Here is a 72,089-nt window from a genome sequence, read left to right as displayed (position 1 = left end):
TATATATTTCTCGGAGGTAAAGGCCAACACGGAAGAACTGTGGCTGACCAAGTTCACAGATGACTGCAAACTGGGCACCATAATCGACTCTCCAACCGACCCAAGCATCCTCCAAAAGGGCCTCATAGAAACAGACAACTGGTGTCAGAGCCATGGCCTCAAGCTAAATGCCAAAAAGTGTATAGTCATCCCCTCTGGCAAAAACAAAGTGCCCACAAATTACAACATAGGTGGTAATCCATTAAGTACGGAAGAAGTAATTAGGGACCTGGGGACCCAAGTTGATAGCAATCTCTCAGTTGACAACCACGTGGCCAAAGTGGTTAGAAAAACATTTTATATAGCCCACCTAATCATGAAGGGATTCACATCTAGATCAGGGGAGGTCATCGTGCCTCTTTACTCATCCCTCATCAGGCCCATAATTGAGTACAATGCCCCTTTTGGGATGTACCTTACCAGACACCTGCAGCAACTGGAAAGACCCCAAAAGTACCTCACCAAGAGGATCAAAGGGCTCAAACAGATGCCATATGCTGCCCGGTTAAAGAAACTCTACTCAGTGGCATACTGTCTGCTTAGAGGCGATCTGTGCCTGACGTATAAAGCCATGTCCAACCCGGAGTTAAGGGACATGCTGCACCTCAGAAAATCCAAATCCCATCAAGCTACGTGCTCGAGAGACTTGAACCTCAGCACTGAAATAAATAGGACATGCTGGAGGGACAGATTCATAACCCAGAGGGTCCCTTCACTCTGAAATAAAATCCCAGTCCAGGTTAGGCAGAGTCCCTCTTTGACTCTCTTCAAGAGGAATCTTGATGAGTGGATGGGAGATCGTAGGTTTACCCCAGGTATCACTTCTGTGTCACTGTTAGACAGAGGCACAGTATACTAACCTCGAAAAAGGGCATAGCAAAATTAATTTAAAATGGGTGGCGAAAGCCAAACACACTCTGGCTAGGCTTATAAATGCCCTAGGGCAGATAGCCTAGTATGAACCTATGAACCTATGAACCTATTCATATGGCACACACTAGACATTATCACTCTGCCTTACTTTCTCCAGTTGCTGCTCGAACATCTGAGATTGCAAAGGTAGTAGTTACTCCTAGACCCTTCTCCACCTGGGGTAGGAGATCTTGTAAATATCTACATCTTCTTAACCGCCAGCTAACCCTTCTAATGAACTGGACTCATTCCAAAACCTAGATGGGTGATGACACAAGTAGACCACTTACTTCTCTGCCAATGTGTAGACGTTATTTTGCCTCCATTTCTGTGAGATGAAATGATGGCTGTCTTCCAAATGTCACTGGAACTATCATATTTGTCTTAAATTTTAAAGAGAACTGCCACAGCTAACACAATGTCCACAGACAGCCATTACAGAATTTTGGAGAAAAACATCTAGCCATAGTTATTACACAAAACTCATTACTGTACCATTTAGAATAAAATCTGACCAACCCTACTATCCAGTATACTTTTATATATACAAAGTTATTAATCATATGATATGAAAAGAGAAAAAGTGCCTGGAATACTACATGAAAAAAAATACACTTCCAGATCTGAAACTCAGGCCAAAACATCATGTAAAATATGTCATGATAAAATAATACATCTGCATTTATTAACAGAATAAAGTGTGTATACAGGTTCAAAGAAATGCAAATTATCTTGCTTTTGCTGTACGAATTTGTTGGTGACATGACTTTTGCTAACACATCTCTTTCTCTCTCTCTCTGTTTCATAGCAATTTACCTCAGAGTCCTCAGTCAGAATGATAGACTGTGAAATTGAAATGTAGTGTTTTAATGGCCACATCAACTACCTCCACCACACTTAATCTCTAGCAATTTCTAAGAAATGTAAATGACCCTAACTGTGTTCTCGTTCCAGTTCTACAGCATTCTTCTTTAAACCATAATAAAATGAATGACCTGAGACACAGTTTTACACATAATACAAATCATAGAATGCTGCTTTAGTATTTTGTCTTTCTTTCTCTCTTCTTACTTACAGTCAGCCTTCCGTAAGACTATAAATCTTATTTTTATAAAAAATATATTCTGGTGAGGTTTCAAGGAAACATATCTTTAAAATAAGAGAAACTGACAGCAATGTGACTGTATATAGATGTTGAAACTAGAATTTATTATGTAATGAGATGTTGGAGGGTTAGAACACTTATGGGGTTCTTTATTTTCTAAGTTCATTATCTTTGCTTATGAGGATGACTTTCTGATTGCGTTGTTTTCTAAGGGTCGGTGGTAACATTAGAATTTGCTAAGCCTATATGTCATTCTGTTTTACTGTATAAGCCAGTTATAATATCCTGCTGACAGAATGCACAGACATTTCATAATACAGAAATGAACATTTTTATATAGTATGTGTAGAAACTATGACATTATATGGTACTGTTTAGAAAATAAACACATACATTATGTCAGATGTAAGTGGAAAGAATGTAACTTTAGTCAGAGCATAAAAAGAACACACATTAAGAGATCTGCTGACTTTTGTGTCAAATTACATGGAGGGAAAAAATGTAATGAAAATTTATGTTATTTTGTAATATAGTTTACAGTATCTATACCACATGACAACACTCAATCAAATAAGCACACTTAAGAATGCAAAAAATAAAATAAAATAAGGAGTAGCCATGAAACATATCAAAGACAAACAGCCAGATTCAATGAAACCTACATGGTTACACTTTGTGCACGTCATGGTGATGCACCATTTTGGATTCAGCAAGTGGCTCTACACAGTGTGCAAAGCCACTCACCACTGTGCAAATAAGATAAACACAGTGGAATGCAAATTGCAGCATAAGCAGCTGAATTGTATGCTAATCAACAAGTCCAAGAAGGAGGAGCAATTCAACAAGCAATAAAGGAACCATGTAGACTCAGTGCTAGTTTTCCCTATGAATTCAAATATCTATTGGAATGCAGCCACGGAAAGGAGTCTACACAGAAACAATGTTAGGGGCTGCTGTTGCTTTAATTCATGTATATGTACAACAGACTGAGGTCTATGCTGCTGCTGCTGCTAATAGATCAAGGCCAAGAAAGAGAAGAGCCTTCCCTGTTCTCCAGGTCATGCCTTAATTTTCTACATGTGTGCAGTCTGTGGCACCCAGTACTTCAAGGTAGTATACTACAGGGTAGAACTCCTGCATATTTCTGCTCCTATCCTCAGGAATATGGAGCAAATATATGTGGTCAGACCTCAGACAACTTATTACAACCTACATGATTTAGAAATTGTAGAGAGCTATGGGGTGGACAGAGACACACTACAGGAATTCTGCAACCTCTATTGTCCTCAACTCAGAGCCAGGGCAAACCAAAGGGAACCCATCCCAGTGGAAACAAAGGTATATGTAGCACTTAGAATCTTAGCAACAGGTACCTTCCAGGGACCAGGATCCTCCATCAGTTCTTGAATGCTATGATCCAATAGCTCAGTGACCACATATATTTGCTCCATATTCCTGAGGATAGGACCAGAAATATGCAGGAGTTCTACCCTGTATTATACTACCTTGAAGTACTGGGTGCCACAGACTGCACACATGTAGAAAATTAAGGCATGACCTGGAGAACAGGGAAGGCTCTACATTAATAGAAAGGACATCCACTCTATTAACTGCCAGGTCATGTGTAATGCCAAGAGAATCATCTTGAATGTGTGTGCAGCAACCCTGTTAGTTACCACGACTCACATATCTGGCACACCTCCCAACTGTATCAGATGTCAGCTAGGGAGGGGATATCCCACAGGGGATGCAGGTTATGCACTGGAACCATGGCTGATGACACCCACCAGAAATGCATACACACCTGCTGAAGAACGCTATAATGAGGCACACACTCAAACCAGATTCATAAAGCATGTGATTGGGCTGCTGAAGTCATGGTTCTGCTGCCTAGATACATATGGCGGAGCCCTGGAGTGCAGTCCATGGACATCTACTGAAATATTCACAGTAGATGCTACATAACACCATCCTGAGAGAACAGCTTCAGCAGGATCAACAAGGGGGTGGAATACACATGGCACTACCAATCAGGATCAACAAGGGGGTGGAATACACATGGCACTACCAATCAGGATCAACAAGGGGGTGGAATACACATGGCACTACCAATCAGGATCAACAAGGGGGTGGAATACACATGGCACTACCAATGACAAGCTCACCACATTCACATGCAGAAGAAGATTCAGAGGAGGAATGAACAGCTGCTTTCATTGTACGCAGAAGTAGGCATGCTCACTATAACCTGGCATTGGCTAAAAGACACACTCACTCACCACCTAATGGCCTATAACCTTCCGCCTATGCATATACTGTACATATAGTAACATTAATGCCAGGCAACTCTCACAACCTTTACCTGTCCCTGTATTGGCTGTGTACTGCTTGCATCAGACAGAGTCAGCCCTGAACTAAAACTGTTGCAACTGCTGGATTTACAAGATAAGTGGTCAACCTGGAGTGTATTGTGTAATAATATGAATGACTGAAATATTCTCATTACTTTGTAGTGTAAGCAAGTAAAAGGTGCACACAAATGACCTTAACATGTGACAGCAGAGACTTACTTGATTATATGTGTCCATTATTAAGTAGTAGGCCTCAGGCATCAAAGATTCACACAGTCATATCTCTCAAAAGTAGTGATGGTCACTGCATGCCCTCAGTTTAGCACCATACATTTGTATTGGAAAACTCTTAAAGAGAGAATTTAGAAAGTAATGAAACATATTTCAGTTTCGGACTTCACAATCTTCACAAGATCATTCACAATAAAGTTGAAAAATGTGGATGCTATCAACTGTCTAACTTTCTAAAACCAATATAAGTCAAAGGTACAATTACCATTTCAACATCACAAATACAGAAATACAGATATACTAAGCACTAGATTAGACACAAGGCATGTGTATCCCTGAATCCAAAATACAGAAAACAGGGATATGGCACAGGTATCATTACTTACACAGGGTGTTATGAGTATGGGGGGGGCAGGAAGGCTAGGATGACACAAAAGATAACTGAGTATGCATGAATAAGAAAGAGAAGCAGGCAGGTATTTGGATAAAACAACAAATAACCAATGAAACAAAATGAGTTTTAAGCTGCACGGCTGAACCATGTAACTGTTGTGTGTGTCTCTAGGGTTCCTCCAGGTGAAAATGGTGTGTGAATGTCTGCATGAACACAGCCAGGCTCTGTGCTAACTCTATATCTTGGTATGTCACACAGATGTGAGCAATGCATGCTCTTGGTGGCAGTTCATTGTTGTCATCCCCAGCCATGAGAACTGGCTCTGCCAGGAGTTGCAATGGCACATCTATGCCCACAGTCAGATATACCGCTACTACTTGAATGTGACTGTTTATGTACTCCCATCATGAGGATGCCCAGGACCATGACCCGATGGCCTGCAATGTCTGGGTATGGACAGCTCACCCACTGATGGAGCAGTGGAAGAACTTCCATAATGTGAGCATGATTGGGCATGGCCATGTTAGCTAACAGCAGATGATGTGGTTGACCTACACCCAAGAGGGTGCTGTCACCCTCCCAGCATACGTTCCATCACAGACATTGTTTGTTCTGTCACAGACACCACTTGTTCCAATGTGTCATATATCCAATCCACAGAATAGGCAACACGGTGGAGGCAGTAACACGTCAGCCTGTGCCACATCTACAGCCCTAAGCATTTCTCTGGAGCACCTATGGGAACATGCCTGTGCCTCCATGATGGCCTTAAACATACATTGGTTTGCACAGAAAGAGATACCTGGATCAGGTGGACAGCAGGCCTCTTCTGGAGCACTCCTAACAATCCTCATATGTGGCACCTCACCCAAACTTTGGCTACAGATAGAGTCAAGCGGCACTGAAGCCACAGTAACCACACTTCCCTGATCAGTTGTCTTGCCCTTCAACTCTCCAATATCTGAGGACTCACTGGAATGGGTAAATGTAGGCATACTGGCTGTGTCCGATGGAATCACAGGAGATGGGTGTATGTTATCTTCAGTGTCAGATTCATCCTCTGCACCCCTAGATTGTACCTCTCTTTGGCCACCATCATCCTCAGAGTCTGTTGATAGTCTGATATCAGGTAGTGGAAGTCCCACACTTCCACTGTCAAGATCACCTGTGGGAATAAGCAACAACACAGAAAAAATGAATACCTAAACTACTATACTCCAATATATGTTAACAAAATAACAGTGCTGTCACTATTACACAATACAGCAATACACACAGTCGTCTTGACATCAAAATCACTCAATAAAATATTTCTTTGAATTGCTCATCAGTACTGACATAAAAATGTTTGTCTTACCATCTGCAGATGAGGGCATCCTTTGCATGCCAGATGGTCCTGGAAGAGGTTAAGCAAAGGGTAAGGACGACATCATCACAATTAACAGTAACACAGGGGGTAATACTTTTACCCCTTTATATGCCAATTAATCATACTTTCAATGAGAACTTGGATGACAACTCCAACCTAAGCTAATCAATCAGAATGTGTTAAGTGCTGCAATCGTCAATCCCCCCCCCAAAAAATGTTGAGAAACAGAAGTAGTTGGGAGGGTGGTCTAATGGTGAAGGGTTTTGCCTTACAAACACACTGTGCAAGGTTTGAGTTTCACAAGGGATAATTGGCTAGGCTTAAAATGGCTCACAAGGGCAGTTAGCTTAGTACGAACCTATGAACCTATGAACCTATAAAGTATTCATTTCAATCATTTTGCTATACAACAGTATTCAACAATTGAGATAGAAAAGCCTACCTGAAAGCTCTTCCTGGGACATGCTTGCTGTCCCTGAAACAGTAGCACCAATGTTGAGGACATGCTGTTCTGCACTTTCCTGGGAGCTGTCTGGATCCCTGACAGTGGACAAGAATTCTTCATTTGGTAGTGGTAACCCTATAGCAGGTCCCTCCAGTACCTTTCCAATCACAGCCCACTGAAGCTGCTCTCATCTGTGCAGATGAGATCATGTCAGTGGCCCTATGGTACACTTACTCATATGTCCTGTTGTGGCCACCCATGGCATTAACATCATTGACAATCTTCCACCAAATCTGCATTCTGCATGACATATCTCCCAATCCCTTTTCAAGCAAGAATGCACCATGTTGCCTAAATGTGTCAACAATAACCTGATTTGCAGCATCAGTGAATAGTGGTCTTTAAGAATTCAGATGCCTGCATAGCAAAGTCCTAGGTATCCTTAAGGAGAACATAAATGCACATAAGTATCACATAACTACAAAATAGCTGATCCCAGATAAAACAGAAAAGGTAGCATTTCAGTATTACTCACTGAAGAAACATAAAACAGTCTAGAGATTTGAAATACAAACAGCAGGCTGGATGCAGAAAAAGGAGAGGAACAATAGCAACGTATCCTTGTTTGTGCAATAACATAAATGCAGCTTTGCCCCGCCAGACAACAGGCAAATGACATATTTTGCTAACAAACCGTCTCTGAAATGCCTAAAGTGCTATCAAATGAACTGTCCCTAAAACACGTTTACAGATTTAACACCAAACATTCCATTTTAAGGCATTGCCAATCATGTATACCTGTGAAATGCCTTGAAAAAACATGCCCATTGTATCAGTACAGTTCTAACTAATGGATAAAGATACAAGTGTAAAAGCCTTTGCTACAGATTTTTCTTAATTACATTCCAGCATATGTAGTATGTTGCGGACAAAATGCAAGCACATATTCTCAAGTTTAGTAATCCTGTGTGCAGATATATCCCAAAGTAATAACCTCTTTTCTGTGTTCTCCACATAAGCAAGTCTCCTCATCTTCAGTTTTTCTAGCTACACAGTTGCCTTTTTATGGTGTAAATTCAGAGCTGTTAGCACAGTGAAGATGCAAATCAGGTGTGTGAACTCATTAGAATTGCTGAATCCCAAATTCTTAGATCCCTGCAGCAGATGTAAATAAACATAGTGCAGGTACTCCCTCAGTGTTTGTTTTTAATAGATTGCAACTGTGAATGATTACTGGTTGCAAGAAGGAAACACAATAGCACTGCAGGCTGCCTATATATAGTGGGTGTGTTGTTTTAGATCTACAAAGTGTTAGATGTAAGGTTGGAAATGTATGTAAGCAGCACACATTTCACTGGTTCTGTTCGTTAACATCCAACCTCCCCTTAACTGCATATGATAATATTGCCATTTAATATCCTTCCACATTTTAAGGCTAATGATGTAGAATGGCTTACAGACTGCATGTCTCAGAATACTGGTTAGATAAGTGAAGAATCACCAATAAATACAGAGAGGTAAGACAGATCTGTATATTTACAAGCAATAGTCATAACTGGTTGTGTGATCACTTAGTACACTACATCCAAAAATAATAAATGTAGAGATAACAGTTGTATGGCTTCATATTACTGTAGATGATGTTGCAGTTGGTTGTATGCAGAATGATTTCAGTTCCTTGTTGCAAAGCTGTTTGTGTGGCAAAAAGTGGGATACGGCACCCTTCCTGTGCTCTGAAGATTCATTGGAGTAAGACTTCAAATTCAGACCTGTGTAGAAATATTTCATGTGAGCCAACATTTTCTAGTGTGTATGTAATAGAGTACCTTTCCTCACTAAAACTACTTGTTCCTTTTTTCTTTTCTTACTTTTTTTTGGGGGGGCAGTGTTTGCACAGTGTGCCACTTAGTGTAATCACGGGAAATGAAGGAAAATGAATGTCAGGTTTGTCTGTGCTTATCTCATTTGCACAAAGCATAGAAAATGAGAAAACTGGATAACTGACCCATGCAGGAAGCAGACAGAATATCTGCAGATAAGAATCAGACAGCCAGTAATTGTAACCAGTTACAGTCAAGTGAGTCCGTTGGGCACCATGCAAACCCACTAAGTAGCATTGTGTGGTGGTTAACACAGAGACCTTAAGCATGATTAGTAAAGGAGGGAATGTCATGGAACTAGTCCTGTGGCAGCAGGTATAAGTGCAGGGCTGGAGTACAGTTGGTCCTGGGTTCTAGTACAGAGTATGCAACCTTTTTTGTTAATGTCATGACAGTGCAGTTTATAGCAATGAACTGAGAAATAGACAAGTGCTATTTCAACATTTTTGTGACAACAGGTGTAAGTGTAGGACTGCCACACACATGGTCCTGGGTTTTAATACAGGATATTCCCTACACTTTTACTGTTGTTCCACTTCCCATTATATTCACTCACACTTATAACACTTTAAATAGTGGAGCTAATATGAATTATATATATGAGGGATGAGACACCATTATTGTGTTTTCATATGTATGACTGAGGGCGTATTGTGCACTATAATTCTATAAGTATAATTCTGCTATCTGGACTTGCATGGCCTTCACAGTTACCTAAGACACATACACTCTATATCCAATAACCTTGTCAAGTCACACACATACATATGTAACAGCTCATACTGTCATCTGTATTTATGTGTGATTTCTGACTATATCTGAGCAGCACTTCTTCTGTGGCAAAGTTGAAAAATCAGTGCTATGGAAGAAAATGTTTTGTCCCTTATGCCTAAGTTTGAATCCCACTGTGTAAAAATCAATTTTCTCAATGTATAACAGTAAAACCAAATGTGTCAGGTCATTACATGTGTTCCCACAGTGCATTTCTACAATCTACTTCACCTAACAGTTACCTTCCTATTTCCAATATATATTTCCAGGCTACATCAGTAGACACCACTCAAACTAAGGCCAAGTGTCAAATTAACCTTCCAGTTGTAGTTATTTAATTCTTATAGGATCATAGGATCAGATGAAGTTAATAGGTGATTGGCCCTGAGACCCTTATAAGCCTAGTCAAGAGTTTAGCCCATGTTTAGACAAGTCAGCACCCAAAGCCCCGGTCCAGCTTTGACACAGGTGGAATCCCAGGGGTGTGTTTTCGCATCCAGTTATCCAGGTTGCTCTTAAAAGGGATAATGAGGTACTCTGCTTGATGTGGAGAAGGAGTCTATTCCACAGATGGGGGGAGTCTCTGGGAGACATATCTGTCCCAACAACAAGTCCTATTGATGTCACAGACCATGTTGAGGTCATGCGTGCGGGTTACTCAAGTGGAGCTTGACTTGCAGATATGCAGCAGTGCCATCAAGGCTGGGTCTGAGATTGCTTTGTATGTCAGACAGAGGTCATGCCTCTAGAGAACTCTGTATGAAACTGTGTAGAGATACAGGGCTTTTAACCTATCTGTGTAGGGTAGATGTTTGAGACCCTGGATTCGCCTGGTGAGGAACCTCTGTGTTTCTTCAGCTGCTGCATGTGCTTTGTGAGTCACATGCTGAAGGGGGTATTGTGCTCAATAATTGGCCTTATAAGGGAAGAATACAGGGATTTTAAGACCTCCTTGTCCTTGGATGAGATACCCTTACTTATGAGGTGGGTCATGTAGAAAGCTTTCCATACAATGGAAGCAATATGGTGGTCAAAAGTCAGGTTGCTATGAACCTGGGTGCCCAAATCACTCACGACTGATTGTGTGCTTAGGGCATTGTTATTAATGTGATAATATGTGGGGACATCACTCTCTCCAAAGGGAATAATGATCCCTTTTTTGCCATTCAGCTTGAGGCCATCTTTCTGGCAACAGTCATTTGTTTGTGTGAGACCCTCTTGGAGGATGTACACATCACTTGGGGAATTGATGACCATGCCCAGCTTGGAGTCATCTGCAAACATGGTCAGCCATATCCCACTGGTTTTGACCTGCACCTCAGAAAAGTATATTCCAAATAACAGATGCCCCACGATTGATCCCTGGGGTACATCGCTCATTCCGGGTCTACTGCTTGAGGTGGCTTCCCCTATTTTGATTAGGTGGGTTATATCAGTGAGCCAGTTTGCTGCCTATCTAGTAACATATAGATTGATGCCTAGTTGAAAGAGTTTACCTATTATGCCAAAATGGGGAATAGTGTTGATGGCTTTGGCTAAGTCAAGGTAGGTGGTGTGCACTGTCTTCCTCTCATCCATGGCTTTGGTGATTGTCTCAAAGAAGTCGACTAGATTTGACAGACCTGACCACCCCTTGACAAAGCCAAACTGTGTGGGGTCTTTCCTTCTTGGCACTGCTGCTCTCCTCTTAACATCACTCAAATGTGGTTGCCATCATTGCTCAGATTTGCCCACTACCATTAAATTTGATAACTAGAATTGGCAGGAAAGCATCAGTCTTCATTGCTTTAGTTCAGCTGCTTGACATGACTAGCATTAGAGGCGGAATGTGCCAGGTTTATCACACAGAGGTGGGGTGTCCAAGAGTCTAGGATATTTATTGGACTCCTGGTAAAGGACCACAGCCAAAGGCTACTGCAGGGGGACTATTCTGGCACCCAGTGCAATTGTGTGGTATGGAATAGTTTGACCCAAGCTATACCCAGTTCCACTGCTATCCCATACACTGAAGAACAATGTAGACATCATTTTAATGACCTACACAGAAGAAAAAGGAATACTTTCAACAGTTAATTGGAAGAATTTGAGTCTGCAGTCATCCCACAACTGTGTTAGTATTTAATTAAGAGAGTACTTCTAAGATTTAGAAAGCTAAATATAAGTAAGACTAGTATGTATAATGCTCTTCTGTTCTTTTCTGTTCTTTTTCCAGCTGCCACTGAGCATAAGTTCAATCGCAGGCTCATGCTGCTCTGTTGGAGGGACTGAGGGAAGCAAGTGATATGTATGCAGCAGAACAGAAGTGTTATTGTAGCATTAAAAGTTCAACTTAGCTTTGTTGATCTTTTATAAAGTTGTATCAAATTGAGCATGCATATCCCAACTGAAAAATTAAGTCTGCATGCATTAGTCTGTAGTACAAACCAATTATAAGTGTCAAATATTAGACTGTAATCAGAGGTTGTGAGTTCAAATGCTACATTTCATAACAATACAATACTGTTATTTCTTCAATAATATTTACATTAAATTAAAAACTCTATCCCAGTGGTACAAATACCCTGCTGTAAGCTGTAATCTGTGTAACTAGAACATGCATATGTGCAATATATGCACATTTCAAGGATTACTTCCAGCAATCTGTTGAATAGTGTGCAACTGTTAAGACATATACTTAAATGTAATACTTCAGATAAAAGAGTTGTATAATTGTATTAATGCATTGTATTTCCCAAATAATGATACTAATTTTATCTCTTTTTTCTCTCACACCCAACCCTTATCTCTCTTTTTTATTTTCTATTATGTGTCATCAAAATGTCTTCATGTCATCCATGTGTACCATATCACTAAATGCTGCACAACACAGTGAGGTAGGTCATCCCCAGTACATCACCTTGCCCCTGCTCCACCGGCTCCGGCACCAATGCCCAGCATGTCTGGGAGCCAATATGGCAGCATTACCTCTGCTGCCCCTGCACCACTTGTGCCCTCAGTTAGTACTACCCTGGAAACTGTTGCAATGGTACCCTCCAGGATCAGTGGTGGAGGTGGTGATTTCATCATCCATAGCAAGTTGCCAGGGATGGTGCATAGAGTCATGCATCACACAAGTAGTGCACACCTATGTTGGATGAAGAGGATGTTCTCCCTGATTGTCTGTAGGAGGAAGAGGACACATCAAGCACTCTAGCCACCAGCAGAGTAAGGGGATAGTGATGACAGTGCAGTCGGTGAGGACATGATTCTCACTGTCTCCAAACTTGATGTCCATGAGCCCACATTGTCTCCTTCCTCACCTCAATCATGGTGTCCCACAACCTTTCTGTGTCCATTACTGTCCCTGTCTCTTGTCTTGTCTTGTTTGTCTTGTATGTTGATGTTTGCTTCCTCACCTGCCCAACTTACTTGACCCAGACATACCTGTATCCCTTAACCAGCAGTTCTCTTTTACTGAATTAAAAAAAAATAAGCACCTGCCCTACAAAAAAAAAAATCATCCCATACATAGCTATCCATTTCGTACACATGTTTTCTTGACACATTTGATTCAGTTCAATCAGCTATAGAACATGATTGCATTGTTGTCACCCCTCTTTCTTGAAGTGACAGTTCAAATTCAGTTAATATTCTGAACATATTTTCAGTATACACTTTTATAAAATAGATAGCTATGGTTGTTTCCTACCTCCCTCCTGCACATTCCTATACTGCTTCCCCTTTGTTTTCCCACTACTTGCTCTCCATTTCACCACTTTCCTATCTAGCCCATTTTAACACCTTTAATCTGGTCAAAAAACAAAATCACACACAACACATAAATAGAAGAAAAAGTAATTGATCCCTTCATTTTTGGGCTCTATGTTTGTGTGGAGGTGTGCATTGCGCACCAATGAGCAGCAACGGTGAGAGACACTACAAAGCTGTGGTTACCTCTGTGCAATGCAGCATAATCCTGCTGTGCTATGCCAACACACAGTTGCTCATGTACTATAAAGAATTAAAGTCATTACATTATCAATTTTTATGTAAAATAAAATGAATAATTTCTTTTTGAGTCCACTTTCTATAGTTCATGCAAATTCTACACCAGGAACCTGGAAAATATATTTATTTTGTGGAATGAAGATGCTGACATCTTTGCCCAGTTACTGGAATTCATCAACAACACCACAAAATTATTCCAACTCACCCATCAAGTCCATGATACCCATATAGCATATCTAGATGTTTGGCTCAAAAAGGACAACAGTGGTCGTCAAAGGCCAATTCATCCATGCTACCCAAATGATCACAGATGAGGAAAGGTCTTGGGATGAATGCAACCTGTTAAGGGACATGTTTTCAAAACGTGGATATCCACTTACTTTTATTAATGAATTAATGATTAAAGTTGTGAATAAATATGAAAAGAAGCACTTTGTACCCATCCTTGGGGCAATAGTGAATGACCATTTTAGTCTACACAAACATTCACACCTATCACTAACAGGAATGAAAATTATAAGAATTCCTTCATTACAGTATTTCATCCAGACAGCTGCCATATTAGAAGCATACTTACTAAAAATTGGAATACTTTGACAAATGACAAACACATTAGAGAACATGTAGGTTTGGCTCCAAGCATTGTTTATAAGAAGGGACAAAACCTCAAAGCTTTATTTGAGAAGAAATCAATACAACAATCAAAGCAGTTTGGGATAGTGAAATGTGGCTGCTGCCCGTATTGCAAGTATATTTTAACTGGTAATTTGTATGTCATTAATGGTGTCTAGTTTAGACCCCAAAATTATTTTAATTGTAATTCTACTAAAGTCATTTATTATGCTTAATGCCAACACTGTGAAGGGTTTTATGTTGGTAAGACAGAGAGATGTCTACATGGCAAAATTTATGAGCACAGTTATGATATTAGAACTAAAAAGAATTCCAATGCTCTTTCCAAATATACCATGGAGTACCCTGACCACACTTTTAATTTTTTTGTTTTAGAACAATTTGCCCTGTTATATAACGGGAATCCATGGACCCTCAATCTGGAAAAATGTGAATTTTGCTGGCAATTGAAACTTAAAGCCATGAACTGGCTTGGTTTGAATGACCAAATATCCATCACCTGCATTTTAAAACTGAAATCTTTAGAAAGGTAATGGTTGCAATATGTTATCAGTACATTACTAGTATGTAAAAGCAGAAGCATGTGTATAAACTAACTTTAATTTTGTTGCAATTAATGTCAGTTTTCTTCTTGCATGTCCCTTTAAATCTTCTAAAATTCCTCTTTAAATCCTCCCAAAGGAAGCATGACATCACTGGGGGCTTAACACTCATCTGATCTAGATTGGTGTATATATGGACTCAATTTTTCAAATATGGTTTTATCTAAAGAAGTTTTTGTTAAGAAGATGAAAGCGCTTATCTTTTACTTGTTTTTATCAGCATTTCAATATTAAAGCAACCTTGTTATCATGAATTGTGGCTCCAGGAGTAATGTGTCCATACTTTTGAACTACCTTGGTTTGAAGTCTTTAAAAGTATTGGATACACCTGGATTCAAATCCAGTATTGTTTGGGCTAAAAAAGAAATGTGTCAGTGCATTTATACCTGCTGCCATTGGACGCAGTCATATAGAGCCGCCCAACAATGTTAGAATATTACATAAGGGGCTGACACTGTGAGACCTTTGAACACATGTTGACTGCAACCTACACTTCAAGGTGGCAATCCAACACAAACACAAGGTACAGGGTTTGAATCTCACAGAAAATAATTGGGGGCTTAAAATGGCTTGCAAAGGCAGTTAGCCTAGTACTAATCTATGAATCTATGAATCTATATGTCATAGTTATGAGACACACAGTCTACATTGCACACCTCATACATAAGGCCATCATATCCAAGACCAGGGAGGTCATAAATCGGCTGTACTCCACCTTTATCAGAACACTAATTGAGTAAAATGTTCCCTTCTGTATGTACCTCATCAGACACCTGCAGCAAGTGGAGAAGCCTGTGACATAATCAGGACATACTGAGGAGACAAAGATATCTCCCAGGGATTGCAACTCCTCTGCAATAGGCTCCCACTGCATGTGAAGCACTGCTCCTCAATGACCTTATTCAAATACAGCCCTGACAACTGAATAAGTGATTGTAAATTTACCCCTGGGGTGGAACCTATGTGCCTCATGGATAGGGTCAGTCAGTGCTCTTCACAAAATTGCCCTGCTAATAATGACCATCTAACCATTCTCAATAAGGATATTTATGTTTTTACATGGCTAGGTTTGTAAATACCCTAGGGCCATTAGGCTAGTAACCTCCTCTGAACCTATGAAACTATGAACCTATGCAGGGCTCCCAACATCTTCTCTTCAACATACTCTGCTGATGTATCCACTAGAAGTTGACCTGCAGTCTTGTAAAAGTCAGACTTGTGACATGGCACTTGCATAAAGTACTGAGTTCTGTAGTCTGTGTACTTAGGGATTCTATCCTCACTGCAGCCAAGTGTGTGTGTGTGTGTGTGTGCGTGTGTGTGTGTGTGTGTGTGTGTGTGTGTGTGTGTGTGTGTGTGTGTGTGTGTGTGTGTGTGTGTGTGTGTGAGTGTGTATGCATGTTTGTGTATGTGTGTTTGTGCTCTTGCTTTATATTATAGAGAGTCTTTTACACTAGCATATGGGACACTGTTATTACCATATTCTCCTCAACAGACACTGCTAATGTCATCAGGTATCTGATTTGTGGATATGCACTATTCTCACCAGGGCAGGGTCAGAGACTGGCCTGGAGGCCAGGCAGAATTCACCTCATCCTATACAATATAGATTACAGTAACATGTCTTTCAGTCTGTCCACATACATCATGGTATGGTTTATAGGCCCTGTGTTTTCTTGCTGAGAAACCCCTGTGTTCTCTCCAGCTGCTACATGTGTCTGGTGAGGTACATGCAAAATAGAGCATTATACTCTATTAGTGTTCTGATGAGGTTTGACTACAGTGCTGTCATACAATCCTAAGATCTGAAAATGATGGCATGACTTATGATGTGCACAACACAGGCTTTCAATACCAGTGTGGACACTTGTGGGTGAAGTTTAGATTGCTATCTACATATGTTCCCAGTGGATGAATCACTGGGTTTCAGAATAGCAGGACTGTTGTCAATGCTGTAATTAGTATGGAATTCCACGTTTCAGAACAACAAAATAAAAACACATTTCTGCATTTATTTGTAGTGTGAATTTGTCAGCAATCATTTGTCTGTGGTACTATAGTATGTTATCATCTTTGGTGGACTCAATAATTGCATCCAATATGCAAGAATCAGCAAACTTGGTAATCCAAAGGCCATATACTTTAGCCTGAACTGATAAGAAATAGATTAAAAACAGTAAAGTCCCCAGCACATATCCCTTGGGTATGCTAGTGGTGACAGCTCTACTGGTACAGGCTGATTCAACAACTTTCACAGTATGTGTTCTCTCAGTGAGCCAATTTGTTACCCATCTAGTGATGCAAGGGTTAATCCCCAGCTGGGAGAGTTTTTCAGTGATACCTGCATGGGGGGTTGTGTCAAAACTCTAGGCCATATCAAGATAGGCAGTATGCACTGTTTTACCTTCATCCAGGTCTATCACACACAAACAATAGGCTGTGACAACATCACAGATCTCCTATGGTGTGACTCCATACTGACTCTCCTCAACTGTGATGTACAGCAACATGTTATCAGGGACCTTTTCTAAATGGACACTAATAATACTCCAGCTGTGTGCAAAAGACTGTGTCAGCTGTTAATGCTACATCATGCCTGTTACATCTGATAGATGTTCTCATTGATGGCATGCATGATGACAACACTATCATCCTATTGAACTTGACCAGGCCAAGGCATTTGACAAAAATCCCCACTGAGGTATTCAATCAACACTGTCAGAAGTGGCCATAAAAAGCTATATCACCAAGTGGGTAGACCAGTGGATTACATATGTGGCATCTAAAAATGCTGACATGTGTGAAGTGACCTGTATCTCAGGACCAGTGATCAGGTCCATACATCAGGGTTGTCTGCTAGGCTCTTTCCTGCCCATTATTTAAGTGATGGACATCACAGATGACATATACATCCTGTGTCCAAAAAGCTGCCTGAAGGACTATAGAATATGGGCAATCATTGACTTCAACTTTGATATTAGTATAATACAGACAGTATCAGCACACACAAAGACTGCTGCCAAAGCCATGACACACCTGCAATGACAAGAAAACATTGGCATATTTGATACATCATGAAAACAGACAACCCAAGTATAATGTGGATACTGTGAAGTAAAGAAAAACACTGTTGACTGCGTCTGGAGGACATTTCTGTATATTTTCAGATTAACTTATATGCCAGGATGTCTAATTGTGAAAATGTAAATACGTTTTTAAAATGTTGGGTATTTCTCTGTTTATACAAAATGTTTAAAGAATCAGTCAGTGTTTTGATACATTTCTAATTGCACGTGTTTGTGAGGGGAAATTCTAAAGTACGAACTGTCCATGGAGAATCAGCTGATCAGTACGTGATGTCATTAGAATGCTCCTGGTTGCTATATGATTATTTGAACAGATGATTGACAGGAAAAATAACTTTTTCAAACACTGATTTTTTACTTTTAAAATAAGACAGTTGGGACTGTTAACCTTCACTATAAAAGAGATTGCTCAAGTCAGTTGAAGGGCAGTTAGTTAAGAGTTGCAATCAGTTACAGTGTTATGCAGTGGATACCCAAAAAAGGACTCATCCAAAACTGCAAGCCTGCCTTTGCCTTGCTGTTATGTTTTAGATTAGATCAGGGACAGTATTCTGTGGTTAGATTAAGAAAGTTTAGTTATTTAGAAAGAGTTTTTCTAAAATTATGAACTTCTATTCTACAGTTTAATTTTATATTTCTGGTGATTGAATTCTGATGTTTATTGAAAAGTATTGATTGACATTCTTGTAATCATTTTACTTATTATTAAATGTTTTGCATTACTTTACATTTTGGCTAGACAATTAGTGTTTTCTTTAGAGTTTAGAGAATGGTTATACCTGTTTGTTTCTCCCCAGATCATCTTAAATGTCTTGCTGCTTCTGGTCATAGCTGTCATTTATTTTGAGATATAATTTTTAATAATTGATCATCCTTTGAAGTGCATGTAGACCTGTCTGATTTTGGTGGCAGCATTTACCACTTGTATTGGGGGGGGGGCACAGATGGAAGTCTGTGTTTGGCTTCCCATAGGAGTTTGTGTGTGTGAGGTTTGAATTTATTTTGAGTGTAAGTGAGTTAGAATTCTTAAACTTGAAGACATTGTGCTGAAGTGTATAATAAGGGATTACATTTGGGGTGGGAGAGGTATATAGTCCAGTCCCAGAAAATAGAATGTGTTCCTGTTGTGCTCAAAAGAGAAATTGTGGAATTTTACTCTTGTATGCTCTTTGCTATGGTGTTTTCATTGATGCTCCCACACTGGAGTCAGTAGTGAGGATTGCTTCTCCTTAATTACCGACCTGGGTTTAAGTAGGGAGCACCACATACTAGTAGCAGTCTGGTGAGATATTAACCAGACATCAGTTATTGGTGGTAGCTTAGTGGGATTTTTAATTGGATTTCAATAGCCTGTGGGTAGTTGTCATTAAAGTGTGCCCTCTTGACAGCCACAAGATAAACATTCAGAATTTCAATCCAACATAGTTTTATTTATTTGTTTTAGTTAGATAGTCATGGATAACAGGCAAGGATGTCAGCAAAATATTTTAGCAAGCTGACAAAGATCCAGTTGGTTAAGGACTGTGAAGCCAGAGTATTGGTGCTTGCCAACCTGTCCAAGGAAGAAATAATTTCAGCCTTGGTTGCAACCACAGTTCAGACAAGCCATTTGGAGGATATACAGTTTGGTTGGTGATGTACAGCCTACTGAGATGGGGCAGTCCACATTTTCTTCAGAGGACCTGAGAATCCATCTGGAGTTAAGGAGACTGGAACTGGAGGCCAAGGAGAAAATGTGATGTCTGGAAGCAGAGGAGGAGCAGTGCCAATGTGAACTGGAGAACAAACAGCTGGAGACCAAAGACAGACTGAGGCCAAGGACAATGAGAGACACAGCCAGCATGAAGCAGAGCTTCTTACCTTTCAAATGGGTCATGGAGGTAATGGGAATGGAATAACTGGACCCCAGAATCAGCAAAGGTCATTAACTTTTTCTTCAATACAGGAATGGGAATGATTTCTATACTTTTATTCATGTTTTTGAGAGGGTGTGCAGACTATATGATGATGACTGTAAGCTCTGGGTTCAACTCCTGACTCCATGGTAAAGCTGTTCAGACTGTAACAAAGTTAAATGATGTAGATTGTTTGAATTATGAGAAAATTAAATGTTGCTTACTTGACTGCTTCAAACGTACATATGCGGCATACAGAAAAAAGTTTTGTGAACTAGACGCAAGGCAGATGAAAGTGTACATGGTTATATCACTGACTTAAGTACCTACTTTCACAGATGGATAAGTGGGTGGCAGGTCTCCACTTTTGATGGACTGGCAGTCCTTTTGGTGAGGGATGAGCCCTCAGTACGTTGCCTGATGACATCAGAGTCCTGTTAGCAGACCATGAGGGTAACTCTGCAGAGGAGTTGGAGAGAAAAGGGATTTCTACTTGGCAAGCACAGCACCACTGCATAAGAAAGGGATACCCAGTGCTGCGCATGGACATAAGGCAACCCATCAGGGCAATCTAAACCACTCCAAAAAAGTACACCAGTAATGGGAGAAACTACTAATCCAAGTGCATGGTTAGAGATAAGATGTTTCACATCTAACAAGAGGGGACACATTGCAGCCAAATGTCCATCAAAGCAAGGTGAGAAACACAAGGTGAGGAAGCCAGTAAGTGTGGATGACAATCTGCCAATGGCAAGTTGTTTAGAAACAGCTGGGGTGCCAAATTATCACCAAAATGTATAACCTATCTTAGTAGATGGTAAACAAGTAACTGTTAAGAGGGACATAGGTTCTGATATAACCATTCTGAGGCCTGCAGTGGTTAGAGAAGAGCAGTACGTGCTTGGATAGTCCACTCCAGTTAGAGCATTGGGAGCGACCCTGTTCCAAATACCCTTGGCTAGGGTTCATCTTGACTGGGAGGGTGGAAGAGGAAGCAAGCAGGTAGGTGTGTTTGAGGATATTCCTGCAGATGTCCTAATAGGGAATGACTTTGATGCTGCAGTACCTTGTATACATGCAGTGACATTGATGTGACTCTGATGATGTGCTTGATGATGCAGTAATGCAGTGACATGTGATTATGATGATGCCTTACCTGGTGTACCTGCACGATGATGCAGTACCTTGTGTACTGCAGTGACTCTGATGATGATGATGTTTGTGTGTGTACATGCAGTGACTCTGATGATACCTTGTGTGTATACAGCAGTGACATTGATGATGCATACCTTGTGTGTACATGCAGCACATGATGATGCAGTACCTTTGTACATGCAGTGACCTCTGATGATGCAGTACCTTGTGTACATGCAGTGACACTGATGCTGCAGTACCTTGTATACATGCAGTGACACACAGTTAGGCTTGGAGAAACACATGTAGGTCCATTAGTCTGAGAAAGACCAAGAAAGATCTCATACCTGAAGCTGGGACCGGCATGGTGGTCATTTCATAAAAGGTGCTATTTGGTAGCAGTAAGTGTGAATGTGACCCACAGCTGCTGGTGGCTACTGATGTTCCCTTGGACACAGTGACTGCGAGGATGGAGGTAAGTGGTGGTACCCAGAGAGACAGTGAGGCACAGCTGATGGAAGTGACTAGGCTTCCTGTGTAAGGGGAGCTGGGGAAGATCACTAAGGTAGGGTTCAGACAGGCTCAACTTAAGGATCCTATGTTACAAAGCTTGAGGGAGATGGCTAAGAAGGCACCTGATGCTGAAAGAAGAGGAGAGTCTGTATACTGGTACAAAAGTTTGTTGTATAGAGAGTGGACCCTGGTGGTGGGCTAGAAGGTGAAGTAATATTGCAGTTGGTAGTGCCTAGAGCTTATCATATGCCACTCTTAGCTATAGCACATGACATTCCTTTCTCAGGTCCTATGGCCATAAGACATAATAAGAGACGTATTATGCAAAATTTCTATTGGCCTGGGAGTGTGAGGGATGTGGTAGGACATTGTAGGACTTGTGAACAGTGCCAAAAAATTGGTAAAACAGGGGACAAAGTTAAGGCTCAGTTAATGCTTTTGCCTGCTATCAAAGAGACATTTCAGAGAGTGGTCATGGATAATATGGGACCCTTGTGTACTGCATGTTTTACAGTAAAGAAATACATCTTTGTGGTAGTAGACTATGCTACCAGATATCCTGAGATGGTAGCTTTGTCATCTATTGAGGCAGAGAAGGTGGCAAATGCTTTGCTAGAAATCTTCAGCAGAGTAGAATTTCCACTGGAAATACTGACTGATCAAGCTGCCAACTTCATGTCAGACTCCTGACTTGTCTGTGGAAGCACTGAGGGGTGAAATATCTAAAGATCACCCTCTACCACTCTTAGATTAATAGTCTTGTGGAGAGTTTATACTCTGCATTGAAGACTATGCTATGGGCATTTGCAGATCAATTTGTGAGGGAGGTCTTGGATAGAGTAAGTAGGGCAGGATTAACCATTAAACCCAATAAGTGTCAAGTGCATATGACAGAGGTCACTTATTTAGGACACAAAGTAGGCAATGGTAAAATTAGGCCAGAACCTATTAATGTGGAAACTATTCAAGAGTGGCCAGTTCCTGTTACAAAGAAACAAGTGAGAGCATTTCTAGGGACAGTGGGGTACTATAGGAAATTTTTGCCCAATTACAATACTATAGCTGCACCCCTTACTGAACTAACTAGGAAGAATAAACTGGATAAGGTAGTGTGGACCACAGATTGTGAACTGGCATTCCAAAAACATCAAGGGATTTTGGGAGGACCCTCTGTGTTAACCAGCCCAGATTATAATAAATAATTTATTGTACAGGTAGATGGTTCAAATTATGGGATAGGGGGCTGAACTAAGCAAAGTTTCTACTGAAGGAGAAGAGGACACAGTGGTTTATCGGAGCCGTAGACTCTAACATAGACAATAGTGTTATGCAGCCATGGAGAAATAGTGTTTGGTCATAGTATGGGCATTGCAAAAGTTACAGCCCTATCTTTATGGAAGAAAGTTCACTGTACTCACAGATCATAACAATTTAACATGGCTTAATAGGGTCAGTAAGCAAAACTCCAGGTTACTGAAGTGGAGTCTAGGACTGCAAGTATATAATATGACCACACAACATCACAGTGGGGTTAATGATACAAATGGATTGTCCAGGAAAGAAGTGGTTAATATTCTCAGGTAGACCCAGTTTTATCAAGAGTTGGTTTCAAGGCTCACTTGAAAATTGTGCTTGTGTCATAAGAGGGAGAAATGTGAATAAAATGAAAGCACTGTCATCTGTGTTAGCATGTCTGGCAGGAGATTTGTGTATATTCTCAGATTAATTTGTACTGTATGCCAACATGTCTAATTGTGAAAATGTAAATACATGTTTTTAAAATGTTTATATAAATGGTTTTAAGACTCTTTCACTGTTTTGATACATTTCTAGTTGCACATGTTTGTGAGGAAGATTCTAAAGTACAAACTGTCTGTGGAAAATCAGCTGATCAGTAGGTGATCTCATTAGAATGTCCCCTGGTTAATGTGATTATTTGAAAAGATGACTGACAAGAAAAATAACATTTTCAAACAGTTGACTGTTATTTTTAAAACAAGACAGCTGAGAATGTTAACCTGCACTATAAAAGAGACTGCTGAAATCATTTGAAGGGCAGTTAGATAAAAGTTGCAGTCAGTTACAGTGCTATGCAGTGGATACCCAAAAAAGGATTCAACCAAAACTGTAAGCATGCCGTTGCCTTGCTGTTATGTTTTAGATTAGATCAGGGGCAGCATTATCTAGTTAGATTAGGGACATTTAGTTATTTAGATGGAGTTTTTCTAAAATGATGGACTTCTGTCCTACAGTTTAATTTTATATTTCTGGTGATTTAATTATGTTTTTTATTGAAAATTATTGATTTACATTATTGTAATGATTTTAATTATTATTAAATGTTTCTCACTACTGTACATTGAGGCTGGGCAATTAGTGTATTCTTTAGAGATTAGGGAGTGTTTATACCTGTTTGATACTCCTCAGGTCACCTGGAATGCCTGGCTGCTTCTAGTCATAGCTATCATTTATTTTGATTATTAATTTTTAATAATTTATCACCCTTTGAAGGGCATGTAGACCTGTCTGACTCTGGCGACAGTGTTTACTATTTGTATTAGAGAGGGAACACAGCTGGAAATCTCTGTCAGGTTTCCCATAAATGTTTGAGTGCGTGAGATTTGAATTTATTTTGAGTGTGAGTGAGTTAGAGGTCTTAAATTGGAACACATTGCTCTGAAGTGTATAATAAGGCATTACATTTTGGGTGGACAGAGGTATATAGTCCAGTCCCAGGAAATAGAGTGCATTCCTGTTGTGCTCTTAAGGGAAATTGTGGAATTTTACTGTTGTGTGCTCTGTGCTCCAGTGTTTTCTGTGACACTCCCACACTGGAGTCAGCAGTGAGGATTGAGGGTCCTTAATTACTGACCTGGGTTTAAGTGGGAGACATCACATATTGGAGGCATTCTGGTGGGATATTAACTGGTTGTCACAGATATCACACCTTATAATCACACCAGTAGGTATGTTACCTGTGTCCTGGGGTAGATAGTAAGTGGCACATCCACCAGCATGTCATTACAGTGTTGACTTTAACCTTGTATGTAATGCAAGTATTGCATATGTTAAGGACATCCACATCAGGGGCCATAATACTTCCGTAGTTCCCAGCCTTCATCACACCAATAACTGAGTACAATGCACCCCCACACCCTCCGTAACTTTAATATACCAACTCCGAGATCGCACTACAGTGCAGGAATGAAAATCTTTCCATTCTGCACTATAGTGAGATGCCGGTTTCACATTGTTGACATTCCAAATGTTGGCCATATGGTTGTCGGCCATATGGCTGTCGACATTCTGGAATTTCGTCATTGTGAATGGGACCCATATATATATATATATATATATATATATATATATATATATATATATATAATATATATATATATATATATATATATATATATATATATATATATATATATATATATATATATATATATTTATATGCCATGTACACCAGTCATCTAGCCTGTAGTGCTCAGAATGTAGCATACAGTTATAGCAGTGTCCCCCTAACACCTCCAGCAGATGTTACAGTGCCAGGACAGTGTGCATGATTACCCTCATACAGTGTGGACATATCATAATAGTTGTGTGTTTGTTCATAATCATCTCTGATCACTCTAGATCACATATGTTATGTCAGAGGCATGAGATTACTGGTGGTATTATTCTGATATCCTCCATGATTGTGGTTGTTTCTTTTAATGTTGCCCATGAGCCTTTACCTGTGTCCCACTTGCTGGAGACCTCTGCTGAGATTACACTCATATTCAGGAAAATCAGTTTGAACAGCTTCACAGTGTGCACCCTACCTCAATTGTTTGTCAGATCGTTGATAGATGTCCTTTGCATTGCTCATGTAAGCCTGATTATCTCACACATACACATCCTTCTCATTGTAATGTCACCTTGTGTAACAGTCAGGGATGACACATTTTCACTGTGCAGTCCTTACTGTACCATATTGATATGTGGTTGGTGTTGCTGCTACAACCATCTTCCATTGACATGGCCTCATCTGCTGTATATTAGGTTATTTCACCTGTCCTATTTCGCTGTGTTCATTCCTACAATTCATCTATGTATCCCTATTCAATACACACACTTCCTCTGAGTGTTTATTTTACATGACAGCCCATGTACCCTTGCAGATCATTTACACAAATTCAGCACAGAATGCCAGGAATGGGATATCGTAAAACTCTGCACTGTATACACTGTCTTGTACTGTGTTTGGACCTAATGCTTAACTCATACCTCTCAACTGTCCAGATTTTCACAGAATGTCCAGATGCGTTCCTTATCAAATTTATTGCTTTCTGCCATATCACTGAGACGATCTCAGGACAGATGTGACTCAATATTACATACATTTGAGTTTCAGTCTTCAAATCCCACAGAATATGTATCTTAACACAAACCATGGTTATTCTAGTACATTTCTATAGGGCAAATATGTCAAATATGTCCTTATTTCTGGGTCATTGTCCACCCATTAGGTTGGCCTTTGTCCAGATGTCTTGTACTTAGAGATTGAGAGCTACTTGTAAAGCTCTGGTTATCACTGTGGCATTCCATAGAAAAATGCAGACCGTCAGTGCGCTATTTAAACAGGAGTGCTATCTGTGTTCACTTACATAGTTTTCTGTCTGGCAGCACTGTTGCCAGCCATGAAGCCTTGCTTATTTATGTTTAAACGTGGTGCACAACATGAATATGCAATTAGTGCTGCTGCTCACCGCGCATCGCCATGCACACACGTAAACTCACCTACACGAAGTTTATTGAATCCTGGGGAGAGTCTTGTAAAAATTTTAAGTTTACATAATGTCTACTGTCTGATTATCAAAGTACTTTCACTTCTGTATGACAGTTTACTTAAACGTCCTATGCCCAGACTTCATGGTTTGTGCTGTCCTTTGTATGTGTGTATATATATATATATATATATATATATATATATATATATATATGGTATACAAGCATTTGAGTGAACGGCAGAAGACCGATTGGAAAATGCTCGACTGCAGTTCAGTGACTTTGCATAATTGCGAACACAATGTAACCGAAATGCAAAATATCCCCCTCTTTTCGACCCATGGTAGCACTAGTTTAGGTGGTAGAGCGGTCAGACTTGTCGAATTCAGTGTTTTGTTTGACATTCTGACCGTTCGGCAAGGGGAGATTCGACATTTCCGGTCGATGTTACACCGGATTGAGGAAAGGTCTTTCGCTGAAATGCATGTATTCCTAAATATATATATATATATATATATATATATATATATATACACACACACACACACACACACACACACACACACACACACACACACACACACACACACACACACACACACATATATATATATTTATTTGACATTTGTTAACCTGGTTGGTTCAACTGATCCTTAAGCCCATTTTCAGTGGAGACCTGAGGAGAAAAGCTCCAGGCTACTCAGACGCACAAATATTTATAAATACAGCACAAATACACAAAAAATATTTATGAATGGAATACAATCAACATGAAATAAAAAGCTTGTAGTAAAAATGGATTAGTAAATATGAGAGTGATATTTTTTTTTGTAAAAAAGAAATGGTTATATTAATGAGGAAAAACAGTGTGTGAAGAAAGGAAAGATAAGCACAGTGCTAGAATACAGCATAAAGCTTAAATTATGTTAGTATGCAACATATCTTAAGGGAGGATGTACAGATAGAATTAAATTACACTATAGAGAAGATATTGTAGAGCCTAATTTATACATGTATTTTAGTAACCTAGCTTGTGGAATCAGTAAGAAATTAACAGTGTAAGCAGAGTAAAATGAAATATTAGAATCTAGTAGTCATATACAGAAATAATTGGAGAAAAGGTGTGTGGAGGATTAGGCAGAGCCATGGCAGGGGCAGGACCTCCTGTTAAGGAGGAGTTGTTTTAGCTCCTTTTTGAAGTGCTTAGTGTGGGAGATGGTTCGTATATATGTGGGGAGTTTGTTCCAGGTTTGGGCTACAGTATGTTTGCAAAGAAGTTTACCAATGTATTTGTTATGTTTATATATGTCGTGGAGTTGTTGATTGGAGTTATGGAAAGGATGATTGGGGGCATAGAAGGGTACTAGGGAGGAGAGGGAGGGGCAAGATGAAGGATTGTATAGAATGGAGCATGTGATTTTGAGTTGTGACACTTGGAGAAGTTAGAATTCTAGCCATTGAAGTGTGTTGAGACAGTGGTGAAAGTTATTAGGTAAGTTAGTAGCAACTATAGCTATTTTGTGATATATTTGTTCTAGCTTAGATAACAGAGTTGATTGGATGTTAGTAAAGATTGGGGCTGCATTGAGTAGGGAGGGAAGGAGGAGTGCCTGAGCCAGGAAAAGTTTAGCATCAGAGATAAGGAATTTCTTATTTCTGTAAAGTAGACAAAGTTTTTGGTATTTTTTTTTATACTATGCTGGATATGCAGGTTAAATTTAGGTCATCATTAATAATGGTACCTAAAAGCTTAGTGTGGGGTTCTGTTGCAATGGTAGTCTTGTCAAGGGATGTGACGATGAAGGATGATTTATGGTTAGAAAGTGGATAGGGAAGGAATAGCAAAAGATTAGCTTTTTGTTTGGATTTAGGATAAGTTGATTATCACAGACCCATTTTTTATTTACTGCAAAGAGTCTTGAGTGTGTCTGTGGAGATCAGAGATATTGTTGGAGATGAAGATGAGTGTATAAGGGTGGACTGTTAACAAAAGGTATGGAGGTCATTGATGAAGATATTGAATAGGAGGGGGTCCAGGATGGAGCCTTGGGGGACTCCAGATTTGATGGGTAAGAAGGAGGAGCAAGAAGTGACCATCTGATGCATTGTTGCCTATTGGAGAGGTGACTTGTGAACCAATCAAGTATGGGCCCAGAGAGACTGAGATTAGAAAGTTTAGATAGAAGTAGACAGTGTGAAATGGTATCAAAAGTCTTAGATAGGTCAAGGAAAAGACAGGAAACAAGTTTGTTGTTGTCTCTGGCCTCAGCTACTGTGTGGATAAAAGATAACAGAGCAGTGGTAGTACTGCGTTTTGGCCTGAAGACATGTTTTGTGGGTGTTATCAGATCTTCTTTGAGAAGAAAACTCAGTAGCTGAGTATGGATGCATTTTCCAGTGTATTTGAGAAAGGGGAAAGTATGGCTGTGGGTCTATAATTAGATGGGTCAGTGAAATTCCCACCTTTATGCAGTGGGATAGTGTAGAAGGATTTCCAGATGCCTGGGACTTTGGCTTCTTGAATGGATTTATTGATTAGTAGAGATATGATATGGATTCGGTGGCAAGTTTGAGGAAGATTGGAGGTAAGTTATCTGCAGAGGGATACCGGGTTTTAGTTTAAGCAGGAGTGATTTTATGTAAGCAGTGGATACTGGTTTAAGGGAGAAAGGGCTTCTGTTGTGTGGATTAGCAGAGGTGGGAGGTGGGGAGAGAGTTGTGGTTGGTGTGAGTAAGTTTTTGCATATTATCTATAAAGTAGTTATTGAGAAGAATAGCAGTCTCTTGTGGAGTATTATTTGAGAAAGGAGTGGGAGTGGAAGGGTTTCCAGGGTGAAGAACTTTATTTAAGGTAGACCAGAAATTTTGTAGGTTAAATTTTGTCTCAAATTGGGGTAGAGTTGAAAAAAATGTTCTTATCTTTATTAACCAGTTTTTTGGAAAGACTGGTAATTTCCTTACTGCTAGTCTCCATAAAAAATTATGACATTCTATTCACTTCTTAAATCTATAATGTCTTGCTTTTATAGCTTTGATTATAACCTCCTCCAATTCTTTCCATGGTTATACATAAAATATTTCTCTATTACCTTTTAATACCACTTTTTTCATCTTCTAAATATTCCGTACTTATTTTCCACATTACAAATTTTCTCTTGATATGCTTTCATCCCTTCATTCATATTCACTTTTACGCTTTTCCAAGTTTTCATCACATCCTATAGTTTTTACTTTTGTTTTCCAATACTAGTTTTATTAAATTACCATTTTCCTTTTAACAAATTAAGTAGTTTATAAAGATATTAAAAACTACAAATACCACTGGATTTATAAGTCCTAAACTACTATATTATTTTGCTACATATAGCACACCTCTCTTTACATGATCAAAATGAGAGATTCCTATATAAAGGAAAAGATAATATCAATAATATCTTTTTCAGTTGATAATGGCATACTAAACACACTAGCTATATATGAATTTTCTCCAACTACAACAGAGTTAAGTAAATAAACATTTTTCTTGAAAGAAAGTTTAAAAGACCTCCAAAAAGAACACGTATTTTAATTTTTTCATAATGTTTTCCCAATGTAGTAATACATCTTGTTTTCCAATTGTAGTATCTAATAAATTTATTTCTTGAGAGTTGAAGTCAATACCTTTAATCCTGTCATAATTTCCTAAACTTTACTTTTCTCTGTGTTCAAACACATTCCAGTTTTATCTAAGCACAAATCCTAATTGCTTATAACTTCTTCAGTAACTAGTATAGTGCCCCCAACCCTCCTGGACATGGGCAGTCATTACTAAATACAATTCTGGGTATCGACTAGAGTATCACTGGTATCACATTAGGATGAAATTGGTAAGCTTGTAATGACCTCGAGGTCAATAGCCGAGTAACCTCCTATGATGCTACGATCCTATGAATGATATCATCTGCATCGTTAACGGTGGATGCCAAACTCAAATGAAATGTAAAAACAGCCAGTAAATCCACATAAAGGAAGCACATGGCAAGCACAACTAACTCCAGAAAGGAAGCCCACAAGCTGAATAGCTGAAATATATAACTAGTCATTGCATTCGTAACTAGTGAAAATATGTTACTAAAAGGATATCCTTGCCTTATACCTCTTTTAATACTTGTTTCTTCACTCTGCCATCCATTAATCAAAACTTTAATTTTGTTCAGTGTGTATGTAACACACACTCTTCTTATTTTCATTACTTAAATTATAAGCTTTGAATATATTCCATAACAAATTATGCTGAATAGTGTCAAAGGTTTTGCTTAGATCTCTTGGCATAATTAAAGTTTTTTTGTCCATTTAGTATGTCATCTACAATTTCTCTAAAAATCATTAATAATTCTTGAAATCCTTTTCTGCTAACACTATATATTGACGCTAATAGAATATTCTTAAGTTTTGATTCCATTTTTTTCTGTAGTACTTTCTTGAAGATTTTATAATCAGTATTATTCCAAACAATAGGGTTCCAATTTCTTATATCTTTTCTCTCACTTTTTTTTCCATAGAGATTTAAAAATTCCACTACATAATTCCTTATATTTAAATCCTTCAGTAAACCACATGTTTAACACTTGTATGAAATGTGTGTTTTGACTTCCTGTCATGGGCTTAAAAAAATGATATTCTTAGTCATCCAGACTTGCTGCTGTATGTGTATTTACCTGTCATAATACTATATCCAGTTCTTCTAATCGTATATTTATTTCCAACTCTTTATTTTCTTGCTCAGAGAAAGTTCTTATTTCCATTATATCCTTATTTCTTTAATAATATCTTTAAATAAAATTTGTATATATTTTTGCAAGATACACTTTATATCCCTTTTGTCTTTCTGTACTTTCCCATTTTTGTCTACTAATTTTCTCATTATACTAGCTTCCTTAATTATTTTATTTAAATAAGGAGCTATCTATTCTTACCTCACTGGAAATATCTTTGTTTATACAACAGAGTTTCTATTTTTCTTGATTTATTGCATATAACTCTTATTCTTTCTTAAAATATTAATTTTCATTCCTTTCAAAATTTTAAGAATTAAATACTTTTAATATAAGAATTAAAGTATTTAATTCTTAGTAATTAAATAGTAATTAAATACTTTAATGTATATAAATAGTAAGTAATTTAAGAATAACTGTTTTTTACTTCCTTTCTCTTTTTAACTTACCATCCTTAATAGCATTTGCTGTGTTGCTTTTTAAAAGACACTCACCATTCAGACCAATTTTGCATACTTATATGATCTTCCCATAATTCTAACTTTATTTTTTCACCCTCAGCTACCTACTTTAATTGATTAATTCTTTTTAGGTGTTTTATTATCTTAGCATTACTAATTCTTTCTCTGAATTCTATTCTATCCAGATAGCTTTATGGTCTGAAAAACCTGCATCTAATATACCTTCATTTTTTATTTCACATCCTTCTGAAGCAAAACAATAGTCTATCTGTGTTATATATATTCATCTACTATATGTCCATGAATTGTTCTTACACTTAGAAAATTAAAAAATTTTTATGTTAAGTAACAACATTCATTTGTCTAAATATAAGCTTTGGGGAATCATCCACCAGAAATACCCTGTAGTGTAGGATATGAGAATTTTGTTTTAGAACTGAAACATTCACTACTCATCACAAAAGTTGTTAAACAATCTTACACATTTTACAGTATTCATATCTGTGTCACAGTCCAGACCATTTCATACATGTTCCAATATATGTATATGGGATCTTGTCAGGTGCTCAGACTCTCATTTGTTTGAACAGTGTAAATACAAGCAAAATAGTTTGAAAATGCAATTATTGCATTTTAACAGTATTTGCATGGGTAAGATTGCCTTACAGTGGGGAATGCTGATTTGCCCTCTCCTAATTGTAGTACAGTCTCAGAGTTGGTATATGTATATAATACTTTATATATTTCATGTATATGAACTTGTAGAAATGTACAAAGAATATAATGTTATTAAGTCTAAAAGATGGTTAAACAGAAAAAAATTCTCTTACATAATGCATTCAAATGTGATGACGCGACAGAGAAACATTATCAAGAAAAAGGGATTCATATTGATGTTAATAACAAATAATCCTGCTTCCAATTGTTTACCCATGTGCATAACTCAAAACGGACATAATAATAATGGCTGTAAGAGCGACATAATGCAACATTTTGGGAAAGGGGAGTAAATGTGATATTAATAATCATAATGTGCCGAGTGGCAATAACAGCAAGGACAGTGGATAGATTAGGAGCTATTTGTATATAGTGCAGTTATTGAATATGACATCTATATATAGGGAATGTATATATGATAACAGATTCTACTGCCGCATCCTCCATTTCATCCTGTACAAATAAGGCATGAGCCATACTTCTGATGTGTCATGCATAGCAAAAAAGGGCATGTGTTATCATTTGTGTTCATTGCACTACCATAGACATGTTGGTATATAATCCTGACAGATTTATTAGACAAGCATATATCTTGCACTTCAGAAGTGTCAGTGGTACTATAGGTTGCATACTCACCTTTGTTGCAGAAGGTTGAGGGCTCTATTCCCACACCAGGTAGATTGCTTACGTGATTATGTGCAGCATGAGGGGGTCCTGCTCTCCTGAGTGTGCTATCCTTCAGATGAGATATTATACTGAGGCTCCATCTGCTTGAGGTGGTGGTATCTCAGGTAGATGTGAAACAACCCATAGTACCTACTGAAAAGAGTAAGGGTTCCTTATTTAACAAATCTTAAATATTTACAATATAACCTTAATAATAATATTTAAATTGTTTACAATAGTAATCAAAAATATTTTTATTGACCTCATATTCATTTTTTACATTCAAAATGCATTTATATCTGACCTCCCCACTCTACTTTCCACAACCAAATCTTATTTTATTTTTAATTTCTGATAAATTCCATTTAGCATTATACATAATTTCTTTCACTCCTTGGTTCCAAATTAACCACATAATGTTAAATATTTTTATCAACCATGTCAATAAACACTTTATCTTTATAAAATCATGTTCAATCATATCCATATTAATATTTTTATCCTTTGGTTTCATCTATATAATGATTCTCATTTTAGACCATAACATATCAATTCTTTTACATTTCAAGAAGACATGTTCAGTAGTTTCATCTTTATGACAATAATTAAATATTTTTCACTTTTTTTAATAAGGCATGTTTGTTTTGACTGGTAATTTCCTTACTGCTAGTCTCCATAAAAAATTATGACATTCTATTCACTTCTTAAATCTATAATGTCTTGCTTTTATAGCTTTGATTATAACCTCCTCCAATTCTTTCCATGGTTATACATAAAATATTTCTCTATTACCTTTTAATACCACTTTTTTCATCTTCTAAATATTCCGTACTTATTTTCCACATTACAAATTTTCTCTTGATATGCTTTCATCCCTTCATTCATATTCACTTTTACGCTTTTCCAAGTTTTCATCACATCCTATAGTTTTTACTTTTGTTTTCCAATACTAGTTTTATTAAATTACCATTTTCCTTTTAACAAATTAAGTAGTTTATAAAGATATTAAAAACTACAAATACCACTGGATTTATAAGTCCTAAACTACTATATTATTTTGCTACATATAGCACACCTCTCTTTACATGATCAAAATGAGAGATTCCTATATAAAGGAAAAGATAATATCAATAATATCTTTTTCAGTTGATAATGGCATACTAAACACACTAGCTATATATGAATTTTCTCCAACTACAACAGAGTTAAGTAAATAAACATTTTTCTTGAAAGAAAGTTTAAAAGACCTCCAAAAAGAACACGTATTTTAATTTTTTCATAATGTTTTCCCAATGTAGTAATACATCTTGTTTTCCAATTGTAGTATCTAATAAATTTATTTCTTGAGAGTTGAAGTCAATACCTTTAATCCTGTCATAATTTCCTAAACTTTACTTTTCTCTGTGTTCAAACACATTCCAGTTTTATCTAAGCACAAATCCTAATTGCTTATAACTTCTTCAGTAACTAGTATAGTGCCCCCAACCCTCCTGGACATGGGCAGTCATTACTAAATACAATTCTGGGTATCGACTAGAGTATCACTGGTATCACATTAGGATGAAATTGGTAAGCTTGTAATGACCTCGAGGTCAATAGCCGAGTAACCTCCTATGATGCTACGATCCTATGAATGATATCATCTGCATACGTTAACGGTGGATGCCAAACTCAAATGAAATGTAAAAACAGCCAGTAAATCCACATAAAGGAAGCACATGGCAAGCACAACTAACTCCAGAAAGGAAGCCCACAAGCTGAATAGCTGAAATATATAACTAGTCATTGCATTCGTAACTAGTGAAAATATGTTACTAAAAGGATATCCTTGCCTTATACCTCTTTTAATACTTGTTTCTTCACTCTGCCATCCATTAATCAAAACTTTAATTTTGTTCAGTGTGTATGTAACACACACTCTTCTTATTTTTGTACTTAAATTATAAGCTTTGAATATATTCCATAACAAATTATGCTGAATAGTGTCAAAGGTTTTGCTTAGATCTCTTGGCATAATTAAAGTTTTTTTGTCCATTTAGTATGTCATCTACAATTTCTCTAAAAATCATTAATAATTCTTGAAATCCTTTTCTGCTAACACTATATATTGACGCTAATAGAATATTCTTAAGTTTTGATTCCATTTTTTTCTGTAGTACTTTCTTGAAGATTTTATAATCAGTATTATTCCAAACAATAGGGTTCCAATTTCTTATATCTTTTCTCTCACTTTTTTTTCCATAGAGATTTAAAATTCCACTACATAATTCCTTATATTTAAATCCTTCAGTAAACCACATGTTTAACACTTGTATGAAATGTGTGTTTTGACTTCCTGTCATGGGCTTAAAAATGATATTCTTAGTCATCCAGACTCGCTGCTGTATGTGTATTTACCTGTCATAATACTATATCCAGTTCTTCTAATCGTATATTTATTTCCAACTCTTTATTTTCTTGCTCAGAGAAAGTTCTTATTTCCATTATATCCTTATTTCTTTAATAATATCTTTAAATAAAATTTGTATATATTTTTGCAAGATACACTTTATATCCCTTTTGTCTTTCTGTACTTTCCCATTTTTGTCTACTAATTTTCTCATTATACTAGCTTCCTTAATTATTTTATTTAAATAAGGAGCTATCTATTCTTTTTACCTCACTGGAAATATCTTTGTTTATACAACAGAGTTTCTATTTTTTCTTGATTTATTGCATATAACTCTTATTCTTTCTTAAAATATTAATTTTCATTCCTTTCAAAAATTTTAAGAATTAAATACTTTTAATATAAGAATTAAAGTATTTAATTCTTAGTAATTAAATAGTAATTAAATACTTTAATGTATATAAATAGTAAGTAATTTAAGAATAACTGTTTTTTACTTCCTTTCTCTTTTTAACTTACCATCCTTAATAGCATTTGCTGTGTTGCTTTTTAAAAGACACTCACCATTCAGACCAATTTTGCATACTTATATGATCTTCCCATAATTCTAACTTTATTTTTTCACCCTCAGCTACCTACTTTAATTGATTAATTCTTTTTAGATGTTTTATTATCTTAGCATTACTAATTCTTTCTCTGAATTCTATTTTATCCAGATAGCTTTATGGTCTGAAAAACCTGCATCTAATATACTTTCATTTTTTATTTCACATCCTTCTGAAAGCAAAACAATAGTCTATCTGTGTTATATATATTCATCTACTATATGTCCATGAATTGTTCTTACACTTAGAAAGAATCATGCTGTGAGGTAACAGTAAACCACTTGTAGGAGTTTAAATAAACTGAAATCCTTTATTGTCAAAAAACAATTCATTAACGCTAAAAGTAACAGTGTTGTTGTCCTACCATTAAGACGTCATCAGATGCTGACCCAAGCATTCTGTGCTTATTTTATAATCATATAATAGTGACATCACTTCCTTCAATTAATTAATTAACAAACTAAACAACTGTTTTAAAAATATATTATATATTCACTAACAACTGCTCAAACAGCATTCAATAAGCATTCAAAAAGCATATAAATGCTAATATCAATAAACCAAAAATACATACTACAAAAATAAATTAATACATCTGTGGATAATTAAAATATATGCCTTAAATAAAAACACATGTGCCTACCTACTGTTATGTATTAGCCTATTTCACTTATGTCACCATACTTTAGACAGTTGTCCTCATATGTGTGTGTGTGTGTGTGTGTGTGTGTGTGTGTGTGTGTGTGTATATATATATATATATATATATATATATATATATATATATATATATATATATATATATATATATATATACACACACACACACACACACACACACACACACACACACACATATATATATATATATATATATATATATATATATATAGATAGATAGATAGATATATATAGGAGCGCTTCAAAATACTGAAAACTCAAAATACTGAAAACTCAGAATCCTGAAAACACACAAGATGCCAACACTTACTATATTCCAGCACCAGTACATACAGAAACATATTACCCTTCAGCTATATGCAGGGGGGCAAGCCCCCTCCACCCATCATGTGGGGGGCTGCGGCCCCCAAACCCCCTGCCACTTAAATATATCAACGCTGAGATTGCAATTCACTACACTAAGTGCAATCTTGGAGTTGATATATTTAAGTAGCAGGGGGTTTGGGGTGCAGGGAGTCTGCCCCCCTTCTTATACTTGGAGAACAGTAATATAGTTTGTGTTTTATTTGTTTCTGTATGTACTTTTGCTGGAATATAGTGAGTGTTGGTATCCTGTGTGTTTTCAGTATTTTGAGTTTTCAGGATTTTGAACTTTCAGGATTTTGGTCTCAGGATTTATATTCAGGATTTTGGCTTTCAGGATTCTGTATCCCCCTACTTAGATATACCAACTCCAAGATTGCACTACAGTGAGGAAAAGGGAATAGTTCCATTCCATGCTGTATTGTGATCTCCGTACTTTGTTTTTGAAGTTTTGGTACTTCAAACAACTGGTCTCGACCAAGTGGGGTTCAAGTACTAAAACTTTGTACAAACAAAGTAAACCTATATATATATATATATATATATATATATATATATATATATATATATATATAATAAAATTGGAGGCTTTTACTATGTTATTCCAGGGGATGCATCTAACATTTAGATATCTTATAAATATTTCATAAATATATTTTTTATTGCTTTTGTTTAAATAATTTTAATAGGCATACACATTTTACAAATAATTATTCATATATCTTTACATATATTTATCCATATATTTATATTTTATCAGGGTATTTTTGATAAGGATATTAATATTCACACTCTCCTAGTTTTTATATTTGTTTATATATATATATATATATATATATATATATATATATATATATATATATATATATATATATATATAGTCAACTGTTGAAAGTATGTTGATATAAGTGAATTAGGCTAATGCATAACAGTAGATAGATATATATGCTTTTATTTAAGGCATATATTTTAATCATCCGCAGATGTATCAGTTTATTTTTGTGGTATGCATTTTGGGTTTATGCTAATTGCATGTATACATTTTTGAATGGTTATTGAATGCTGTTTAAGCAGTTTTTAGTGAATGTATTTTTAAAGCAACTGCTTATTTTGTTAATTAATTAATTGAAAGATATGATGTCACTATTATTTAATTATAAAATAAGCACAGAATGGTTAGGTCAGAATCTGATGAAGTCCTAATGGTAGGACAAAACACTGCTGTTTTTAGCTTTAAAAAACTGTTTTTTTTGAAACTAAAGGAATTTGGTTTATTTTAACTCCTATGAGTGATTCACTGTTACCTCACAGCAAGATTCTTTTTAAGTGTTGGTGGTTTTCTGGTTGGTTTATCTTGCTGAGTTGCCTCCATTTTCCATGAATTGTTCTTCCATAGTCTTAACTTTCCACATCTCATAATTTCTTTAACTTTTTTATATCATTTTTTGTTTTATTTCTCAAGTTGTAATCAAAGTCTACTATTATAATAACTTCCTTATTAATGGCAATGTAATTCAGTATTAAGGCAAAATATCTTCTCTACCTTTGTTATTTACATATGAATATAGTGCAATTATTCTATAGAATTTATCTCTCCATCTAACGTCAATAGCTATAATCCTACCCATTAAAATGATAGTACTATCAAGCACCTTAACTGTGTTTTTTCATAAGTATTGCTTTTACTGAATATAAAACTTGTCCTAAATTCTATGTCTCATTACCTCACAAACATTATGCTTGAAATCTTCTTTCATTAAAAATCTTATATCTTCTACTGTATGATATCACTGTCACATGTTTCCATCAATCTGTAATGCTTAGTCTTCTGACTATGCTTAAACGGTTAACATTCAATGCTAATATCCTGCAATTATCATAACTTCTATTTAGGAAAATGTTCTAAGGAAAAAAGCAAAATCCTCACCCTTTTTATTTCTTCTTTTCCTTTGTGTTTAATCCAATAATTTTTCTATTTCTTTCTCTCTCACTCTTTTACCTATATATATTTGTATTATATTCTAGGTAATATCATCTTCTGCATTTATTTTTTGTTTGCATGTGTCATACTTCTATCATTATTTATTTATTTATTTTATTTTACATTTGTTGACTGGATTTATCCAGCTGAGCTGATAGTCCTTTCTCATTGGAGGCTGGGGAGAAAAGCTCCACACATTTACAATGAAACTGTATGTGTAAAAGAAAATAGTAAATGTAAATTAAAATAGTATTATGAAGAAAAACATTGACATTTTCAAGTTGGAACAAAGCATAAAAATTATTTATAGAGTTTAAGTGGACATTTAAATTTAACTTAAGATATATACAGATACAATATGCAAAGTTTGTAAGTACAGTCAAGGTAGTTACAGTTAATGAAAAGTATACAGGTATTAAATAAGTAGAAAATTAAGATAGAGTGGCAGGTAATTACTTAGATAAGATGACTAAGAGACATGGCACATTACAGAAATAAAACCAATGAGGACAGACTGTAAGCTACGTAGGAGAGGAAGACAGTTTAAGGTTGGTGAGTACATTGGCATGACCAGTGACTTTTTAGGTAGTCTTTGGTGGCTGACTTCAATTCATTGAGTTGTTTAAGATATCTAATTTCCAATGGGAGTTTATTCCAAGAAATGGTAGAGGAGTAGCTATAGAGGTTTTGACCAGTTTTGCTCTTGGGTTTATAGATATGTAGTGGGCCTTGGTCTGAGCTTTGGAGAGTCCTAGAAGAAGTGTAGAAGGAGATTAGAGTAGACAAGTTGTGGCAGAAAGATGGTTGGTACAAGATAGAGTGGATAATCTAAAGCTGAGAGAGGAGAAGCTGGTGTGGTAATTCAAGCCAGTTTAAGTTTTTTAAAGACAGACAGTGATGAGATTTATAGTTTTGATTTGAAACAAATCTAGCTACTTTGTTGTAGGCATTTTATAGCCTAGTTAGGAGAGAGGTTTGGAAGTTGGTGAGGATCTGACAGCTGTACAACAGGCTTGGTAGGAGATAGGCATGAGAGAGGGAGACTTTAGCTTTGTTTGACAGGAACTTTTTATTTCTGTATAAGAGGCCAAGTTTTTGATGGGTTTTCTTAATACAATTATTAACATGCAAATCAAATTTCAGTTGGTCAAATATCATGACCCCAGGAAATGTTGTGTTGGTTCAACTATGATAGGTGTTTTATTTAGAGAATGGATAGTAAAGGTGGATTTAAAGTTGTTTAGGTTTTTGGGAAGAAAAAGTAAGAGTTTGGTATTTTTTAGGATTCAGAATTATCTAGTTGTTAGAGAGCCAGGTTTCAACAGAGTTAAAGGATTTCTGAGTAATAGAGTTTAAGTCATAGAGGGTGTCTGCAATGGTGATGACTGTAGAGTCATCAGCATATTGGATGAGGGATAGATATTGAAGAGTAGAGGACCAATAATAGATTCTTGGGAATACCCATCTTCATAGTGAGAGGTGGGGAGAGAGCAGACATTTTACTGATTGCAGTTGATCTGTGAGGTAACTAGTAAACCAGGCAATTGCGGAAGAGGAGAAGATAAGGTTAGTGAGTTTTCCAAGAAGAAAAGAGTGAGAGACTGTATCAAATGCCTTTGAGAGAGCTCTAGGAATAAGCATGATACTAGTTTATTGTTATCTCTGGCCAGAGAAATAATGTTGATGTAGGATAGGAGGGCAGTAGTGGTGCTATATTTTGGATGAAAGAATTTATTTTTTTCTTTCTTGTCTGTATTTTTTCTACATGATTTTGTACCTGTTCTTCATTTACTACTTCTGTATAGTAACTTTGTGTATTTCTACTGTCCCTTCCTTACAACCCATCCACATATGAACTACCTTATTGCATTTATAGCAGTTTAACTTACATTTTTTTCACATCATGAGCTATTACACAACATATAAAACATTTTCATTATGTAGACTCAAATAATCTGATTCTCAACAGTAGAAACAAGTTTTAGGTTGACCCCAGGATTTAACATCACCTTTTTGACCATCCATATTTATAATACAAGGGATATGAATGATTTTATCATTTTCCATTTTTAGTACAACATTACAATCCCAACCCCTAGTCCATAATCCTCTATTGTCAAAAAATTTAGAAATGTCCAAATACATCTTTACATATGCTATTTAAATGTCTTTTCAATGTCTCTTTTTCAATTTTTTGTTCAAAACTAAACATACAATTTCTTCTTACTTTCTTTGAAAATAAGTTTTAACTACATAATCTCTCTACAGAGTAGAGTCTTTCTTATTTTCATATTGACTCAAATATTTTCTATTGCCTGACTGTTTTCAAAAATTATATCACAACAAGTTAATTTGCTTATATGAATGAAAGCTGTTACCTCTGCTGGAGAAGTTCCTAAGGTGAAATAACATTGTCCCATATCTCATATCCTTCTATTTCTCTTTCTTCCTTAGATAAAATCCTAACAGTATTTCTTCCACGTTTTATAACAGATTCTTTTTCTAATGTTTCTTTTTCTTGCTTTTCCTTAACCATATCAATGTACATTTTTGTCTTACCATCTCCTGCTTTTTGTAACAAAGGTACCGCTTTGTTTTGAATTTTGTCCATTATATCTCCCCATGCCACATCCTTGCCACTCTCAGGTTCACTTTCCTCACATAATTTCTCTAATAAAACATCCTGCAGCCTTCCCAACTGGAGAGTTGCAATAATACATCCCTCATCGTGCTTCCTGCTTCCTCTCTTCATGGAATAACTCCTGCTGGAAAATCTCTTCTGAATCTGGAAAAGGCTTGCCTGCCTTTATTGTGACTATGCACCCTTCCACTGTTTCAAAAATATTCAAAGAAAACTTGCTCACCTACCTTTTTTGTGACTATGCACCCTTCCATTGCTTCAAAAATATACTTAGAACATTTGACTGCCTTCTTATCAAAATCACCAAGCACAGAAACTCCACTATAAGGCATGTATTCCTTCTCTCTTGATTCTCCAACCTCAGACACAGATATAGAAGGCTCAATTACATTCTCTTCCTTCCTCTTATTGCTCAATACATTTTTAAACTTATTTGAAGGCTCAACTGCCTCCTGCTCCTAGTCACCACCAAGCAATTCTCTCAACTCCATTGCTGTAACTCCTTGCTTCTCTGAGCAACCTCTTAGCAAAAACATAAGCAGAAAGTGCAACCACAAAAATGTCCCCCCCCCTCACAACAAGAAGAGTAAGGAAAGTTCCCCAATGCTCTAGCCAAACTTCCCATAGTAGAATAAATACCACCTTGGCTCTCCTCTGAAAAAGCTTTATAGCCTAGTGTGACTAACATGGTCAACAAAGGATAAATAAATGTGTTTTACATTCATCTTCATCATAAACACTAGTATAATAACACTCAAACTGCACAAGTGACAAATGGCAACACAGATATGATGGCACTGCAGTAGTCTGAGGTTTCTGTAAATGAAGTGTATCGTTTACATGATTATACTGGGCATGCTCACAAGACATTACAGTGAGCACTACCATAATGACATGCAAACAACACAAACACATAAGAAAGTGTCCTAACACAGGCCCAGTCACACTTTATGATGATCTGGCATCATGCCATACAGAAGCACATATTATGTAAGTATGCATGTCCTATAAAGCTGTACAGTGTAAAGAAAATAATTTTAGTAATACATAAATGTTTGAAGGAGGACATGCAATACAGAGCATTCTTATTTGGAAATTAAGCAATGCCTGTGAACAACCAGTGATATACTCAACATTGCTTCTTGCCACACTCGTATACATGCCAGTACAGCTATCAGAAAGCTATTAGAAAGATGCCTATCAACCTGTGATGCCAAAGAAATAGGCATACCTTGTGTGTCATGACAACTGCACTTAAAGGGTTTACAGCACTTCCCTATTGAAATGGGTATGCATCCCCTACGATAGAGGGTGATAACATAAAATGTGGCCCTCTGGCTGTGCCATAAATTCTTCCTTTGTCTGAGCCACTCCTGTCTGACACAGGTATGTGACAAACAGCTGTTACCAGATTCAAACCCCTGTCTATCATAATGCACACTCTGCAGAGCTGTGTATTGGCTGCATCTGCCACATCACATAACTATACATGAAATTAATGTGTGAAGTAATAAAGGACATTGAGGATATTTGTACAATATTATTTTGTCAGAATGATGATAAGGAGCTAACTGTGTTAATTCACACAACTGTGAGAAGTGCAATATCAATGTTTATCAGCCAAGGAAGCTGTCCCTATTGTTTTGTACAACAGCGTTGTCCCAGAATTGCAAAACAGTCTATCTGAGTAGATATGCTATACAAGTCATTGCTGAAAGCATGTGATGCAGGAGAACTCACACCATGACATTCACAGAGCAACTGTTTTACTTGCAGGATATTCCAAAATTACCATATTTCTTTCACAAAAATACAAATTGAAAATAATGACTTCATTCCGTGTTGTTTATGTAATGTCAGTACATTCATAAAATGTTGCCTTATACTAGAATTGAACAGCAAGGTATGTAACTCTAACAACTACCGACATGTATGAAGTACATGCACACAGTGGAAGTCTTAACAAAGCTGTGAGACTACATGACGTCATTATATAATATGACTGTGCTGCAATTTTATGAGGCAAAAAGACTGGGGAACGTCTGTCTCCCTGTAATTGTAGACATTATAACACTTGTGGATGTCATTCATGCATAGCAGCATTAGGACACAAAATGGTTACAGTCAGTCTATGTGGGTTTTGAACACTTGACTGTGATAACAGAAGTTACATGATATTGAGAAGAATGAATACACCACAGTACAACAATTGTGAGATATTTGGATCTTTGAAGCTGTGATATCATGTTATTGCTGCAAGAGATATGTGTATCTGTCAGTTCTTTAAGACTGTCGCTACATATGTGCTCCTCACACAACATTTCCTGCTGCTATGTATACCCAAACACATGCAATGTATAATGCAGTTGCCACTGTAACAGGAGAATGGCAATCATATGCAATTCATGGGTGATCATGGATTCAAACGCTTGCCTTAATAAGGCAACAGCATGCAGAACATTGTCTCCTGTCTTCACACCACAGAAAAAGCCTTAGTTCTCATGGGAAACCCAGCTTCCATCTCATAACATCATTAGTATCCAATAAAGCATTTCTGTGTGAAAAATCATTCTAAATTACTGTAATATGAATCCACAGCCATACATGTACACAACAGATAGCTGGTTGACAATTTTGTTACCTACATCCACATTCACAGACATACTGACATTAGAGAGTCCACAGAGGAAAGTCTGGATTTGAACAGGCTACCTGTAAAGTACATAAAATTGCCTGAACTGCATGCACCACAAGAGATGTTTTACAATTGTGAAAGTACACATTTGAATGTATGACATCACCATTCTTTCATATGTTGATGTTTATCTAAAAATGCACAAAGGTGGTTGAAGTCCACAGTAACGCCACACACCTGCACATACTACATGTACTACAAGGCTTTCCTACACAGCATGACAAACACACATGCACAGTAGTCAATCATTGCTGAATTCAAACCTCCACTTACACAGTTTAGAGAGCACAACAGGCAGCACCACAGGATAACTCATATAAGCACTCTGATGTAGTTAACGTTTGATAGCGCATGATGTAAGAAGTGTGTTTCCAAACCTTGATATTGTCCTGGAGGTATTACACATTTATGTGGGAGTCTTCTGCCAGTGCAAATACATATCCCAACTGAAACTTTACATAAAGGGTGCTGTTATGGACACAGTTGTACACATCAGTCAGGTTAGTTAATCAATGTTGGATTCAAACCCTCTACCTATCAAATTACTCAATGTATAAATCACAGAACCAGTCCCAAGTGCCACAGATGAAGTCTAAGTTGCAAGGCCACAGAGTGCATCATGACCTCATCAGTGTAATACAGAGAAGATTTTTTTGTGGTAAACATGGGATAATGGGATAGGGGCATCCTTTTGCATATTAAAATCCTCTATTGATAGCTCTTGATAGAGCCTTTCTGTTCAGGAAGCTATACTTACCTGCCATCAAACCCCCCACACACACACACACGTTTCTCATGAGAGTTGAACCTCCTACTTATCAAGTTATACAATCTAGAGAACATTGTATTAGATGCACGTACAACTCAAAAAGTTGGACTTTTAATGGGAAAGAGTGCACTTTTGACATGATGTCTTCATTAGTGTGTTGCATAGAAGAAGTTTGGGGTAAAAGTGGGATAAACTGCAGAGAGAGCTGTGTCCAAAGTTAAATATACTCTCCTGAATGGAAGGGGACACAGCACATTTGACATTGAGGTGTTACCTGTCACTAGAACCTCCCACTGACACAAGTTCCCCCCATAAGAATTGAACATTCTACCTATATAGTTATATTACCTAAAGAACATAGAGTAAATATAACGCTATGAAAATGCACAATTGTACTTAGTAAAACTTCACTGTTTTGAAGATCTATTGCTGTACATCACAAATTTTGGAACAAACGTATCTGTGTGAGCAGGCCAATGTAACAGCATTGTGCTTGTCCGAGGTAATATCTTCTAAGATTTATATACTGTCATTCATGTACATTGCTTTACTGTGAGGGACATGTACCTGTTTCACAGTATAGGATGTCAATATCAGTCACAATTATATACCAGTAGATTATCAGTTAAGCATTCCTAACACTTCATTCTGGAATAATTGCATGGAAATAGTAAACATCTATAAGGTCACTGTCACTTTTCTTGTCTCATGCTTGCACAATGTGCATTGACATTTGAAACAGATACTTCATAAATATGACAGTGCACTTCAAAATAACAGTGGTGGATTATGTGTGAAAAGGTTGCACACAGTTTCATCTTAAACCTTTGGAGTGTAGACATACATTGACAGACTGACTTAATTGAGTCAACATCACTCTGAAATCCAGATACTTTGTTTTCAAGATTCAGTAAGGACATGTACAAGTTGTATAACCTAAACAAACAATGTGTTGTAAATACTTTTTACTCTCTGCCTGAAGCACTGCACCAGGAGGCTCACTGCTGATGGCAAAACATTACTGCATGTGTTTTCATATCTTGCAGTGTTGAAGTTAGAATGGGAATTAGAAGTAGTCTCCGATGCTCTCTGTCGAGCTTAGCTCAAATAAGCAGTACACACAGAGCCATGTCTGATTCTGATGGAATACAGAACAGATATGTGTTATTGCCCTGTTTCAGATATCATGATTTAAACAGCTGTCATGACAGTTGCAGTTCTTCAATCATTATACTTATACTAGAGGTGTGTTATGATACACATGAGGGACCAAGCACGCTATTGCTGGTGACATTATGGCTTATGGAAGCAGTTTTGAATCAAAGACGTTTATTTGATGACACAGAAGGGTTGAGAAGAGGTGGGCCCTTGGTGACGGGAATACACATATAGATATGCTAAGAGATTAGTTCATGTTTCATTTCTGTACACATTTGTGTTGTGTTACTGTTTGCTCTATTATCATAATTGCTCAGGCAAAATCTGTACAGCACAGTCTTCACAACAGGGAACCAACACATTAATATAGCAGCAGGGTAATGGTCTGTTACGAAAAAGTGTAGTTAACAGTTACCTTCAGTGGATTTATAACAAACATTCAAAAACACTTTGGCATAGATATGGATTCAAACCTTGACAGTATTGCAAGACAAAAGTACAGATATGAGTATTATCTAATCACATTACATAGGAAAGCCTATGCCACAAAGTTTAAATATGACAGCTTGCAGAAAAGGAGAATGTATGTATTACTCTTCATTACTCGCATGACAATTGTAACCTGTAGTTTCAACTCTTCGGCTTGTTCAACTGAGGATTAGCATTGCTAAGCACAGTAGTGGGAAGAGTACAAGAGTAATGTGGCCGAAGGCACAAACTCACGAGATTTTGCCATAAGATGTGTACTTCCATTTAGCCTGAGTTGCAGGTAGTATTCAGCATCAGACATTGTGTAAATGACATGGAGAAAGAGTAAAGACACAAAGGGGAGACAATATATTGACAGGAGGAGAGGGAAGCAGGGACCAAGTAACTTCTGACAGAAGGAGAATACTGTTGGCTCATAACAATACGTAGGCAACAGCTACACATAAAACAGTGTACTAAAACAGTGACATTTAGCTAATGCCTTGATTAGAGGCCTGGAAAGTATGCAAACAATCTGTCTGTAGATGTGAGCGTTATCTCATCATGTCACAAAGTAACTCCTACTTCAGACACTATAAGTTACAGAGTTCAAGGACAGCGACAACTAACTGAAGCAGAAGCGTGAACAGGACAGACAAGAGACGAAGAGAAAAACAGCAACAGTCCTTTCTCTGGAACATGTAGCACTATCTGTATGGTGTCCTATCTTACATATTTCCTTATTATTACTCTGTCATGCTCTGTACAATAAAGTGGCTGCTCTAGAGAAGAAGAGGGGGTAGGAGACAGCAAAAACATTATGACATAAGTAAGACAACACTGGCTTACTCAGTCTCCTTGTTGGGGATGGAATAATTTTGCAAATGCTTTCTTGCTGCACTATTTAAAATGGTATGTTACCACAATGTTGTAAATGGGGAATAATACTGACATATGCAGTTAATCATATGGTAGGAATATAAAATGTGATGAAATAATAATTTGACCTACAGCTGTTATAGAATCCATAACACTATGCAAAAACATCATCTAGTTCAATACATCCAGTAGAGAACCGTTACAGTAACTGTTTCACAGTGGTGGTTTCTTCTAGTCTGCCCTTACTTTGTATTCCCATAGTGCAGCAGGCATGTATGCTTGATATAAAAGTTAAGGTATGCCTGTTCAAGATGATATGCAGTGATTGACTGATAATATTCTCTGCCTTGCATTTAGACCTGTTGCATACTTACTCTGTATATCTGTAAGGTGAGTTAGTTTCTCCTAATGTGCCTCCTGGTTTTCTGACATTTCTGCTGCAACTGTACAGTACAGAAAAAAATAGATATTAAAAGCGTGACGAATAACTGACTTGGCTAGCTAATTAATGTCATATCATAGACAGGTGATGGGTCAGTATACTTACACATCTCAGGGGTGTTTTCATTCTTAGATCCATCCTTCCATCGGCTCAAGGGGTCACACTTGTGTCTCTATGTCACTGTAGTGGTGACAACATTGCTCCCCAGTGCATGGGATGCCAGTTTCACGGGAGACAGCCTTGCCCAAGCTATTCCAAGTCTTAGCCTAATATGGATACCTGGTATATTCTCCTTACAATAGCCTCTAGCTGTAGCATTTCCCAAGAAGGAACAAATTATCTAGGAATCCTCAACACCCACCTTTGTGGTATAAATGGAACACCATCCCTACCACTGCTGGCTATGTTGCCTTCATTCAGGCTAGAGATATGGGTCTGAATTGATGCCCAATTTAGATCTCACATGTAACAGCTTGTGAGCAAAGACATGTAGGCTTAGCAGCTGCATTTGCACAACTGAAAGCACAGCAATGGCTTGTCAGATGCATTGGCACTTAGTCCGTCAGGACATGCATAGAAAGTGTTAAATGGCAGTGAGATTTGGACATATGTGATGCTCAAATTACTGACATATATACCAATGCTAAACACTGAAATGCTTTATGGCATTTGTTGTAATCATGCTTGTTTGCAACAAAGTGCAAGAGCCACTGCTATATACCAGTTACACCACATGTCCCACAGGAAAGCACACACACCCACATTAACAGTAGTAGTAGTCTTAGGTGTCAGTGTACACACGCACTTAGTACAGGAAACTGGAGAAATGAGTGGAGAAATGTTAATCTACAACACAGCCAGAAATATAAGAGAGATACTAACCTTTACACTCACAGAACAGTGTCCACAGCATACCAGCATGGTCCCTGCCCTTAAACTCTGAAAGGGCTACGCCTATCTCACATACCTTTTTATAGCACTGTCCTGGAATCACAGTGAGAACTGCAATCAGTACACAACTGGCTGCATGCAATTAGCAAATGCTGGCTAACAATTGGTGCAGAGGCCATCACATGGACATATGCAGATACCTACAAAAGCATGCTGTACTCCCAGTCATGCAATACTTTCATTGCACCCTGTGGAGGTAGGGAGAGACAGAGAGAGAGAGAGAGAGAGAGAGAGAGAGAAACATACACAAACAAAACCAGTCATCAAAACCCACTCGAAAGCTGACAACTGCCAAATGGAGCAGCAGGACACCAAACCAAACGGCAACGCAAGCAGCTGTGACAAACACAGGTAATGTAAAGTAATACTTTAAAAGTCTACATACTGTGAACCCTCAATATGTGTCATTGGTCTGTATCCATATGTATATGAAGATGTGCATAGGGCAGGGAGCATACAGCAACTATCAGTGAAGGCTGTACATACATATGTATGTGAGGGCATCTATGTGCACATATCAATGTAGGTTGAATGCAGGTTGTAGTGCAATGTACAAAGTAGGTTTCACAGTTATGTATGTTTAGCAGTATGTTAGTGTGTGTATACAGTTTTGTAAACAAACATGTTGATATACCTATCTATCATATGGATATGTATGTATGTCAATATATGTATGTATGTATACATATATATGTATATATATATATATATATATATATATATATATATAATATGCATATATGTATACATACATAGAGAGGGATGTAGGAATACATAGACAGATGTAGATAGATAGAATATGTAGAAACATATATATGTAATACACACATACAGATATAGATATATGTAGACACATATACATAGACAGACAAATCTGACTATCTACAGATATGACTGTATATGACGATCTCACACTCCCCCTGTCCCACCTCCTCTGTCACTCACACCCCCTCTCTGTCACACGCCCCCCCTCCATATCTATAGCAATATATGTACATCGATATATATATATATATATGTGTATATGTATACAGACATATATATATATATATACATATATATATATATATATATATATATATATATATATATATATATATATACATACATATATATATATATATATATATATATATATATATATATATAGAGAGAGAGATTATATATATTCTGAGTGAGGCACATGTGTACAGATGTATTGCAACAGGTGCCTGGTAACAAAGGCATGGAGTGAACACCAGTGTTAAAACTGGAGTACCATACCCCATTTCAAATCACCTACACCAGTAACCACCTGATATGTGATTGGTTGCCCACCACTGCATGTGTCAGGGGTGAACAGGGTCATAAATGTGTACAATAGTCCCCCCAATGATAGTCACAGTGGCACACTATTCCTGGAATACCTGCACATGGTATGTGTCAGCAGACATGGTGTGTCAGCTATGGACATGTAGGTCAGTGTACCCCTCCACAACACACAATGGCTGCCACGGTATGTACCTCACATGACAGCTACAGATATGGAGGACACAGTGACATGTACAATACTGTGACAATGCACTCAAACACATTACCAGTGCACAGTGACTGACAACACCACAGACTACACACATACTACCCACATAGAGGTTACCACTCCTGGATTTACATACTTAAGTCACACCCATGACAGATGTCCAACAACCATAGTAACACCTCACACCATCCACAACCTAAATGACTGCTGTGTGTCGTCCGTGACACTGCAGTAGAGAGCACATGGTAGAGGTACAGGTTCCTACCCAAAGATAAGACATGCCCTGCAATAAACCACACAGCATTAAGACGCAAGACTCCCCATGAGTACAAGTCACACATACCCCTGCTGAATGTTAGTCAGATAGGTAATATGCCATATGAGTCACCCTGTGTAACTGTTTGACAGGAGCAGGTACCATCACATCACATGTGTCACAATGGTCAGGGTAGCAGAACAGTATGCTGCTGTAGTCCCAGGGGCAATAGCATATTGTATTGTATTGTATTGTAATGTATTGTATTGTGTTGTATTGTATTGGTATGTAGAGGTGCCTCCTTCGTGGAGTGGAACCACTGCTGCTGTACGCCAGTGTACAGGTACATATCCTGTAGTCAGGCTAGTGTTACATAGCACTTCTATATGTGTGTTTAGCTCCTCTTGGAGTTCATGTAGCATGCAACCGGGGATACCATCAGGTCTCATTGATGCTGTGTTTTCTGCTTTTCTGAGGGCGGCTCTCACCTGGACATCTGTGATGACAGGGAGGTTATAGTCAGCTGGGATAAGTATGTCTTAGTTTGGGGGAGAGGGAGGGGGGAAAATTGCACTGAACCTGTCTGCCACAATGTTGCCAATATCTGTGGGTTCAGTGAATTATTTGTTGTTGTGTACTAACTATGAGCATATTGGAGGGTTTCTGACCAGGTTGCTAACATAACTGAAGAAGGCCTTGTGGTTATCTGTAGTGTCCCCATTGATTTCCCTCTCAAAGTTGCCCATGGATGTTTGTATGAGAGAAAATAGCTCCTTACTAGTGCTGATCAGACATGCCTTCCCTTTTGACCTGTATCATACTCAGTAACAATGGCACAGTTGTGCCCACTGACATTAATTTCCTCACTTCTGCAGGTCCCTACGGTGTAACAGCAATGCAGCCTATCCATGCTAGTGAGTGTGTAATAACAATACCTTTAATAGTCTTGATAGTAATAGTAATATTAGACTCACTTAGTAGTGCTCTGTGTATGCATGCAGGTGTGTCTGTGTGTTGATATCTCGCATACTGAGTAGTGTGCAAGTGTGCAATTGTGTGCAAGTGTGCAACTGTGTACAAGTGTGCAACTGTGTGCAACGGTGTGCAACTGTGCAACTGTGTGCTTGTGTGCATGTGTGCATGTGTGCACCTGTGCATGTGTGCATGTGTGCACCTGTGCATGTGTGCATGTGTGCATGTGTGCACGTGTGCACGTGTGCATGTGTGAGCGTGTGCATGTGTGCATGTGTGCACATGTGCACGTGTGCATGTATGCATGTGTGCATGTGTGCATGTGTGCACCTGTGCATGTGTGCATGTGTGCATGTGTGCATCACTGGTAACATTGTGTAGACATTGTAAACTGTGTTTCCTGTTTCCCTCCCACAGGTTCTGGTGCTGCTCTGGTGTCATGCAGCAGGGAACCTGAATCAGGAGCCACGGGTACTGATAATGATGGCATCTGTGTAATGGCACAGGAAGGTATGCCAGGGTCCGTCATTGGTCAGCCAATTGACATTATACAGCTGTCAACCCCATCAATGCGCACAGTCATCCTGCCAATACACCCTTTGTCACCAATGTCCCTAGGTGATGGACAGGATACAGTGGGCATTGACCAGGATAATGTGGTATCTGTGGCACATGCTTCCCCACACAGCAGCCATGGGCATGGCCCTGAGATGGTACCACATAGACAGATGTCCAGGGGTTCTCGTGGGAGCATCCATGGGTGTACTGCCCCTGTCAGACGTGCCCACAGAGGTCTTACAACCTCAGCTATGTTTCGGGCTGTCATGCAGGCACAGTCACGTATGGAACGGTACACCAGACAGGGTCTGAGGGAGCTGACAGCATGTCGCACAGCCATGACTGACAGTATTAGTGACATTGCGGCTGCCATCCATAATTTCACCGATGTCATAGACAGACGTTGTGGGGACATATTAGATCGGTTCCACAACTACATGTCCATGAGCCAGGGCAATGGTGGATGGTTGAGGCATCAACATGGGCTTATGCCAGCAACAGCAGCAGCTGGCAGTCGTCGTGGACGACAACAGGGCTGCGGCTGCCCCTGTAGTGCCAGCAGCAGCCCCAGCAATGCTGGGTCTGTGCTGTTATCAGACCGCCCCGGGAGACCACATGCACGTGGCTCTGGACAGGCCCAACAGGGATCTGTGTCCAGTTAACGAACACCTGCTTCTGATGACAGTACCCAGTCTGGATTGGTACCAGATATGGTCCGTAGCACCCCTGCAAGGCACAGGTACCATGTCAGTGGCCAGAGACACTGATCTGTATGACCTGGCAGGTACAGTCTGTGGCAGTCCACAAACACCAGTATATGGCAGCCATGAGGTGGAACTGTGTGCATCCATACACACATGCAAATTGACAACACCTAGGGCTACCGCATACATGCACACACTGCATCAACATTGCCCCACCTTGTACTGCTTTCCCTCACCAACACACATACACATACATGTCAATTGGTGGTATCAGTGGCAGACTCAGGCATACCAAGTTCACACCCTGTGCATATGATGAAACTGTGCCACCTCCTGAAATCTGTAACATCAGTGCAGGTACAGGTTAACATGTTGCTGATGCACAGGGTGACTACATAGACGTGTAGTAATAGTATCATGTTGTAACAGTACTGTGTGCTGATATAATTGTGGGTATATCCCAGCATGCCTGATGCAGTAAGGGTATGATTGTCTTGTACTGTTGTCTACACCCATGGTAAGTACCATAGTGTATCATCTGCACATGTTGGCATACTGGTGGTAAGGATGTCAACAGAAGGCTACATACATAGGTAGCACAGGGGATAAGGTAATGAAAGTATGAATAAGCAATGATGGACATGTAAACTGCAAGTGGCATGTTGCCCACACTGGACTCTGCAATACGGATGTTTGAGGATGTTGATATGTGTGAAGTACTGCATGACTGGTACAGGTCACACAGGAGCACCCTAGCACTGCAAGCTCACATCTCATACCATGCTAGACAGCCCCAACACACAAAACTAACTTTCACAGGAGGGAGAGTCCCCATAAATGTCAGGGATACTGTGGTGGCAGGACAGGTAGCATACATCCTACTAAGTATGGAACCACTGGGTGAAGGCTCAGTGTCTGTTATTTGACATGTGTATTACTGCAGGTATGAGCACCTGGGTTTCCATCCGGTTATTGTACATCCTGATGGTACATGGTCTGTACACTTGTGCGCTGAGACTGGACCCTGGCCATCTGACCTGTGTATTTACATGTACATGTGTATAGTGCCTGCATATTTGCACTGTGACCTACTGGAAGTGGTACAGCTTGTTTGTTGTACAATGGACTACATGCAGCCCTGCTTACTGTAGCTTTGTTTGCATGCAAGTTTGCTTGCAGTTACCCTGGAACACTGATCCCACCTGCAATGCAGATTTACAGAGCTTCTGTGGACTCCTAGTGACATCTGCATAGCTTACTATATGTATGTCCATGTCTCACTTGACAGAACGTCACTGTTTGTCCTGTTCGCATGTACGTTGCCTGTGACACATTGCATATGACTTTCCTGGCATTTGACCACGTGTTCAGTCATATATGCCAGTGCTAACTAATCACAGGCACTACACCCTCACATACTCACCTTCTGTACCTTGTTTCCCATTGGCCCTATGTGCTGTTAATCACCATGGCAATCACAATACTATGGTAGCATGTGCAAAGGTCACTTGTCAGTCACCTCTATGGTACAGTTGTGGAATATGTGAGTCACGTGGCAATGTCACAGCTGCCACATGTACACAGTCAACCCTCTCCCCTACACATGGAAGTACAACACATGTATGAGATGCAACCACATAGCCAAACTGGGGACTAAGCACTCTGAACCCAGTATTGGCATAACCTGTCAGGTGGCATGAAATACTACAGTGACTACAATACCAGTCTGATGTAGACCTACACTGACAGCAATCCAAACACATGAACACACTGGGGCATTCGTGGAGCCTCAGAATAGCATCCTGCCTGAGCAGCACACACCTCTGCAGCTGGCACACAGACATACGTTAAGCCGGAACACAGCACGTTCAACACATAGCACACAAATCCTGTGTGCCAAACAGTCACAGCCTGTATGGCTAGACAACACACCTGCTACAGTTGTGTTAGGTACCTTTATTGTCTGGTACAGTGAGGTCCCACTCACCAGGCTGGACAAGGTGAAGGTCACAGTGATATGCCCATGGGGCACTATGGTCCACCACATAACACAAGCATACAGGTCAGTCAGAGGCATGGACACATATGACTCAGTCATTGTCCATGCCACTATGGCTGACCTGTGATGTACCTCCCTGGACCACATGATAGGGAACATAGAAGGGCTCTCTGAGCATGTGGCACAGGCTGGTATGACCCTGACCTTGGCTGGCATCATACCCTCACCAAGAATGCTGAAGTATTACTGAATGCTGATGAATTATTGTAGCTACAACACCCTAGCTGAAAGGTTCCTAGCATGTAGTCACTGCATTGCTATGGAACAACTTGTTACCACTTCCACAACAGCTGAAAACATGCAGCACCTGTTCATCAACAACATGTAGACTATATGCCCCAGACCAGATGTGTATCCCTCGCTGCTAGGATGATACCATATACAACTCACACTGTATATACACATACCACATGCAGCACCCGCACAGAAGACCACAGTCATAATGTTATCCAGTGCAAATACCATGTATTCACATGTGGCAGGCGTCAGACATGGTAACTATTGAAGGTCACAGGTACATATGTGTATTTGGCACACATACATCATCTGTGTCCATTGCCATTACTGGTTTAATCGATGTCATGCATTATTGTGAACAACAACCCACACACATGGGCATTCTCTGTGACAAAAACACACGTGGCATGTGTGGAATTCAAAGCCATAACTAACTGTGCTATGACAGTAGTGAGAGACGCAGTAGCAGTGCATGCTATTTGCATTACTGGGAGATTTGCCCTCTTCTGCTGTACTTGTAGGGTGCTGACATCATCTCTGTGTAGATATTGGAATATGCAGCAGCTGGTGTGTTGTACTGGTTGCCAAAAGGGTCAGTTCTCTCACACATGTAATTGCACACACCCTACTTCCACCCCCGCACACACACACACACACTTGCCATTTGCAGGATTCAAACCCCTACCTAACTATGTTATGATACTCAAGACGGACGCATTAGCGGAGCGCACTATTCGCATTACTGAGAGGTTTCCCTTCTCCTGCTGTACTTATAGGGTGCTGACATCATCAGTGTTTAGAAAGAGGAATGTGCATCCTGTTGTGTGTTCTCCTAGTTGCCAAAAGGGACATTTCTCTCACACAGAATCCCGCACACACTAACCCCCCTCACCCAAACACACACACTGAGCATTTACAGGATTCAAACCCCTACCTAACTATGTTATGATACTCAAGATGGATGCATTAGCAGAGCGCGCTATTCACATTACTGGGAGGTTTCCCTTCTCCTGCTGTATTATAGGGTGCTGACATCATTAGTGTTTAGAAAGGGGAATGTGCATCCTGTAGTGTGTTCTCCTAGTTGCCAAAAGGGACATTTCTCTCACACAGAATTGCACACACACCAACCCCGCTCACCCACACATGCACACACACTGAGCATTTGCAGGATTCAAACCCCTACCTAACTATATTATGACACTTGAGGGAGACGCATTAGCAGAGCACACTATCCGAATTACTGGGCATCTGTTCTGCACCTGCAGTATTTATTGGGTGCTGACATCATTATTTATACAGAGGTATGTACATCTATTACTATCTGTCAGGTGGGGGATAGCATATATATGCATTTGCAGCCACCTACTTCAGGGTCAGATATGCACATCAGCACTGGCAGGTTATGTTTTATACCATGCTTCGTGACCACAGGACCTGTAACACACAACACAACCAGTTCAGACCACCCCTCCCACATCCGGGACACACACTTTGCTTCCCTGGGAACAGTGCCAAGATATGAAGGTGTTCACATACACCATTCCAGTTGTTAACATCAGGTACAGGTTTATTGGGTGTGGGAACTACTCAGGCCTCTACAACATTACCCTACAGCCACTACAATTTGTGAGTCCATGTGCTATGGCAGGACGACTCATCACAGTCACAAGGGGGAATACATATTGCACCTGACCATCTGCAACATGGGTACTCACTGTTCCACACCAGAGGTAGACCACCATTGTTGATATCTGACCATACCCACCTTTCCCTGGACATCCATATCCCATCCCCACCCCCAGGCAAGATTGTCACTGCAAACAAAGTGTATTTATCAAAAGCAGACTTTGCACTTGTGAAGACTGGAGTGGAAGACTTCAAAGGACCCATGCTGGGGGAGTATACAGGCCACTCTGCATAATTCTTGACAATTGCATTCTATGAGCATGTGGAAGGTTTGCATTGATCATGCTATCCCAAATATACCCATGACCCCTCCACAACAGGACACCCTGTCAGGTGTACACCAGCCATATATGAGCTGTCCAACAGATGGAGTGAGCTAATACATTGCAGAGCAGTAGCCCACAGAGGGAGGACATCTCTGAACAGTACTGGCACGACACTTCAATCCCTCTTAATCATCACGACAACGTGTTGACAGTGAAATTGTCCAGACACTGCAGATAAGGCTCCCCTCAGTCTGTTATTGACACCCACTTACTGTTAGAGGTCCTCACCAACCCTCTTCCAGCACACACCAACAACATGGATGTGGCATAGCAAATTCAACCCCTGGGATCTCCACTGTGTCCCTGCTTGACGGAGGCACAGCACACTAGCCTCAAACGGTGCCTTATGTGACCTACTTTACAGTGGCACAGTAGCCTACTGTACTGGGGATGCAGACGCCAAGCACACTCTGGCTAAGTTTTCATTCCCTAGGGCAAACAGCCTAGTATTGACCTCTGCACCCATATGTTTAATTGTCAGATGCACAATATTTGTTGCTGATAGGCTGTTTGCAGGTCTTTATTGCCATAGCATTCCCTGTTTCTATGAACAACTTGTGGATCTGTGGAAGATGTTTGAATATGAGGGGGATCCACTATATCACTTATGTCTCTGTAGTCATTTAACTGTGTGCACTGGGCAGATTGCTGTAATGTGGTTGGTTCCTGGAATGACACGTACAAATACTAGATATATGTGGCCAACTGCTAAACTGAGATATGGCCTAAGTGTGTGAGCATGCCCAGTTCAGCCTTTCCATGGCATGTTGTCTGACATATGTCTCATTTATCAAAGTGTGCGAGCATGCCCAGTGTTTGCTTTCCATATGTTGAACTCTGCAGTCCACCACATATGTTGATGAATGTGAACTTCAACAATATCTCATGTTTATGGTTGTGTGTTGGGTGTCATGTTGTGTACTTACTGGCCAACTGCTTCATGTCTGAACACAACAGGGATTATACTGTGCCTGCAGGGTTTGCATGGGATACTTTGCATACAGTTGTCAACATCCTTTCATACTGACCTAACACTGTGGTACCATATAGTGTACTGGTTCAGTACTTTCACTGTGGTGGACAGTATCCTGGGCTTTAGTCCTATCACTGCTTTAAATTTTCATACTGAGCACAACAGACTGTTTAGGGGCCAGTTGTGCACATATGACCATGTTGCATTATGTTCAGATATGGACTACTTAAACCAGGCTTGTCCAATATTGGTAGTGTATTCCACAACAAAGGTGGACATTGGCAAACACTAGCGATGTGCCCTAGGCCATTTCTAATGCTAGTCAGAGAGTGTGTTTGTCCTTCGACACACATTGTAACTGGAGTTTGCCATGACATATGTCATGGTTAGTATACTGTGCCTCCATCTACCTGTGACATAACAGTGATACCCAGGGTAACCCTACCATCTCCCATCTACTCATCAAGATTCCTCTTGAGGAGAGTCGATGGGTGACTCTCTGGCTAACCTGTACTGGGAGTTTACTCAAGAGTGGGGGTGGCTTCTGCATTATGGATCATTCAGTACAGCTTGTCCTATGTATGTCAGTGCTTTGGTTCAGGTCTCTCATGTGCATAGCTCACTGCCACTCAGATTGTACAAGGTGCAGCATGTTCATTGATTCCAGCTTGGACATGGCTTTATACATTAGGCGCAGCTTGCCTCTGGTCGGGCAGTATGGCAGTGTGTGGAGCTGCAGTTTGTTTAATCAGGCAACACATGACATCTGTTCAAGCTCTTTGATACTCCTGGTGAGGTACTTTGGGGGTCTTTCCAGTTGATGGAGGTGTCTGCTGAGGTACATCCCACAGGGTGCCATTGTAGTCAATTGTGACGCTGATGAAGGATGACTGCAGAGCCACAATGACCTCCCCTGATCTAAATCTCACTATCTTCATGATTAGGTGGGTATATGGTATGTTTCTGTAACCACTACAGTCACATGCTTGTCCAATGCAAGATATCTATCAACTTGTGTCCCCAGGTCTCTTATTACATCTTAAATACTTAATGGGTTAACACCTATGTGGTAATTGATGGGCACTTACTGTATATCCACAGGGGTTGACTATACACTTTTCTGCAATTAGCTTGCTGACATGGCTATGGCACCAGTTGTCTGTTTCTATGTGGCCCTTTTGTGGGATGCTTGTGTCAGCTGGTGGGTCAGATATGGTGACCAGTTTGTAGTCCTCTGCAAACTTGTTGAGACACAGTCCTTCCATGTTGGCCTGTACCTATGGGACATATATACCAAACAAGGGAGGTCCCAGGACCGAGCCTTGTGGGATGCCAGTTGTATCTGGTTTGTAGTCTGACATGGCTGCAGCATTTCTGACCATGTCAGTTCTGTCCTTGGTCTGGTTTGCAACCCCTCTACAGACATAGGGGTTTATATTTAAGCTGGTGAGCTTATCTATAATGAACACGTGGGGTATTTTATGGAAGCCTTTTGCAAGGTCCAGCTAGGCTGTGTGGACCACATTCCCCTCATCCTTGACCTTAATGACTGTTTCAAATGAGTCAAACATGTTTAAGGGGCAGGATCTGCACTTAAGAAAGCCACACTGGGTAGGGTTCAGTGTCAGTAGGTCTCCAATATCTTTATGTCCGATGTACATGCTGATCCTTTCCATAGCTTTGCAGACCAAGCTTGTCATCTTTCTGGGGTGGTAGTTTGCAGTATCCATTCAGGCAACACCTTTGTGGAGAAGGACCACTGTTGTTGTACACTGCTCTTTGTGTACATATCCTGTGGTAAGACTGACATTGAGCAGTAGTGTTATTTTGCATTCCATTCTTCTTGGAGTCCATGTTGGACTCAGCTCAGGACACCATCTCATACCATTGATGCTGTGTGTTTTGCTTTGTAGATGCTGGCTGTTACTTCAGCATCTGCAATGTCAGGGGACCAGCACTCTGCTGGGATAGATATTTTGCATTTTGGGGGGGGGGGGGTTGCACTACACTTGTCAGGTTGGATGTTGGCAATATGTGCGTGTGTTTGGTATGTTGTTTGTAATATTTGAGTGATTCAGAGCATATCTGTGAATTCCCAACAAGGTTCCTACCATCAGTTAAGAAAGCCTTGTGATTATCCTTAGTGTCCTGTACAATTTGTATCTTCATAGGTTCATAGGTTCATACTAGGCTATCTGCCCTAGGGCATTTCTAAGCCTAGCCAGAGTGTGTGTGGCTTTCGCCACCCCTTGCTATGTGAATATTATGGCCATTTATGATTTACTTTACTATGCCTCTGTCTGGAAGTGACACAGTGAAGACCCCGAGTGTACATCTACGATTATCCATCCACTTGGCAAGATTCCTGTTGAAGAGAGTCAGTGAGGGGCTCTGCCTAACATGGAGTGGGATTCCGTTCCAGGGTGTAGGGAGCCTCTGGGTTATGTATCTGTCCCTCCAGCACATCCTATTTCATTATGTGTTGAGGTTGACATCTCTCACTCTCACAGCTCTGATGGAATTGGGTTTTCTGGGATGGAGCATGTCCATTACTCCTGTGTTGGACATGGCCTTGTACAACAGGCATGCAACACCTCTGCATAGGCAGTATGTGACTGCATACAGCTGGGGTGTCTACAGCCAGGCAGCATATGACAAATATTTGACACCCTTTATCCTCTTGGTGAGGTACCTTTGAGGTCTTTTTAACTGCTGCAGGTGTTGGGTAAGGTACATCCCAAATGAGGCATTGTACTAGATTATAGGTCTGATAAGAGAACAGTATAGGGGCACAATGACCTCTGTTGATGTAGATGTGAATCCTTTCATGATACGGTGTCCAATATAGACAGTGTTCCTAGCCATGTTGGCAATGTGAGTGTCACATGACAGGTTGCTGTCCACTTGTGTCCCTAGGTCCCTGATTACTCCTTCCATACATAAATGATTACCACCTATGTGGTAATTTGTGAGTACCTTGTTTGGTATTTGGTGAGACATTCATACTGTCCAGTGTCTTCAGGATGACTGAGTGGGGTTCCTGTATGTGAGAGTGTAGTCTGCAGCATGCTACAGACTGTACAGCAGTTTTGCCTACGGTTAGTTGCACATGGGTGGTCTCCGATGCTTCGTGCAATGTCAGTTACCTGGTCGTGTGGGTGTCTGTGCTGAATATGGATACTCCCCCTCCTTTTATGTTTTGGTCCAGGTTTTGGAGCCATAACGTATGATATGAGGTATAACCTGGTAGTGCTGGTGTGCTGTCAGGAGCCTTGCTGCAGGTTTCTGTCACTGCATGGACATCGATGTTCTCCATACTGGGGAGGGCCTCGGGAGCATGCATGTTGAGGTTTGCACATCTGGCATTGGGCAGCATTACCCTTATGTTTCTTTCCACTTATGTTTTCTAGGGAGGTTGGTTAGTCTTTTCAGCCTTGCCTACGAAAGGCTCTATGGAGGTGGCAAAAGCCTTATCCAATATCCAGATGCCCAGGGGTAACAGGTGCAAGCCATCGCTGGCACAGCAGTGTGGCTTGTCAAACATGACATCCCAAGCAGACAGACATTGGATCCCCTTGGAATGACACCAGTAATTGTGCCACTTGTTAAAGCTGATCATTCTGTGTTTGTACTGTGGCATAATTCTTGGTGAGGGTAGGATGCTGCACACGGTCAGTGTCATACTGGCCTGGACTACATAATTGGAGGGCTCATCTATGTCTCTTTTCATGTATTCTGGGGAGGTACATCTCAGGTCATTCACACCAGCATGGACAATGACTGCATCATATTTCTACTTGCTTTGGGGTGACCTGCATACTTGTGTTATGTGGTGTATTGTAGCAGCCTACAGGCAGCTTACTGTACCCTTTCCCTTGTTCAGTCTGGTGAGCGGGACAGCAGTGTGTCTGACTATGGAGTCACCTATTACAACTGTATCAGGCATGTTGTTTCTCCTTCTGGCCTGTGACTGTTTGGCACACCAGCTTTGTGTACTATGTGTTGCATTTGCTATGTTTGGAGGTAGTGGTTGCTTGGGTGTCTGCTTTGGAGGCCTCTGTTGATGTGGTGTGTTTGTAATTAGGGCCTCCAGGAATGTTTTTCTGTGTTTATGTCTTTGGTTTGCAGTTGTGATCGGTCTATGTGAGACTGGGTTTGTGGTGTGTGTGGTTACCTTCTCCTCCTGTCTAGTTTTGACAGTACTGAGTTGAGAGAGCTCAGCCTCCGGTTTGGATAAATGGTTGCATCTCTCACATATATTTGCATTTCTTGGGGGGAGGTGAGGGTTGTCTGTGTACATGGGGCAGGTGTAACACAGCCTCAAGATTCACAGATTCAACTTGTTGTAGCTGGCCTTAGTGGATTGTATGAGTGGACATATTTTATTGCCATACTACTGATCAGTGATTACTTCCCATTTTATGTTTGCTCTATCATGTAGTAGCTTCCTCATTCTCTTGCATGGTTTGGTAATGGCTGGAGTCCACCATGCCAGATGCCTACGTGTATGGCATTGTGTCTTGGTTTTATTTGGGATTGCATAATCCATGCATTCCTGGCAGTGTTCATGGAATGCCTGTATAACAGGTTCGGAGGTGTGGCCCATATTTTGCACCTGCACAAGGCCTTTAATGGATTCCACATTAGTTTGGAGGAGTGCAACTTTTGCTTTACACATGTTTTTCACTGTGGTTTTCTGGCCAGGGACTGTGGTCAGGATGTATATATCCGGTGTGATTACTCTATGATCTGGTCTTACCAGTGAGGGATACTCTTCTCATCTTGCCATCCAGTACCAATGTTGCTGATTATCACATCCAGAATGCTTACACCTCTTGAGGGAGTGGTATGTTGTTCCTGGGCATTTTGGTTTATGGATTCTAGGCACTTTTGTCCTACAGTGTTCGAGCTAGAATAATTCTCCCAATCTATGTTTGGGTATTTTCAGTCACCCAATATAATGTGGTTTGGAGGGCTTGATATATTCATGTATTCCAACATAGGCCAAGTGCAGTTCCTGGTGTTAGGACGGTAGTCTGTAGCAGGCTATAAACTGGGAGGCAGTTTTAGCCACTGTTATTTGACCATGGCTAGTCCATGCTGCTTTTTGTTGTGGTACCAACATGGGGGTGTGGTTATCCTTGACAATTATTGCTAGTCACCCTCCTTTTGAAGCTTGTTCCATGTTTTGAGGCTGTACAGCACAGTATGAGGTGTAACCTGGTAGTGTTAGGGTGCTGTTGTGAGCCTTGACCCAGTTTTCTGTTACAGGACAGATATCAACATTCTCCATACTGGGGGAGTTTAGACTGCATGCATTTTGCTGTTTAGACTTCTGGCATTGGGTGGCATTACATCTAGGTTCTTATCCCTTGTGATACCTATGGAGGTGGGTTTGTGTTTTGAGCCTTACCTATTCAATGCACACTGTGGGTAACAACAGCCTTTGCCAGTATCCATATGGCCAGGACTGATAGGTGCATGCCACCCTAGCAGGTGGAGCATCATGTCATGCTCAGCATGTCATCCCAGGCTGGCACACATTGGATCCCCTTTGACTAACAGCAATACTTCAGCCAGTTATTGCAATTGATCATCTCATCTTCATATTGTGGCATCATGCTTGGTGAGGGTAGGATGTTAGTCAGGGTCATCAAGTTTGCATATACTACATGGTGTTACATTGCTTAACACATGGCATTCATGCCTCAGGTGGTGCTGCAGGGCTGCCTCTGTCGGATGCACATACTACACTCCCTCTACATGTTTGAGAGCAGGTGATGTCATTTTAGGCATCCCTGTTATTATATGAGTGAGTCAGAGAGGGGTATCATTCCCAGGGTTCCTACTGAGCAAGTGTATGTGCTATGCGTTGCCTCTTTGCCAAGGCCAGGGCATACTGGGCACGCCTCCTTCTGCCTACTGAGGCAGGCTGATGTTGTTCCTCCTCCGAGTCACGCTCTGCCTGTGATGGCCTTGGCAATGGTGGGGGGCTGTTTGGCCCAGCCCTATGCTGGTCCTGCTGCAGCTGTTTTCGCAAGATCATATTATGTAGCATAGCACATACCATGACAATTTGGGTACATGTAGTTGGTGAGTACTGCAAGGCTCCACCAGATGTGTCCAGACACTGGAACCGTGACTTGAGCAGCCCAAACACATGCTCTATTACATTACGCGTTTGTGCGTGTGCCTCATTATGGCATTCCTGTTCAGGTGTGTGTGCACTTCTGATGGGTGTCATCAGCCACGGCTCCAGTGCATAACCTGCATCCCCCACTAGGTGTCCATGTGGGATGTCCCCATTGGCAAATGTCTGGTACAGCTGTGTCAAATGCCAGATATGGGAATCATGGTAGCTCCCAGGGCAGCCAGCACACACATTCATTATTATGCCCTGGGCATCACACACGACCTGGCAGTTGATGGAGGGGAAGCCCTTGCGGTTAATGTAGGCCCTACCCTGCTCACCGGCTGGTGCTTTGATGCGTATGTGCGTGCAGTCTATTGCACCCACTACCTCAGGGTATTCCGCTATTTGCTGGAAGAGACGTATATTGCTGGCCAATACCTCATGGGCATTGGGGAAATATACATGATCACCGACATGTGCTGACATGGCATCCAGGAACTGGTGCAGTACCCTGGAGGCTGATGCCTGTGATATCCCCATCATATCACCAGTTGGTCTCTGGAAGGTACCTGTTGCTAGTATTCTTAGGCCAACACATACCTTGGTTTCCACTGGGATGGGTTCCCCTCTGTTGGTTCTGTGTGTGAGGCGTGGCCTGCACAGCTCAACAATTTGCTGCAGGAGGTCTCTGTCCACTCTATAGCACTCCACTTTCTCCAGCTCATGTAACCCGTGGTAGGTGACCCTGGGCCTGTACACTCTTCTCCATCTCCTCACTGTGGGTTGTCTGGCACCATTTGCATTTTCACCATCCTCAGCAAGTAGCCTATGTCTCCTTATGACAGCTATGGCAGCCCCTAGCATTTCTGCTCTGAGTTCAGCTTTTTCAGTTTTCACTTCTAATAGCTTACTCCTGTCTTGCAGTGTCTCTTGAGAGAAATATCCTGCACTGCTGTTTGCAGAGTTTTAAGTGCTTGGCTAGGCTACTATTCTGCCTGTGTAATTGCCTGCTTCTAATTGTTTTCACTTGCTAGCTCCAGCAGTATTCCCTGCTAGCTTCCTACTAATTCTGTTGCTTCCTGTTTCCTTTCTGTTTCCTCAGGGGGGAGCAATGCTCATACCAGCAGAAACACTCTCACAGTGGCTTACACGTGCGCACACATGCTTACATGGTTTAGAATCTCGTTATTCGGGTTAAAACACGTGCACACCAGTGCAAACAGTCTTACACGTCTGCCAACAGGCTCCCACATGCTCAGTCTGCCTTACACGTGTGCACACTGCCCTACTCGCGCCTCATGGCGTGCACACGTGCGCATGCACGCCCAGCAAGAAACTTTGGTGTAAGCAACAGTGTACACCTTCCATTTCTTGACTTTCCCATGCTTATCTTGTGGCACTCCTCTTTCCACGATATATGTCTGACATCTGTCATGTAACACTGACCTCCAATGAACTGCATTTCTTTCTGCCATTCCCCCCTGTGATGTCACCTATCTCCTACTCTATTCCTCCCCCTTATGTATCTCTTACACTACTCAGAATGTGCTCATTTGCTATGTGACAGTGGAATTCAGTATCCTAACACTCATTTACATCAGATTGCCTACTAATGCTTAGTTGCATGTCATAGACTCAGCTTCCCCCCTTAGCAACCACTAAACAGTGGCCATGTTGTTTTTGGTCTGCTGGTCCCTGCATTGTAAATCCATGTATTGCATAAAACCCACATTTGTGGGTTTATAACCTTCAATTTTATGTTTTATATAGCGCAGCCCATTTGTGTGGGGCTGCGCTGCGTTTAAACATTGGCGATCACCGAAAAAAAAAAATATTTATTTCTCATATTTGCTTCGGGGTACCTTGCCAATGGCCACATATTTGGCCATTGGCATGCTGCCTGACACATATGCACCCTTTATTTGGAGCTGACATGGCTCCATTGTGTTTTTTGCAGAAACGTACTCAGTTGTCAACTGAGTACATTTCTGCAGCTAAAACAGCTCTTACACGGGCTGCTTTGGGCTTCCTGGATCGCTAATCTACCTCATTTGCATGCCTTTTGGCTGCAAGTGAGGTGATTAGCATATCCACGCCCACTCCGTGTAAGAGATGTTTTAGCTGGTCTCTTACATGGAATTTCGGGCTGTTCCTGGATCGCGAGGGCTGCATAGAGTCTTATACTATTCTTAGACTCCGTGCAAGCCTTCGTGAATCCTGCCCATTCAGGTAGCTCCATCATTATAGGAGCCACTTTTGTGATTTTAAGTATTTTCTTCTGATTTTTTGTTAAGTTTTACTGCTTTGCCACCTACTTGTTGGCATTTTCCAGCTTGCTAAAGTTTATATCTGTAACAGTAACAGTACTTGGAACACATCTAGAGCCTGTTTACTGCATTTCCTGTGTTGCACTTAATTTAAAATCGTTTTTTTCTCTAAAAACTGCATTTTACCTGATTTTGGCCTAGCACTCAAGTGTGGGGTCATTTATTGCACTGTTGTGATTATTTCGCTGCTTGTGTATCTCTGCTACCTTTAAAGTACAACAAAAAGAAAAAAAAATCTTGCTTTTTTGCCCTTTCTGAAAGTTAAGAAAGTTAATTTACAGATTTGCTGTTCTGAACTGTTTGGAAGTTTCTAGAAGCCAGTGCTTGCTTGGGCTAAAGGGAAGTCTCTCTGTTCACCAGTGGGAGTGGTTAACACTGAACAGCCTGCCTGTCCCTGGAGGAGTGGTTACTACCTAGAAGCTGTATTGGCCATTTTGGGTCAATTCTAAACTCCTTGAGCTGTCTTTCTTAAAACCCTACAACTCTCTTTTTGCACGGTTTTGCTCACTGAGCAGCGTCGTGCAACGCTGCCTAAACAGGTTTAAACTATTCCAGGCTCCACAAAGTCTGCTCTTCACTTTTTCCCTTAGAACTGTTCAAATTCTCAAAGTAATCACTCCATTCTCTTTCTAAAGCCCTGCACTTGCTCAGCTCTTATAAGGAAACATTAACTAACTAAAGCACTACACCCTCCTTGACTTCTCATAAGTATTAGGCTCCCGATTGGTCCTTCCTGGTCAAGTGAAAAATCAGTTCCCTTCCCTAATCTGATAAGTAAAAAAACAGTTCCCTATACTAATCTGGTATGTCCAAGGGTCAGTTTCAAGGTTACTCTCCAGTCCAGCTGGTGAATCTGGGAATTTTGAGGCAATGTTACAATTGCCTTATGTACACAGACAACTCCCTCCTCCTTCCAGCAAACTCTAATACATGTGAGAGATGCAGTTACACAGCCAAACTGGAGGCAGAGCTCTATCAACCCAAGACTGGCACAGTCAGTCAGGAGGAAAAGGTAACCACCCACACCACAAATCCAGTCTCACACAGACCTATTGCATCTGCATACCCAACACATAAACATACAAAAACATACTCGGAGGCTTTAAATAAAAATCTTCCTAAACAGCAAAGACCTCCTAAGCAGATATCCAAGCAACAGCCACCCCTCAACAATACCCACGAATCACATATCTCACAAAATCAGTGTGCCTCACAGTCACAGCCCTTAAGGCCAAACAACACACCAAATACACTTGTTATAGGGGACTCTATTGTCTGGCACACTGACGTCCCGCTCACCAGACTGAACAAGGAGAAGGTCACTGTAAGCTGCCTGTCAGGTGCCAGGATCCACCATATAATGCTAGCACTCAGGTCACTCCAAAGCAAGTACAAGTATGACTCCATCATTGTCCATGCTGGTGTGAATGACCTGAGACGTACCTCCCTGGACTACATCAAAAGAGACATAGAGGAGATCTCTGACCATGTAGCCCAGGTTGGTATGACCCTGACATTGAGTAGCATCTTGCCCTCACCAAGAAGGATGCCACAGTATAAAGACAAAATGATCAGTTTCAACAATTGGCTAAAGTACTGGTGTCATTCAAAGGGGATCCAGTGTCTGTCAGCCTGGGATGACATGCTCAACAAGCCATGTTGCTTCCCTAGGGACGGCTTGCACCTGTCACCCTTAGGCTTTCGTTTACTGGCCAAGGCTCTTGCCACCCCCATAGAGCCTTTTTTAGGCAAGGCTCAAAGGACAAACCCACCTCCATAGACAACCCAAGGATAAAAAAACTAAAGGTAATGCTACTCAATGCCAGAAGTCTAAACCTCAAGATGCACGCACTCGAGGCTTTCCTCAGTATGGAGAAAATCGATGTCTGTGCAGTAACAGAAACCTGGTTCAAGGCTCCTGAGAGCACCCCAGCACTACCAGGTTATAACTCATACCATGCGTTTTGGCCCCAAAACTCAGACCGAAGCACTAAAGGAGGGGGAGTATCTATATTCATCAAAGATACCTACACCTCCAGGTTAGTGGCATTTCACGAAGCATTGGAAACCATCCATGTGCAACTAACAGCGGGCAAAACTGCCTTTCAGTTTGTAGCCTGCTACAGAACACCCTCCCTATTACAGGAACCCCACTTTGCATTCCTGACAGCACTGGAGAATATGAAGGTCTCTCCAAACACTATGTTACTGGGTGACTTCAACTACCCAAACATTGACTGAGAAAACTACTCAAGCCCAAACACCCTCGCCCAACTGTTCCTTGAATTTATAAACTCTAATGCAATGGAACAACTGGTCACCACTCCCACAAGAGGGAATAACATATTGGACCTGGTCATCACCAACATGGGGACTCTACATTCCACACCAGAGGTAAACCCCTCATTGGTAAGATCAGACCATAAACAAATTTCCCTGGACATCCATATCCCGTCCCCAACCCCAGCCAAGGAAATCACTGTAAAGAATTTCTCAAAAGACAACTTTGCACTTCTCAAGACTGAGGTGGAATCCTTCAAAGCCCCTGGGCCAGAGGATAATACAGCCCAATCCGCAGAATCCTTTACAAATGCATTCTATGAGCACCTGCAGGAATGCATGGATCGTGCTATCCCAAATAAAACCAAGACTCACTCCTCCAAAAACAGGAGACCAGTCTGGTGGACCCCAGCCATAAATAAGCTATACAAAAAAAGGAGGAAGCTACTACATGACAGAGCAAAATCCCAAAAAGAGAAGGCATCTCTGACCAGTATTAGCAAGAAACTTCGATCCCTCATAAAATCATCAAAGGCCAGTTTCGAAAGAAAAATTGCCTAGACACTAAAGATAATTACAAGGCCTTCTTTAGTTGTGTCAGGAACATGGGCGGAAACTCCCAGATATGCTCTGAATTGTTACATAACGGTACAAAATATACCGAACCTACAGACATAGCCAACATCCTGGCAGACCGATTCAGCACAAACTTCTCCCCCCCCCTTCCCCCCAAAGGAACAAATGCCTATCCCAACTGAATGCAACCTCCCTGACATCACAGATGCACAGGTGAAAGCTGCCCTCTCCAAAGCAAAAAACACAGCATCTATGGGACCGGATGGTGTCCCAGGCTGTGTCTTACACAAGCTCCAAGAAGAACTGAACCTCACATTAAGTCACTGTTCAAACTTAGCCTTACTACAGGATATGTACCCAAAGAATGGCATACAGCTACAGTGGTCCCACTCCACAAAGGTGGTGCCACAACAGACCCCGGAAACTATCGCCCCATAAGTCTGACTAGTCTGGTCTGTAAAGCTATGGAGCATATTATCATGGAACTCATAAACAAAGACATTGGGAGCCTCCAGACACTGGACCCTACCCAATTTGGCTTTGTTAAGGGCAGATCTTGCCTCTTAAACCTAGGTGATTTCTTTGAAACAGTTACCAAAGCCGTAGATGAGGGCAAGGTAGTCCACACAGTCTGCCAGGACCTCGCAAAAGCCTTCGACACAATACCCCACTCAGGCATCATAGAAAGTCTTGTTATAAGAATACACTTTTACATAGAGACAGTATGCACCCAGGTCATATTTTTTCTAACATCCTTAAAGGACAGGGGATTAGGGTCTCTAGATTGAACCCATGCCCAGAAGAATTCGAGAAGGAATTGGGTGAGTTAGCTGTTAGGTTTAGTGATAGAAATTATAGACCTGTAGAAATTGAGAGAGCGTTTACTCAAGTCAGGGACCATAGGCAAGGAAGGGCATGCCCTATATTCTCGGAGACAGGGCTGCAAGTTTATAGGATGAATTCTGAAGGGACCCTGGTTGACAATGATAGTAACAAGAATCATCAGAGGTTACCCTTGTTTTATACACAGGATGTGCATAGTATCAAAAATGTCATTATTAAGCATTGGTATCTATTAACTTTGGACCCCGAGGTCAACAGATATGCAGGTGAACAACCGTGTTTTGTTTATAAGAATAAAAAGAACCTGCATAGGTTATTGTGTTTTACGAATAATAAACAGGATGAAAATAATTTAAGTTTTGAGGACACACAACCTTGTCACAAGTGCAACTATTGTATTTACATTAATGATATTAATGTCTTTGTACATCCTAACACTGGACAGGTGTTTCCTATCAAAATTAATGCTAACTGCAGTACTAGACATGTAGTATACATTGCTAGCTGTGTATCCTGCCGATAATTTTACATTGGCAAAACTGATAGGATGTTAAGAGAAAGAATAAGATAACACTTATATCAAATTCGCATTGGATTTGAAGTTAATGCATTATCTAAGCATGTCTCACAGAACAATAGTATGCATAGGTTTCTGTTTTCAGTGTTGCATGTGAATACACCTAGCATGAAAGGAGGTGATGTCAGGAATTATACTGAAGATGCTGAGACAAAATGGATTATAAAAACACAAGCACACATCCCCCCAGGTCTCAATGACAGGGTTCCCCTTAGACCTGCTCTTAAAAATAGGAAACATAGAAAATAGATACAGTGTCATTTCTAATGAATAGGATCTGTGACCCTCCATGATGATTTTTTATACAGTATATATGTATATGTTTTTAAGTAAGCGATATATGTGTTTTTATATATATATATATATATATATGCTTATATAGTTGTTGTTTTTATTTTTATGTATATATATATATATATGCTTATATATGGTTGAATTTTAAAATGTATGTGATCAATTTTTGTTGATTTATGAAATGTTTTATGAAGCTGATACCTTTAAGGAGCCTTTTTATTAGTTAATTAATTGTGTTGATTGGCACATTTTGAATTTTTTATATAAGCCTCATTTTAGATTTGATTGTTATAGGCTTAATAAAGCTTAATAGCGAAAGCGCTTGCCAACTGTGTGCATGAATAAAATTGTTACTTTGTGTTTTAAACCGAGAATGGATTTACGCATTATTTGGAACTGATATCCTAGGAACCAGGGTCTGAAGAGACGTGGAGTGCTTTTTATGCTACTTGTTTGCTGACTGCCTGGGGTGACTGCGAATTAGTTTCTGACTTTATTTTTATGAACTGGCTATTTTTTTGTTCGCAGTCTTAAACCAACTCGTGGTATTTTTGTTTATAATCTTTATCTCATATATATGCATATATATATATATATATATATATATATATATATATATATATATATATATATATATATTGATATGGGTTCACTTTATAATGTCGAAATACAGAAATATCGATTTTCAGTATTTCGAGACTATAAAGTTGAATGTTTGGAATGGTGAAAGTGCATAACCGCAAATCCAAACTCCGAATATTTCCAATTCAGTGTTATGCTTTAACGGTATGTGACGTGGAATGTGTCATGTGGATAGTTTACGGTTTAGTATGTGGATTTAGGTGTAATTTAAGGTACGTGCCTAATTTATAAGGGTTTTGGGTAGGTGTGTGAGTGTATGTGAGTGTGCTTGTAAGTTGTACATGTGGGTTAGGGTAGGCAGGTAAAAGTATAAGTGCTTAAATGTTGAATGTGGTGGTGTTTGTATATATGTGATGTGTGTGTGCGAGGGAGTGTATTATGTCT

The sequence above is a fragment of the Protopterus annectens genome, chromosome 5.part1 (genome assembly GCF_019279795.1).
Source record: "Protopterus annectens isolate FY-2018-M chromosome 5.part1, PAN1.0, whole genome shotgun sequence".
In the NCBI taxonomy this organism is placed as follows: Eukaryota; Metazoa; Chordata; order Ceratodontiformes; family Protopteridae; genus Protopterus; species Protopterus annectens.
The sequence above is the reverse complement of the archived record's forward strand: the minus strand, read 5'-3'. Positions refer to the sequence as shown.